Raw genomic sequence first — 68,807 nt, forward strand, 5'->3', positions numbered from 1 at the left:
ACATTTAATAATATCAACTACTGTGTTTGGTGCTCTCTGGCCAGGTCACTCTTGAAATATAAGTTTAAACAAAGGATGTAATAAATATAAAAACAGTGGTACTGTCCGCTTCTTACCACCGGTAAACCCCGCCCACAGTGGTACAACTCGATGAACTTTATTCAAGCAGTTACACGTATCAGATTTGGTTAAAGAAAAATGTTCTTTCATACCAAAATCACTCTGTTTTTTTGTTTTGTAAATCTTAGCAATATTATTTCTATAATACCTAAAATTTCTTACTTTGCACACTCTGGATCTCTAGTGTTTTCTTTTTTTCTTAAAGCATCTAAAATACGTCTTAAGTATTTCATTTCTAATTTTGTTATTAAATAAAAACTATTTAGAACCAATAAAACATCAAGTTAAAATTTAGAAGGTATGTTTCCAGCAGTCGTCATAGTCCTCTGGTCTGTCATGTATTGACAACTATTAGAGATTGGTTTCTTTCTTCTGGGAAACACAAATAGCCAAATATTAACCTTAATAAGTTAAAGTTGTGTTTTCTGTCCTAAATAACTCTGTATGTGTGTGTGTGTGTGTGTGTGTGTGTGTGTGTGTACGCATGCAAGTAAGGGAGAGTATTTGTCAGCTTTTAAGATAATTTAAAACAGCAAAGTTGTTGTTTCAGTTCTCTAAAATGTCAAATAAGTACAGATATCTATTCACTTTGATTTTAAAGCTGCAGAGTTCATGCAGTACTCTGGCCATTTACTCAGTAAAATATTCATACCTTACATGAAAAGGAAGTCAGTATAAGTCAGTCTGGCACTCAAAAGTATCATCATTAAGTAAATATCATCAGTAAAATGATATAAAACCTAACAACACTGATCTAGCAGAATTGCCCCTATCACTGTTGTAACTGGGGAACCACGTAGTGAGTACTGAAATCTGAGACACTGCAGAATATAGTTAACTGAATAATGTAGTGGTGTAAAATTATCCAAACACAGCCACTTAGTCATATACCTTTCCCACTTCAACTGCTCTTCCACACAAATATCTGACGACCTGCTGAAGTTCAAAGCGAGAATCACAAAGAGGAAGAAAGTGATTTTGAATGTGGAATGGTTGTTGGTGTCAGGCTGGCTGCTTTATTTCAGTATTTCAGAAACTGCTGATCTGCTAGCATTTTCCCAAACAATCATGTCCATTTTGTGGAACTGATGAAGGATAAGCTAATAGGAAGGCAATAGTAACTCAAATAACCACCAATTACAACCAAAGAATGCAGAAGAGCACTTCTGAATGCACAACACATGAAATGTCGTAGCAAATTGGCTACAGCAACAGAAGACCACACCTTGAGGCCCTTAGTGCCAACTGGGCATTGCTGCTGTGTGATGCCATCATCTAAACATGGACCAGAGGGACATTCTGATCACACATTAGGTCAAGTAGTTGTTCTAAAGTACAATCAAGTATTTGGGGGATAGTATCCACACATTATTAGTAGTACACTTAATAAAAAAATAATAAATAAAGTCTATTCTAGTCTGTATAAAAGGTGAGAGTTCAACTAGATGTAGAGATTTAAAGAGATAAGAATTTGATCCAAAACACCTCAAAACAATTAAAATGATTCTTCATAAATTACTTACTTTCAGACTTATTCAAACTGAAGTGTTTTCCACATCATAAATATTTAAGTAAATATAATAATATAAAAAGGACAAAGACAGCACAGGAATTTGAGTACGGTTTAATGCAACAACTTCTGAAAAACAAAGAAAAAAAAGAAAAGAAATGAAACCTTGAGGCTGACTGTCTCTTGACAGAGAACCCTATATACTGCTGTACTGTAGTATTTAAGATTGTATCATGTTTGGGACTTACAGTGTCTGACTTCAGCTAAATACAAAACATTCACTGCACTTGTAAGAAATAACTTGTTGGTCTACAGTGAATAAAATACGTTACAGGTAATGTGGAGGTAATATGGACAGAATTATGGACAAAATTAAAGAAGTCCAGCTACCTTCTTTTCAAGCTCTTAAGGATAGTCTGTAGAACATAAAACAACAGACACAATCCTCCATCAGAAAATGATAAAATAAGTGAATTATATAGTTACAGTTCAAGATAACTGACCTCTGGTGGCCGTGTGAGTAAGTGCACATGTGCTGGTGTCGCCACCTTTAGTTTTAGATCAAGTCAACCCACTAAAAACACAGAAAAACGAGATTTCTAGCACGTCTTTAACATTATAAAAGTGCAGTTTTACTCACGCTAAAGCAGTAGTAGCTGCGGGGTAAACCTAACAAAGCTGTGATGAGATTAAAGTGAGTGGACACGAACTAAAGTTTCCCAGTTGACTGTCTGGTATGTCTCTGCCTTCTGCCTCCAAACCATCCTGCTTCCTCACAGTGCAAACCCTGGTATGGCTTTCCAGGATAGCTTACACTGGAAGGATTAGTAAGAAGAAAAGGCCAAGGTGATCATGTAGAGTACTACCTGGTCTGTACAGGTCTGTGCAGTCTTCATTTTGACCATCATTTAATCTAAACACGTAATGACGAGTTGCAGTCTCTTCCCTTTATATTATGTATTTTCTGCTCCCTCCTCTCGCTCGGTGTGGGTGCTCTCATGAGCCTTTAGGCTGCTTTCTCTTGTAAAGCTCTTTGCACAGGTGAGGCAGGTGTATCTAGAGTTGTGAGCCGTAGCCTTGTGTGCGCTGAGCTGCTCGCGTTGAGCAAAGCTCTCGTCACACTGTATGCACGCATGTGGGTTGTGCCCGACTTGCTTGTGTGCCCGCAGGGCTAAGACAGAAGGAAACATGAGATCGCAGTCTGCTTCGGGACAGGGAATCTGGAGCTCGGAGGAGGAGCAGCCGTCTGTTGGAGGGTCACTGTATTCTTCGTGGTTATCTGCTCCCTCTTGTTTTATCCTCTTGCTGTCACCAGTCGCTCCTTGAGCTGCATGCTTGGGTTTACGCCCGCGTTTTTTGCCTTGCAGCTTAGCGTCACAGTTTATTTCCCTGGCAAATTTCTCCTGGTGCTGCAGGAGCTCTTCCTCCGTCTGGAAACTCTGATGACATTTGCAGCACTGGAAGGTGTTCAGGTCATCGGCTTGTTCTGGGGGCTGGGGGTGCACCGCAATGCGATGGCTGCGAAGTCGTGACGGGCTGGGGAAGGAAGCACCACAGTCCCTGCAGGGACACCGCCGTTCTTTACACTCGTGACGTCTGTGTTGGTTCAGCTGCAAAATATTAAACAGTAAGAAATGGTACACTGGAAGCCTCCAGCACAGAAAAGAAGCTTTAAAATGCCTGCCATGTCCTCACCTCGGTGAAGGTAAAGAAGCTTTTCTGGCAGTAAGAGCAGACAAAGGCCTTCTCCTCTGTGCTGTGGGTGGCCTGATGCTTGCTGAGCTCCTCGGAAGAGGAGAAGAACTTTTCACATTTGTAGCATGTGAAGACAGTGTTACTCTGAAAAATCAGAAGAAATATATGTTTGTTTGTTTGTATTCATTCTGTAAATATTCACAGTAAGAAATTTAATCAGCAACAATGTGAATTTCCAGAAAGTTGATTTTGTACAACTTGATGTAATGTTTCACCTCATCACAGTTGCACAATGATTGAAACTTGGACCACTGACTAACACCAGTTTCAAGACTGCTAATACTGAAATTTCTATGACCACTGTTGACCACGAGTGCTAATCACAGCACTGTAATATGATGAAAGATGTACTGTAAGGCCCCCTCTTTGGTTCAGAGATGGCTGTTCTCTTCTAACATAATTGCACTCCTTGCTCAAACCACACGTATACATCTTCATCAGTGGAAAAGTGGCCACCGGCCTGTAGTTGTAAACATGCTGCATATTCTTGGTCTGGACTCTCTCGTAGGTCTGCTGTGCTGTGCCATCCACTTAGCCCATAGGTGTCAAACTCTGGCCCGCGGGCCAAATTTGGCCCGCAGCCTAATTACATTTGGCCCGCGAAGCCATGCCAAATTACTATTAGAGCTGGCCTACTGGTATTATACAGCTAATATATATATTGTTTAGTATTAAGCTGTGCTTGTTCCATATTCAGTTTTCCAGCAAAACTTATTTGAGTCCATAAGAAAAGATTCATTCTTATATCTGGAGGAAGATTTTTTTTTTCAATAAATATTAATGTTAGCCCGCGACTTTGTTCCAGTTTTGAATTTTGGCCCACTGTGTATTTGAGTTTGACACCCCTGACTTAGCCAGAGGGTTGTTCGGTTTCCTCAACAGCGATCCTCTCGGCACATAAACACTTTCACTATATTACTTCGTTTGTTTGTCTGTATGGGCTGGTTCATGGCACACATTGACTTTCAAATGTCCCTCATTTGCATATTAACGATCATGAAACTGAGCTCATGGTTCATTATTAGTCAGTGGTGCTACTTTCAGTCGTTATGCAACCAAACTGTTTATAAAGTTGGGAAAACCTGCAGTCAGCTGAGCCTGAAGAAGTCACTGTGATGATGAACAGAATCAACTTTCTGGATTACTGGGCAATCATCAAGAAAACAGTGTGGGTTGTTCTTCATCATTCAAACATATATTGTCACAATTTCACAGTTCCAGCTTTTTAAATACATAGACTGTATATAAAAGATGTAATCCTCTTGCATATGACTTTGAGCAGAGGGTGGTATGTAGCCTTGTTGTGAAGCCAAGTGACACTACACATTCATAGGGTACAGAAGAGTTGACCTGAAGCCTACCCTGTTTGCATTTAATTTCTAACTCTTAGAAGAACCATAGTTTACAGCGTGAACATTATCTTGTAAACTAGCTATTGAGAACTTAAACTCAGGAGAAATGCAGTTACTAAAGCCACAAATCGTGTGAGAAGTACAGCTGCTTTCTCTATTGGACCTCTATATAATCTTTCTGTAATCAGAAGAATCTCCCCCTGCTGGCCACTGAAAAGAGTGCAGGTTTGAGGCACTTTTGCTTTAGCTTCAAGCCTTAATTATAATCCATTGCAGACGTGCAGTAGTTTTTGCATTGTAAGGTAAATCTCACAACGATCACATGATCACAAAAACAGGGAGGCATGCTGATATTGACATGGATTGTCATGCTCCCCGTGTGATGATGAAATACACTTCTGTCGGACCTCAGTGGACTCGTGGATGCAGTATGATCAAGGCTTCACTTTTCGTACCTGAACACATTTTCCATCATTTATCTACAGTCTATGTTCAGACTTGCTGCTTCTTGTTTTCCATACCAAAATGATTATTTTTATTAATACGTAACAAATTCAAAGATTAATAAATAATCCTGGAGAGTAAAACATTACACATCATGCATGAACTGCTGGGCGTATTTAGCCTGTTTTTCCCACCTGCTGCAGTTGCTGCTTGTACTGGTCCCGATGACTCTTCCTCATGTGTCTCTCTTTAGCTTTGGAGTTACAGAAGGTGATAAAGCACTGGAAGCACTGCAGACTCTCATGCTGGTCTGCGTCACAGTGAGAAGAGTTGTTCAGTAAGGGTGGACTTATCATCAAAACATGTAAGCTGATAATGTTGCTGTGTCTGTGGCGGTTAGAAAGAGGAGTCACATTAATGTAAAATGTCATCTTACAGGGGGCGACCAGTGGCTCAGGCTTCATCTCCGCAGAGGTGGACCTCATGTCGTTTCCGACAACCACCTGCTCGATCTTCATCATTTCCATGCTTTCACACAGCACCCAGCCGCGTAAAGCTGCAACATGAGAGACATGTGACTCAGAACTGCAAACCTCAACCAGTTAGAAGAAACTGCAATAAATAATAATAATAAAAAAGAAAACAAACAAGACCCCCCCCCCCCCGAGTTAACAGGATGTTTCAGGGAGGAGGGGGATCATACATAATTCAAATCGGCTAGTATAAATAAAAGCAGCTCACGTTAGGCCTGAGCTAACTATTTAACAGAAGGATGGAGGTGAGGGATGCTGAGCTGCAACTAAAAGCGACATGACTCCGCTGGTATATTCAACCCGCACTATATTTTTATTTTGTAGCCTTCCGCCTACTGTGACGCTGCGCTTTTTCACTTTAAACATGCATTTACTGAGCAAGCAGAGGTTCATAAACAATTTAAAAACGCCTTTTTACCGTTCAAAGCATCCACTGGGCGAAACGAAGCAGCAGAGCGAAACGTGCCAAAGTCACGTGACACGAGACCGTCCGCTATCGCGAGATTGTGAACACCTTTTTCTCAAATGTTGGTTTCTCCGCCTATTTACAGAAGGTGTTTTATTATTAATTACTATCATTATTATACATTTTAAAAGATAGTTTCAACATACATCCGTAATGATGTTGAATAGAATGAAAACGAACAGGAATCGTGGCATCCTTGCAGTGCACCAGGTTTATGGCGTTCAAATGATTTAACCAATCAACCAATCACAACGCAGCACCAGGCTGCAATTAAGAGAATCGATAATTGAAAATTATACATATTTAAACCTGAGACTACTGATCCTAAAATATATTAAAATGTTAGCTGTACCTCTTGTTCACACTGAACTAAAAAAAACTGGGTTCAAATACTTTTACTGCATGTAAATAGAACTCTTGGACTACCTGTTTAAATAACAGACTTAGTAAAAAATAAAAATGGATAATAATAATAATTTAGACTTCAGCTGATTATTGTAATTAATAAGATCTTTTTTTCCTACAAGTAAAAACACAAGAGATTGAAAACAAGAAAAAAGAACCACAAGAAAAAGAATAAGTCTTTATTAAAGTATCATAGAACTTTATTGGTAATATTGTTTCACAAGGCAGACACATCAATGCAACGCTTGATGAAGAGTTAATAAGACGGCACGTTCTCTTTTCTTTAAATAATCTGTGAAAGACAAGCACAGGGTTCTGGGCGAAGGAAAATTAGATCAAGGACTCGAAGAAGCCGTTCAAACCCTTGCCTGCTTCTGCTGCTGGAATTCAGCAATTCGGCTTTCCATGACAGGCCTGAAGTGCCTGATCAATCCCTGGGAACACAGATGAGAGAAGAGAGGGGTTTTGGTCAGTTATCCTGCTGAACTTGAGGCAGAAAACAAACAGGGAGCTTTACAAATAATACAACATGTAATCAAGCTACTCGCTAATCAATTGTGAAGAGTGCAATGCAAACCCCTTGGCAACCTCTGGTCGCCATGGGGTTTCTACACATGGGTGAGGCTTTAAAAACACCTATGAGTGTAATGCTGTATTCTTCAATCTGTAACATTATCGTCCCTGCATTAGTTACACGTCACACACAGTAAGTGTACCTAATGCATTTTGAAGTATTGAGTTTCCCATTAATAGTTCCATGAAGACATGCATTTACCTGCACAGGCCACGCCGCACCGTCGCCCAGTGCACAGATACTGTGCCCCTCGATCTGCTTGCTGATCTCCCAAATCATGTCTATCTCTGCTGAACGTGCATCACCACTCGCAAAACGCCACATCATCTTATTCATCCAGTCCACTCCTGCAGAAAAACACAACAAGAAAAAACTCACACGTTTTAATTTAATGAAGGTGGTGGAGAAATATTAAGGTGTGCAGAACTGAACTGAAGTGGCATTTACCCTCTCTGCACGGTGTGCACTGGCCACAACTCTCATGCTTGTAGAATTCAATCAGACGGGCGATGGCTCTAATAATGTCAGTCTGCAAAAGTAAAACCCATCCACTCGTTTAACAGCAGTATTCTGCATTGCTTATTGAGCTAAATATACTATAGAGCTGACATATTTACCGATTTGTCCATGACGATGAGAGCAGCAGTGCCCAGCCCAGTCTGTGCCTGAATAAGGCCATCAAAGTCCATCAGCACATCTTCACACACGTTCTTGGGGATGAGGGGTGTTGAGGACCCACCGGGAATTACAGCCAGCAGGTTATCCCAGCCACCACGCACCCCACCTACCAGACAGATGTTTGTTCCAATTGAGTTAAAAAAAGGAAAAAGAAGAAGCACTTAAGGCTGTGCTTAAGCTAAGCTGTCTTAATCTTTTCAGTCCGTGACCCCCTTCACGCAGGAAGACTTCCACTACCTCCTTTTTTTTTCTTTTTCTTTTTTAATCCTATCAGGCAAAAATGATGTGATTTTTACATTTTTAGTGCATTATGTACCTGCGTGTCTCTCAATGAGCTCTTTCAGAGGAATAGACATCTCCTCTTCTACTGTGCAGGGGTGGTTGACATGCCCAGAGATGTTGAACAGCTTTGTGCCCGAGTTTCTCTCCCTGCCAAAGGAGACAAACCACGAGCCTCCACGACGACAGATGGTGGGCGCCACAGCTACAGTCTCCACGTTGGCGACAGTTGTTGGGCATCCAAACACACCTTCAAACACATTAGAGGGAGTGGTGTTGATATTTGAGACGTGCTTTTATTTGAGCAAGAATAATGAGGGCCCAGCAGAAGAAGCAGCAGTGATGAAAATGTAATTAATACAGAAACTTTTTTATTCTAACCCCGTCTCTGTAGACAGGAACTCACCGACATCTGCAGGGAAGGGGGGCTTCAGACGGGGCTTCCCCTGCTTTCCTTCCAAGGACTCGATAAGAGCGGTCTCCTCTCCACAGATGTAGGCTCCGGCACCACGCATCACAAACACATCAAAGTCATAACCAGAGCCACAGGCGTTCTTTCCAATTAGCCCAGCAGCGTAGGCTTCATTGATGGCCACCTAAGAGCCAGCAGAGAGAATATGAGGCTTAATCTGTATGAAATTGAGTTGGATGCAGGTGCAGCTACTTTTGTGTCTGAATCACCTCCAACTAAAAGACATTAGTTGTACAGCTGATTTTTTTTTTTTAATTTAGTCACATTACCAACTTTAATATGATCTGAAAGTATGCAGCTTATTATCAGTATCCAATATAACATTTAAACAACAAACAAATAAACACTTACTTTCCCCTTCCCAGGCCTTGAAAAATAAGACTAATTTAATTACTTTAAATATGGCTGAAGGGCAGTATAATAAATAATAATGGGTTATAATAATATTATACTATAAGCCCTTTAAAAAAAAAAATCAAATTTCACACGTTATATTAATATTTTAAATCTGGAAAGGAAAGTAATCCATAAAGCTTCAGAATGAAATGTACGGGAGTCATTGCTAGAAGCAGACAGGATAGCTCCTGTCTGCCTGGAGAAAGTTTATATTAATCAGCCAAATTTATGGATCCAGGGAAGACTAGCTAGCACACAGGTGGCTTTCATGAAAGCAGATCAAAAGGTTTATTTATTACATGTTTAAGCCTGACAAGCAGGAGGTCTGGAAAAAGATTGTGACTGGCTTTTTGACTTAGCTGAAAATTAGTTACGTCCGACCAGCATTTTCTCCATAAACTGAAGATGATAGTGAGGTGTATGATAATTTTAAAGACTTGATCTCAGTTGTCTCTATCCATCTCTACCTGCAGGTTGGAGGACTCATTGTAGAACTCTCCTCTGATGTAGATGTAAGCAGCACGGGCTCCCATGGCCCTCCCAGCGATCAGGCAGCCTTCGACCAGCTTGTGTGGGTCATTCCTCATGATCTCCCTGTCCTTACAGGTGCCCGGTTCTCCCTCATCTGCATTCACCACCAGATACTTTGGGCTAACATACGAAAACAGAAACAAGTCGGTGTAATAAACATTACTGTCAAAGTAGCGGAGTTTATCTTGCACAAAGATAATTTTAATTTTATTCTATTTTATGAAAACTATGATAAACATCAAACTGATTGATCTATAAGAACGCCAGAAGCATTCCTTTTTAAAAATTAGTGTTGTAAGTGCTTGTATTTGCTAAAAAAAAAAAAAAAGCACTTATGTGTTTATTATTGCTCCAAATGTAGTTACATTTTTGTAAAAATGTTACAACTTAGCACTAAAATTGCAAAATGATATCTGTGTCCTCACTGACCGGCCATCACTGGGCTTGTTCATGAAGCTCCACTTCATGCCAGTAGGGAAGCCAGCTCCACCTCTCCCACGCAGGCCAGAAACTTTGATCTCATTGAGAATCCAGTCGACTCCCTTCAAAAGAATCTCCTTAGTTTTGTACCAGTCGCCACGCTTCAAAGCCCCATTCAGCCTGTGGCACAAATATGAGAAGGTCACAACTGTGTTTTTGTTTGTTAAACCTCTCACCTTGCATCAAATTCACAAGAGAACAACACAGGGGTGTTACCTCCATTCATGTCGGCCATAAAGGTTGGTGAAGATTCTGTCCTGATCTGCCAGCGGTCCAAATTTAGTTTTCTTAGGAGCACTCTGCCAGAAAAGCAGAGAAAAAAACCAAACTGTTACTACAGTTGTAAGGATTTAATTTGTTTTATACTGGTTTTAACAACATGGGTCATACCTGTGCTGTGCTGTTGTATCGTGTGATAGAAGTCACGCCACCCTGACTGATAGCAGCTGGGGCACGGGCCACCCCGCTCACCACAGCTCGAGAAAAGGACAGCATCCTTTCTGCATGAAAAAATAAAAAAAACAAGACTGAGCCTGAATCATTTCATTTTCAAACACTAATAAAAGAAAGCAGCTGCACAGGCACAGAGAGGTGCTGTTTAACCTGCTGTGACACTGAAGAAACCAAAACCAAGAGCTGATGTGACGATGCCTATATCCATATTTTACACAGTGAGTGGACATAATGAGGAGAGTTGTGGCTCAGGGGGTAGAGGTACTCCAGTCTGCATACCGAAGTAACTCTGAGCAAGATATTGAAGCCTGAGTCTCCCCCAATAAAGAAATCGAAGTGTGAGTGTGTCCAAAAAGGCGGACAAGGCACTTGAACTTCCAGTCTACTACCAGTCCATGCTGAGCAGAGTAAAGCTGTCTGTACTAGTTTGTGAAATACGCTGCTGTAAATGTAAAAAACAATGAGTTTCCCTTTCTGTCACAGATCACACACACACAATATTTACTGACATATCAGTGTCACTGCATCAACAACGTCATAACACTATCTTCTGATCATCATAATTTGCTATCTAATGGCCCTCTCAGCTAAAAACAAATCGGACTAAAAACACCTCAGCCTGAGTTTTATAAAATACATTTCAAACACAGAGCACCGAAACGAGAGCTAACATTTCATTTCAACACCATACATTTAGATTAGCTGTCAGTTTTAGCATGATGTATTTCTTACGGTGGTCCAGTGCTAACTCTTTTGTGATGTTATGTCAGAACTAACCGAGTTAAGTAACGAAGGTGAAGGCGACTGCCAGCCATGTTATCAAACCTAATCCTGCAGCTGGGCTATTTTATCTCATACGGTCGCTAAAAGGGCGAGTGATTACTGGACAAAACTGATCAGGTCTGCCTTGCTTCAGTGTGATGACAGGAGTACACACCGCTGACCTCCATACTCAGATAGCCACCGCTAGCCTAGCGCCAAGCTAAACTGGCTAGCGGTTAACCTTGTAATGTCAGAATAAAAACACCGGTTTCACTGTGCAACGTGCAGATATTACATTAAAAAAAAAAGTAAATATGCGTTAAAAAAAAAACTGAACTCAAATCAAGCACAAACGTGCTGAGGTAAGGCAGCAGACAGTCAATCCTCTTTACCTTCTCTCTGCGTCCCGAGTTTATGAAATAAAGCGAGACAGGAAGCAGAGCGCACGGCCCGGATACATAATGCGGAGGGTTATTTAAAACACACATAATGCCAGAGAACTACGAGGTTATGCACGTATTTTATTTTATGTTCATTGTTCACAAATTAGGCTTTTATATTGCATTTTAAACCCTCTCAAAATAACCAGCTGTAATATGGTCTTATATTTACCGAGCGTGCTTGTTTTCCTACATTTGGAAAAAAAAACATTTTATACTGTTGGATTTTAACAGTTTTACTTTATAAAGCTACTTTTACTATATTCTGCTTTTTACATAATCTATTTAATTTATGTAACCTTTACTTAACCTATGTTGAGATATTAAGGGTTTTATAAAATGAACTGTTCTATTTTATTTATTTATATAATTTGTTTACATTATTGTTAATTAATTTATTATATTTATAATCTCTCTCTCTCTCTTTCAGTTTTTACCATATGATAATTTTTATTGAGCTAATCTTGTCATTACAGATATTCTGTTATTTTGGATGTTTTACACCTTTTGGGATAATAAAGCATATCTTATTTTATTATAAAAACTATGGTAACCTTAAATTTATTATATGTTTTCAAGTTATTATAGTTCATTAGCATTTATAATCATGGCAGTTTATTAAATATCGTTATATATGATACTATTTATCATAATAATTACTTATTGTTTGTTAAACAATGTAGCAATATGGTACTGTAGTATTATGAAGCCACAAAGTATATAGGAAATACCAAAACATCTTATTTATAATAACAGGATCTTGTAATACACAATCAGAACATGCTCATACCACCATAATTATGGATAATTACTTAGTGTTTCACATTAATGAGAATGTTCATCATATCATTGTGAGAATGGACTTTACTGTTATGAAAAACAAGGCCATGACTTTATATCTCATAGTTCTGATGAGATTTCATTTAAAATCTATAGATAGCATCAGGTCAAAGCAAAAGTTACCTGAATGAGATTTATATTGTAATGTAGAGACCCTTCAAACCCCAATGATCAGGCAATCCCCTGTGAGCAGCACTTTGCGACTGTGAGGAGGGAAAACTCCCTTCAAACAAGAAGAAACCTCTGGCATATCCAGGTTCAGGGAAGGGTAGCCATCTGCTGTAACTGGTTGGAGGGTGAGAGGGAAAGAGAACAGAAATAAGGAGCAGAGAGTATTCTGAGGATAAAAGGCATACCTTTAAGAATCCTTCTCAGATTTATGAAATAGTGAGTGAATATTATGATAAGTCACAATAAGATACATTCTGGACCTGTGACTTAATTTTCTTGGCAAAGCTGCGGAAAAGAGCTTCAAAAATGTTTTCTTAAGTAAAACAGTATTTCTTTGATCAACGTGTCTGCACATTCTTTATACATAAGCACAAATAACACAGTGCATAGGAAAAAATACATATTTGATATTTATGCTTCAAGGTTACAGACATTGGTATACACATGACATCATCAATATAAAGGTAATAATCAGAAAAATAAGAAAAAATAAAGACATTTCAGTTAAACTTGTAAATTCAAAAAATGACCGTTTTGTGTGCATCAGATGAAAATTTTCAAAATCATGTTGTTTCAAATGCATCTGAGAAAAGTACACAGTATTAATCTAAATGTAAATCAGCGTTCAGTCAATTTAAATTTGTAAAATCTTTCTTTGAAGCAAAAACAGAAGAGAAATAAACTTCTAATAACTACATTGTTAATGTGTAGATACAGCTGTGGTTTCTGCTGTGAAAAATGCTGCATGTAGACCCTGTATGTAACCCCACTAAAAAAGTGAAGTAAAAAAAAAAAACTGAGAAAGTTCAGCTGATATATTTACAAAAATAGAACTTATATTATACAACAGCATCGTCTGACGGTTACATACTAGTTAACCTATAGAGACTTTATTCTCATTCATTAGTTTTACATTATAAATAAACAATATTCCAGAAAAAAATGAAACAAAAATAGTATGGAAACAAATAATACTGGGTATAAATTATTCTTTATATGAGCTCTGTGAAACCTGTCTGTGTACAGCTGGAGATATTACATAACTGCAACTGATCTTCTGTGAACATCAGCATTAAATCTTCACATCAGGCAACCTACAGATGAGAAGGATCATGTAAAATAGAGCTACAGAAAGCTGAATGATGTAACACCAGCTGCTGCTCCTGCAGGCTGTCAATATCCTGGACGGATGATCTGATAGATAATCAAAGTGGCTACTACAGGCCACTAAAATGTGCTTTAAAAGAGGTATTTACAGCTGGAAAGAGACCAATCTAGACAGACTGTTGGTAAAAAAATAAATCAATACATCAATACATGAATAAAAAAGCTCATGTAAATCAAAATGTAATATCATCAGAACGGGAGAAACAAAAGATCATCGCTGATGTCCATACAGTTTCAAAATTATACAGGTCATTTTACACGAAGAGTATACAAAGCTCTAACACAAACATGAGCACATATTACAGCTGATTCAAGTTCAAATAATAAAATAAAACCACTAAAGGTAGACTATTGTCACATCATCGCAGTAATGCTGTACTAAAAAGTTTAAGTAGGTCTCGCTATCTGATTGTCCATCAGCGTGCTTCAATAGAAGATATCTTTGTCATGTGCAGTTTAAATGTGACAAATGTGCTCGATGAGTCTGGCTGGAATGTTTTTCTCATGGTGCTGAGGAAGTCATTCATCTGGGACTGGCTGATAACTCGGTCGGCGCGCAACGCGGTCCAGTCGGTTCACGGCCACACTCTCAAACGCCCTCCTCATCAGAGGATGCTCCTCCAGGACCTCGTTGAAACTGTCCGCGCTCAACGAGTAAAGACGGCAGTAGGTCTCAGCCCTCACGCTGGCTGTGCGTCGTCCCTGTGTCAGCAAGCAAATCTCTGAAACAAGGAAGACATAATTTTAAATATGTAGTTCATCCCACTTGTTAAATGAGAGGATCTATACCACCTGCATGTCTGGACCATAAATATGAAGAAATACCACCTGATTATATTATCATAAAGACTAAAAATGGAAAAAGTTTGGCAATACAGTCACAGGAAAAAGAAAGCACGATTTACCCCCAAAATATGCTCCATCGCTGAGCTTAATCTCCTTACTACCACGTGGGATGATGGTGACGGTGCCGTGCTGGATAAAGTACATTTTCCGACCCAGCGTTCCCTCTCGTATAATAAAATCTCCCGGCTGGAAGACTTCGAAACGCAGCTTGGTCAGGATCACCGTCACAAAATGAGGGTCAGTGTTGGCAAACAGTGGCATATTGGCTACGAGTCCACGACAGTTATAGCTGACAATCTCCTGCATGAGGGGGAGAAAATGTACGCCACAAGAAGTTGTCATAAAATATCTCTGCCAGGTTTTAACTACAGTCACATTTATGAAAGATTTGGTAGATTTAAAACATTTGTAAAGTTTTCAGTGTTTTCAGACAGCAACTCTTCAGCTTGAAACTGAGAATGTGAAGCTCTTTTTTTTCTTATGAAATAAAGTAAACTCATCACCCAAGTATCAAAACCATTGTTTACTGTCTATCAGTGGTGAGGTATGCAGCAGGAGTGACAGATGGGTTCAAGGTGGGATTACATCAGGGATCAGTTCTGAGCCCCTTCTTGTTTGCAGTTGTGATGGACAGATTAACAGATGAGGTCAGACAGGAGTCTCTATGGACTATGATGTTCGCAGATAACACTGAGAGAAGTGAGAGCATAGAGAGGTGGGGGCATAGAGAGGTGGGGGTATGCTCTGGAGAGAAGAGGAATGAAGGACAATAGAAGTGAGACAGAATACGTGTGTGAATGAGAGAGAGGCAGGCGGAAAGGTGAATATGTAAGGAGTAGAGATAGTGAAGGTGGATGAGTGATGTACAATGTGGAGACTGTAGAACTGGCAAAAAGATTGGAGGCGATTGGAGGGATAGTGAATATATCCTCATGAGAACCAGGCTATTAATTTATGTCCTCTATAATGGACATTTGTTTATGGTCTATATCTTTTGACTTATTTGAGCTACCTTACTAAGACCCTAAATGCTAAATAGAGGACATCCTGGGCTTTCCATCGGTATCTCATGTGTTTGGATGGCTTCTTTTAGCTCCAAAGAGGCAGGAAATCATTAAAAAAATTTCCTCAGTTCTCAGGAGGATTTTGGTCATGATGTTAAAGATGAAGCTGCCAGGTGGGAGCAAAAGAGGAAGACGACATAAAAGATTTATGCAGAAGGCTGGTGTGACAGAGGAGGAGGATGCTGGGATAGAGTGAAATGGAGGCAGATGATCTACTGAGACAAAAGCCAAAACAAGAGGAAGAAGCTTACAGATCAACATACAAATCAAATAGTCTATGTTTTACCATATTGTGATATATAGCATATTATTGTGGAAAAAAATATGTCAGTTAGTCTATAAACAGGAATAAAAGCATTGTTAACTAGCTCTTAGCATATCGAACAGCTGATCAGATGTTTTCCAATTTCATTATAAACAAAATATATTTAGGTTTTGAACTGTCGCTTAGATAAAGGCACATTTAAAGAAATTTTCATGGACCCTTTTTAACATGAAAGATGAACTTATTCAACACTTAATAAAAAACTGGAGAGAGGAAGCAAGAAACAGCAGGTAAAGTCACACACCTCCTTGAGTGGGTCACTGAGCTCTCCGAGGATGTTGTCCTCATCAAACATCTTGCCTTGGAATCGCTGCTCATAGTAATCGTGGATCCTCTGTCTTAAGTCTGCTGGCAGTTTATGAAATGACATGTACTGCTCCACTTGTTTATACTGGAAACAACAGAAAACACACAATTAGTCACATGTTCTAGCATGTGTTTTGCGAATTATCCCCAAGAACAATAATTACATATTCATTCCATTTGTTTTGCAGGCTGTTTCTCCCGTTTTAAGTGGATTACAAACTCATTTGTAATGGGCATTGGCAGACAGTTATCCAAAACAAAAGTGCCGCCATTTGTCCATCATCTGTTCTGCTTTATCTTGTGAAAATCCCCTGGAATGGGTCATGGTAAGGCTGCAAAATCCATTAGATAATACACATATTCTCTAGGCATTTGGCACAGTTTGTACGAATAAAGTACGAGCAAGTAAGCCAGTCTGTGATATGAAACATGGCTGGGATATTAAAGCTCAAAGCCCGAATCACATTAGCATCCACGTGAGGTTCCTGGAACATATTGTCCACAAAGCAACTGAAGCTGCAGGTCACAAATGTGCATGATTACCTTCTCTTGATACTGCCGATGCGAGGCGTCCAAGGACTGGACCAGGTTAGCGGCATGGCCGAGGAACATGGCGTAGCACGTGGCCCCGACTACCATGCTGACCATGGTGAGCCAAACATCGGTCATGCCCTCTGGAGGGTGAGCACCATATCCTATGCACAGCATGTGACTCATGGCCATAAACAGAGAGTAGGAGTACTGGATGTGCCATGTAGAGTTCTGAAAAAGGTAGTTAACAATGAGGCGAGGTGAGACAGAGCATGAAATGAGGTCATCTATGAGCCTGCAACTTTGGGAAAATACAGACAGTTGTCAGCCGTTTCACATCCAAGTAAAGATTTTGTATCTTGTAAAGAATACTGTGTTAAATGAGAAAACACCAGAGACACACATACCTCTGTTAAACCTAACCAGAAGTTAAGACTAAAACACGGCAAAACAGTTGGAAACAAGTTTAATTACATGTAGTGTTTAAGGAGTCTTCAGGAATATTTCTTCTAGAAGGACACTCGAAGATCTTCCTTGGATGTTGGCTGCCTTTTGTTCTGTTCTCTGTCAAGCTGATCCCATACCGCTTCGATGATGTTGAGTCCCGAGCTCCGGGGAAGCCCATCCGTGACTGATAGTGTTCCGTGGGTGTTTTTTAATTCAGGTGTGCTTTTACTGGACTGGTAATGTGTTTGGGATCATCATGTCCTCTATAATGGACATTTAATAATGGACATTTTATAATAATGGACATTTTATAATGGACATTTATAATGGATGATGATGATGCTGTCATTCTTAATATATATTGATGACAATTTGAAGTAACATTTCAAATTTGGATTCATCACTCCATCAGACCTGTTGCTTTTGATTTTCAGTCCAGTTCTTGTGTAATTTGGCGTACCTCAGCCTCTTCTCTCTGTTTCCTTTCTTTATGAATGGCATCTTGACAGCCACCCTTCCACTGAGACCATTTTTGATGAGGCTTCGGTGAACAGTAGATTAACTGAAGGGCCAGATGCATCTTTCAAGTCCAGTGTCAGACTGGATTTGACTGCATACCATGCTGGGGTGGCTCATGACTTTTGCACAGTATGTATGTGCAGGTGCAGTGTTTGACGCGTGGTCCTGGTTTCAGTTAAGATGATCTCCAAATGTGAGAACAGTATCTCATTTCAATTTTGATTTTTGTGGACGATGTCACTGTGAGTTGGCATGTCATGACCATAGACGGAGGTGTGGCTTTGCCAAGTTTGTGGTTTGGTTTGTTGTGTTGTGGTTTGTATGCCACTGAGTAAAATTACTTTGCCTCCTTCAAAAAAATGCCAACTAACACTGAATTGTAGCTATATACTCACATACTACTTTAAATATGTAATTTTACTTTCTTTTCTTCATCTACTCACCACCATATTGTTTTTGGATACCCAGCAGTCTGAAGGAAAGTCTTGCAGCATAGGTACCATAAATGTCAGGCAGCCATCCCAGTGACACAACAGCAACATCATTCCAATCAAGTTGACTATACGCACCACAGCACTGGCCAGATCATAAGTCATGTGGAAAATCTGTCAGAAAGAAAGTCACAGAGACGATCAAATTACAATATTTCTGTTTCTTTTGTTCTAAGCACGTGCCCGCTTCCCTGCCTTTGCATTACCTCCTCCCATTGGTGGATGTATCGGATGAGGCGAGACAGACGGAGAAGACGCAGCAGACTGAGGATCTTTGTGAAACGCACAATGCGAAGTGCACGAGCGGTACGGTACACGTCTGATGACTCGTGTCGGGATTCGAGGTCGACGATGAGAAAGATGTAGTCGACAGGGATGGAGGAGATGAAATCCACCAGGAACCAAGTGCGGAGGTAATGAATGCGGATCTCTTTGGGGTCCAGGATGATGTGGCTGTCCTCTCCCAAAATGCCCGTACGGAAGTTGAAAACCAGATCCATGAGGAAGAGTGTGTCTGACAAGACGTTGAAGGTGATCCAGGGCATGGTGTTCTGGTCTTCGAAGAAGGTGATACCCCAGGGCAAAATGACAAGATTGCTCATCATCAACAGGAGCATTACGATGTCCCAGTAAAACCTGGAGAGAAGAGGATGAGTGCAGAGCTCGGTTTAGGATCACAACCTTTACACAAACTTCAAATGGACCTATTCATACTTTGACCGTTTCCAGATTTACAGATGATTTACAGATTTACTGCAAACACATCTGCTCATTCTGGGCCAAACTGTAAAAAAACAAAATGACAAGGTGGTTATTCAAATATACTTCAAGTATTTTAATGAACCCTTTTGAATTAAAACTGAAAATCTATGTGTTAATCACAACTTGACTGCTGCGTGCACGTAGTTATTTCTGTACTGTATGTCACAACAAACACAAAATTGCATGTGTTGTCAAGAGAAGAGAGCTGACTGTGAACACCAAAGATGTGAAGTGAATCATGTGATCCACTGCTGTTTTTGAGTTTTTCATGAGTTTTATATATTTATATGGCTTTTTATAGCAAATACAAATATATGTTAGCAATCTCAAATGAATTTGATGGTTGTGTGGCACATCTGCAACATTTTTAATGAGGGCAGTCACATGTATACCTGGTACTAACATATGAACCGTAAGGTTTCCGTTTGCTCTTCTAAGTGCATCAGAAAATTTAGGAACACCCTCCAGCATCTTCAATTAAAGAGTAAGAAAATCTGTTAGCTTTGACGTAATACTGCCAAGAGTGCTCTTTTTGTGTTGCTTACTGATGACAGTTTGGAATTACTATTACAATTTTAAGAAAAATAATAACATCCCATGGCCCCTTTACACTCTCATCAGAATCCTTTCCTGTGATTCGTTCATCATGCAGATGTCCATAAAGCTGTTGCTGTGGAACTTTAGCATTTAGCTGATGGCTCTGGCTGGCACTACAGAAGAAGTGTGAGCATAAACAGAGTAACATTTATAACTGGCAGGTGATTTTAAATGTTTTAAACAGCTTAGCAAATATCACCAAATTGTACAAGCTAAAGGTATAGAGGACTGAGAGCTTACCGTACTGTGGTGAAGTTTACGGCTCTGGTTGGTTAATAGTCAGTGTTGCGTTACATTGAGGGTAGCAGATGTTTTTTTAAGCTGATCTGTCTGCTTATATCTTGCTAAATTTAGTTAAATCCACAAAGAGTAGTAAACTTTAGAGCAGCAGCAACACATGTTTGCGGATCACAGCCAGTATGCAAAGAAAACAAATCTACTGGAGCTCACAATACAATTAAAAAAAAAAAATCTTATTTCTAAATGATTGTTTTTGCCCCACGCTCTGATGCACATTAGGGTGCCCCCACCTGCCCAATACCACTTTAATGCCATCATACACAGAGTATGCAGACTGGACACCTAGTAGCAAAGATATCACGTAATCGAGCTTTTTGTTTTTAAGTCACTTTCTGTACAATACAATACAGTACAACTTTATTTATATAGCACATTTAAAACCAAAGGTACACCAAAGTGCTTCACAACAAGGTTAAAACATAAGATAAAAGATAAAAGGCTATAACAAACCCCCCAAAGGTACAGACAGAATAAGAAGTAAAACATTATAGCATGGTTTAGAAGATACAATTACAGGGTATTCATAATGTAGGAGCCATATGAGTTGTTCCTTTTTTGATTAAGTGGGTTGGTTTAAATGGGCTCGCTGTATTGGTGCACGGGTGTGGGGCGTGTCTCATGGGTGTGGTAGATGATAAATGTGGTTGCACTCACCTGTTCACTGCATCTGATGTTGATGAGCAGAAAGGTAGGGTGAGCATGGGGCAAAACTTTCTGTTGAACGCAGCTTGAATTATTTTCATGTATTTGACTGTAACTTGATGGTTTATGTATATTTGTGCACTAATTGATGTCATAGGCCAAGTTGTAAGTTGGCATTGTAATTAGTGCAGTTATTTGTTTGTGCAGTCTGTGCATTTTTTTTAATAGTTAATCCCATGTGCTGATTTGTATATTGGACAGCTGCATGTGGAATAAAAGGAGCAAATGGTACAGAAGCGTATTTTATGCGTATATTGTTGCGCGTCATCTGTGTCCTCATGTTTAGCCTGCCGCGGCCATAGGTTGGAGGAGCTGCAACACATAAATATAAGGTGGGGGTATTTATGCAGTGGGACATTAGTAGGAAGATAAGTAACATAAGGGTAAAATATAGGGGGAAGTGCACTAACTAACTGAAAACGCTCGGTCAAACAGGTACGTTTTTAACTGAGATTTAAATGAATAGATGGAGTCAGAGGGAAGATTTTCCCAGAGGCTCGGGGCTGCCAGGGCAAAAGCACGGTCACCTCTGGCCTTTAGCCGGGATCTAGGCTGCACTAAGGCTACGTTCACGCTGCAGGTGTTAATGCTCAATTCCAATTTTTTGATCAAATCTGAGTTGTTTTCTTTTTTGTCTGCTTGTTCACACTACATATAAAATGTGACAGCAAACACGCTCTAGTGTGAAGCCTCAAAGCGGCCCGCATGTGCTAAAGAAGACGTCACACACAACGCGCTCTGTTTAGACCCAGAGCAAACAGTATTGTTTGACTGATGGCCCTTAATATAAAGACTTGATTGGGACTTTACGTTTCCCAATTTTGCTTTAAGTTATAAAGTTATTTTGTTATTTAAATATGGCCTAATAATGATCCTTATTGCTGTTTTAGAGAGGAGCAGTGCTTCAAAGGATAGTTGCAGATTTCTGTCAGAATCTGCAGATTATACAGTACAAATAAAATATTCCCGTTTCTCCAACGTTGTCTTCCCAACAGTTTCACTGGATGGCCAGGAAGCGTTCAGTGTCTTCTCGGGCGCTTCTCCGGAGCTGATAATTGGCGTCTGTCTTGTGTCAGTGATGTAAAAGACGGCTTTAATGCGACATGACCGTTCAAACAGCAGTCTCTTTCTAAAACATCAGATATGTATCGGATTCAGTACCACATACGAAAGTGACCCAGGTCGGATTTGAAAATATCGGATTTGTGCTGCTCACACTGTCATACCATGATTGGATATGGGTCGCATAGGGTCAAAAAAGTCGGATTTGATGCGCTTTCGTGTGCAGTGTGAACGTAGCCTAAGAATATTTGTCCTGATGATCTTAGATCATGATGGAGGCAAACCTTGCGGTTCTGGTCAGAAGGCGTGCCGCAGCATTCTGGACAACCTGCAATCTATGAAGAAGTGTGGAGTGGAGACCAAAGTAAAGGGAATTAGTAGTCTAATCTAGAGGTCACAAAAGCATGGATTCGTTTCTCAAGGTCCCTGTGCGGTATGTAGTGCTTGGCCTTGGAGATTTGACGCAATTGGTAGAAACTAGATTTAACTACAGAGGATTGTTTGTCAAACTTAAAGGAGCTGTCAAAGAGAACACCTAAGTTGCTAACAGTGCTAGAAAGAGAGGTGGCAAGGGGTCCAAGAGTGTCAGCAAATTGGCCCCACGAAGTATGGTTGTCGAACAGCACGATAATGGAGTTGCTAGCTACTAATGCTGCTTGTTCCTGTTCCCTGGCAGCTTATGCTATCGAGAGGAGATTGACTTTTTAACCTGCTGGGTAAAGTTTCTCTTAAGGATGTGATCATGTGTGCACAGCATTTATACCCAGCTGAAATCCAGGTCCAAGCTGATCGATCTCCCCATGTGATCCGGTAACGGTCCAACCTGTGTGCGTTAGAGCTTGCATTCATTGTTCCAGATCCAGATTGGATATCTTGATTGCACGTGCTGTACAAATACACTGTCTCCTTCAAGTCATACATGTCCCATTTCCCTATAGCTCTCAAATGTCTCGTACACTGTCAGAAGACATGGTTTGGATTTTCTTACAGATTGTTTCCATCAGCTGTCAATCACACTGGGTCTCTCGCTCTCAGTGACTCTTTGATTACAAAGGCAGAGAAAGAGAACTTGACGCAGACCAATTTTGATTACAGTCACCCTTCAGTGATTGCAACGTGAACCCGTGACAAAACTGAGCAGAGACACAGAAGTGATTGATGTGTTCTTCACTCGTGTCCGTGACCTCTCTGTCCACTCTCTGCTTTACATGAGTGCTTACCATTATTTCTCATGTTGCAGTAGATTAGTGGCTGCTATTAACGCCACCAATCTGGAAGGCATTATAGCTGTTGACATTATAGATCGAGTCTGAGTGAGAGGGAGAGAGGAGCAGAATAAAATCTGCTGTATCTAAAACCTTTAGACAAGCTTTAATAGCAGTGAGCGCAGGACAGGAACATGAGTGTATTCTGATAGGATTTCAGGTTGAATTTGAATAAAGTAAAGCGCTAGTGTGGAGGCTTCAGGCCTGCAGAGTTTAAACCAATCAGTGATGTCACTGTGGCCATGTCCATCTTTTGTATACAGTTTATAATTTTTGGAAATGAAATTACTCTTTTCTCCATACAGATCTTTTAACTGCATGCAACAAAAGTTTATCCAAACATAAGTCAGCAGCATTCGGACTACAAGCAGACCACGGTGTGTGTGTGTGTGTGTGTGTGTGTGTGTGTGTGTGTGTGTGTGTGTGTGTGTGTGTGTGTGTGTGTGCGCGTACATACACACACAAAGATTGGGGATGTTGGTCTTATGGTAATCAGTCACTTTTACCCAGAGTACAACTAATTCCACCTTTCAGGGTCATAGTGGAGCTGGGGACTATCCCAAGGGACATTGGGTTAGAGGTGGGATACACCCGGAAGTGTCACTATAAGTCTAATCACAGCTCCAACAAAGAGATACAGACAAACCACTCGCATGCAGATTACAATCAATGTAGAATTGATAATTAGCTAAACATGGACATCTTTGGAACAAGGAGGACGAAGCACTAGAAAAAAATCCAGAGAAATATTGAGGACAAGCAGATTTTACAGAGAAAGGCACCAACCAGCTGTGTGACCTTAAACTCTAAACAGGAAATCTGACCAAAACTCTACTGTCCCAATTCATTCATTTTTAAGAGGAAGTGGGAGCATAAGGTTTAAGAAGAGCAGGCCTGTGCTAATCCCTCCCTCAGCTGCCTGTGTATTATTGCATAATAGAGTAAGATTGGAATTATACGGATTCTTATGGGTAATAATCCCCATGCATGGGTTTATCCCCTCTGTCTGGCATCGGCCTGATGTTAAAAATTCTTTAAATTCGCTGGGCTATTAGTGACCTCACCGACAGATTGCTTGGGCATCACTCCTGAGTCGTTGTTTAACCCTGAAAGTTGAATTATTGGACAGATCCCCCCCCCCCCCCCCCCCCCCCCTCCAAAGTGAGGCCAAACTAGATTAGGAAACTATTTGGATGATTTTCAGTCAGATTGGTTAAGTCATGAGTATTGATGAATGCACTTCTCTCTCCTCCTGGGGTTAAAAAAAGGAGTCACACGGGAATGATATCATTAATCCAGATGATCTTGTCCTATATACTGTATCACTAATCAAATCCCTTCATCGCCTTATCATGTGCTGGGAACCATGACATCAGCTGCTATCCTGCAGTCTGTCCTTGAAAAACTGGATGTGAGTCCTCAATCACAGGGTGCTTAGTGGGATAAAGGGTAAATGCTTTCAAGGGAACTCTAAACAATATTGAGCGACTGGAAGCACCTTGAAATGAAAAATGTCACTGGTCAGATTTCTGTCCAATTTTTACGGTTATAATGCGTTAAGTTACACAAATTGCAATAAAATGAGAGCAAATTAGTTTAAGGGCTTTCTACTAATTACCTGAAGTCACTGTAGGGGTGTATGATCCACACTCCAAAGCTTTTAACCCTCTCCTGCTCAGCAGCAACACCTTTGTGACTGCCGAACATGCGCAGGGAGAACTTGTTGACCCCGGGCTGCAGCATGGAGCCAAACTGCTTCTGGAAGTAGGTGGCCTGGTCCTGAGACTGGCTAGCGCTGTCTCCTTCGCCCTCTCCATTGGTCTCCAGGAGGCCATCCGGATCCGCCGTGTAGTCGTCATTGTGAGTCTTGACCAGAGAGAAGAGCGTGTTGCTCACGTCGCTCCTCTTGTCTGTCTTCGGGGAAGGGGTGGCAGGCGGGGTTGCCCTCTGGGACGCATTTCTCCATTTGGAGAAGCGGAGACTGCTCCAGCTGCGGTACCTGGGCGTCTCCGGTTTGGTGCCTGAGCCGTCACCTTTCTGTCCGTCTAAACTCCTGGAGGGGCTGCTCATTTTTTACACTTTGCACGTGCAGGTGAGCGAGGCAGAGAGGGGCTTTACTTTCCCCCCCTCACTTGGCTTCTTGGAGTTCACTTACTAATAAAGTTTGGTGCGCAAAGCATTTCATTTGGCTCCCAAATTTAACCTCCTTTACATAAATTAAATGCGTAAAGATCAAATTATGAACAGCTTTCGCTATTATATTTAAAAAAAAATTTTTTTATAATGCAGCCGCTAAAACAAACAAACAAACAAAGAAAACCCCAACCTTTTAAGTACCTGGAGGTCACCGTTTGCTCCGCAGAGTGCCACACACACACATCTTACAGAATAAATCAGATCTTATCAAATAAAACATCCAGGCTTTCTTCACGTGCGTTCTCGTGGAGTAGGTCCATTAAAAAAGTTCCCTTAAAAGTTTTTTCATGTGAAAAAGGGAAAAAGGAAAGTCCGGCTGTGGGCTGCTGTGTCCTCCTCCCGTCTGACCACCGAGAGAGGACAGACGCATATTGACAGAGAAGGCTCAGTAGCCTTCAGTAATCGGCTTGTTGTAATAACTGAGTCCACTCCGCTCACCTCTCTCCGCTCTCCTCCACCGCCCTCCCCTCCTCTGAGGCGAGTCCCGGAGCGGTGATGCGGCTGCTGCAGGTAGGGTTGCCAACCGTCCCTTAAAATACGGAATCGTCCCGTATTTCGAAACAAAAGTACACGTCCCGTATTGAGCTAATAAGGGACGCACTTTGTCCCGTAATACAGTGAGAATCAAAAGTAGTCTATAAATGTTTATGGAATTAACACTTTGTTTGAAAACATAATTCCCAGCCCCTCTCCTGCTTTGTGACCAATGAGCTGACAGCACACTTATGACAATTCGAGTATGACAATTCAGATTACCGCTCATCTCATTGGTCGAGGAAAGGTCGCTTGCGGAGAAAATACCGGAAGACAACAGATGACCACAACAAGAAGCATGGCCAACAGGGGAACAAACGCCGACTCTGCGGTGCAAGTCTCGGATGACAGTACACCTAAAGCTGGGCAAACACTGTGCGATTTTTTTCAGTCACGTTATTCAGCTCCTGCTCAAACTGCACGATTGACTCGCAGGGGTTAGAAGTTCGTATGTCACGATGTACTCTCACACTATACCGCCCGATGCTCTGATGCGACCTGAGTGCTCACACTGTGCCTCCATAACATGAAGGTTATAACAGAAAATCTGTCGCTCGCTCTCTCTGTCTTTCACTCACACAGACACACCACTACCATCAACTTTGCTAAATTGCTAATGAAAAACATGATCAGGCAGCTGTGATTGAGCAGCAGTGTAAATCCAACTATTTTCACGGTTGTTGTGGTCATGATAATTTTGTGATGCCACATCGAAAAGGCTCGGATGAGCTTTCCAAAGTTCTACAAGTTGTGCCTCCATCGCTTGTGTCCAGATCACACGCTGCACAGCCGTGCTGCTCCGTCTTTTTCACGGCGTTTACGTGTTTGCGCGCGAGCAGTGTGAGCGGCTCACGAGCGATTGATGATCGGGAGCTGGTCGTGAGGTGTTAATCACTTCTCGTTACCCCACGTATACTACACGACGCACGATGAAGGCCAAAATCGGTCCGATCACTCAAAAATCGGCTCAAAATGGGCCTAAAACCGCACAGTGTAAGCCCAGCATTAGAGCAGCAATGTTTGTTCCCCTCAGAGAAAGGGAAGAATGGGAAAAGGAAAACACCTGGCTGGAAAACGTTAATATGGGCATGTGCAGTGAATATCAGCGCTATGTGGCCAGAAGTGTGATAATATAATTTATTTTGTGTAATAAACAACTGCAAGGATAGATGATTACAACAAATAGATGACTAATACATAAAAGTAATACATAGATGAATAATGATGATGAGTTAAGATGCGTAATCATGGGAACAAGCGGGTTTACAAACAGGAGCAGCTGATTAGCATTAGAAAAGCTGAAATAATACCTCAACTGAAGCCAATTGTACTAAATGCACTAAATGTGCACTGTTACAAGAATATTTTTCTTTCTATTGTTTTCTATTATTTTAAGTTAAGCAGGACAGAGTGCTTTTAAAGAAAGATTTACTTATATTCTCAAAAGTTAAGCATGACAGGCTTCTGTTTAAGAAAGAGACCTGTTTTACTGTGTTAATGTTGTCATTTTGAGCTAAAAATAAATGGCTAAATGATCATTTGTTTCACATGTGTTCATATCACAAAGAATAGAATATGCATCTACTTAAATCAACTTCAAGTCAAATGGTTAAAAAAATAATTTCACACACAAAAAAAGAGCTAGAAAATTCACCACACTGGGAAGGGTGAAGACAACTGGGTTGCCCAGCCCTGGCCACGAGGTGTCCCTTATTTATTTTTCAGGGAGTTGGCAACCCTAGCTGCAGGTCGTGTTGCGCGGGGCAGCAGAAACCGAAACTTAATGAATTACTCATTCGTGGTCAACCGGTGTCAGAGGTAACACCAGCAGCTGCTGAAGTCATGGTAAACCCGGCTAGGTTTTCCACACACTTCACTGCTTTTACGCAGTGCTCATATTATCTCAGAATTCTGACTTTTTTTCTCAGAATTCTTCCCCCCAGTGGCCCTAATCCTCTTCCGTAAAACCTAATTCCCTCAATTTATTAGTAACTAAAATTATATTTTACAAACAAGTTCTTCCCCGATAAAATAAGTGACTCATTAAACAGCCATTTACCCGTAACTATCAGTTTCACACACTTCACTGCTTTCCTCTGGAGTTTCTTTACATTAGTCCTACGCCTGCATCCAGGCAGTCCCACGCCTGCGACCACATGCTGAGCTGCTTATATGGAAACACACAGAAGGAAAACTCTGTACATCAACTATAAAAGCAGATGAAGGGGTAGACAAAGACCATATGAGAAGAAGGGTACATCATCTCTGTAAAGAACAAGGAAGAAAGGAACTACACATTTTTTAATAAAAGTTGATTTTATTATTATTTTATTATTTTTATTCATTAACTTTATTCTCTTTGGTCTTATTCGGCTAAGCTGTATCCTTGTTGAGGTTTATGCCACATACGTTGCTGAAAGACATAGATGCATCATAATTAATCCAGCGCTTATAACTCCTACTTTTTGCAAAGGTTTTGTATGTTTTGGAACTAGAAGAACAGAAAAATGTGGTCATACTCAGATAACTCGCTCCTCTTCACATACGCACATATTGGACTGTGTTGTACCAGTGTTTCTTTTAGAGTGTTAATCTCCTGAGTCCAGGCCTCAACCTCTGCATCCACGGAAGCTGGATAAGAGAGAAAGAGATTAACATGCTGGACCTCAAGAGTTTTGCTAGTGTTTGACCACATGGGGGCAACAGGGCGCGGATTACCTGTGTGATAAGCGTGCCTCACCTTTAGTTTCACTTTGTGTCTTTTGGATACTTTCCAGCTCTTCTTGTGCGTTTTTCTGTGGAAATGTTGCAGAAATGTTTTTAAGGTTGGGCTGGATTTATGTTACGCATTAAAAAAAACTTGTAATACTCTAAAACTACTCAATCTTAAGTGAAAAGCTCGTATTGAAATCAAAATGTGCTGAAATCAGGTGTAAATGGATGAACAAAAAAGTCTGGCCAGATGTTTGTTTTTTTTTTTTTAAACGGTGGATAATTTGAAATATCTGGAAATTTCAGGATTTTAATTACAGGGTGAGTAGAAAACAAGCGGTTCAATCTTAAGCATATGTAAAGTAAATGAAAATTGTTTCCCCTCTCAGATTTAGTTCGGCACAAATATGAGGTAGCACAAAGGGAAAGTAGCGTTTCCCTATGCAGGCAGTAACGTTGGCGCTGATAAGAGATGTGTCTCTATTGACGTTTAGTGTTTGCATAATATAAAACCAGAAAAAAACCAGGAAGACTTGTTACCATTTTTTCTTGGCATGCATCGTTTTCTGCTTTCTTCTGCTCCGTTTCTGAACTGAGTTTATTGAGTGCAGCTTCCATATCGTCCACATGTTTCTGGCCCTGAGCCAGCAGTTTTTCCACAGCGGTTTTGAAGAGGTCCTTACTTTGATAATCATCAGAAGATTTCTCTAACGCCACTTCCATTGTTTCAATCTTGCTGTCCAGAATGCGCTTCAATTGATACTGGCTCTGGACCACCATCAGCAGTCCCATGGTCAACAAGACGGATAAAATAATCACAATCCAATTAGTCTGCATTGATGCTGCTTCTGGGGAAGGACAGGTTTCTATAGTCACGCTTGAGACATTAGCAGTGCAATTAAAAGGCATTTCATTTCCTATTATCGCTTCTTACCTTATTTTTAGCCAGTATATTAAACTTTAGTTCCAGTTCTCTTCTGCTCACTAACCTGCCACACAAACTTTGCCTGAATGGAGACCACTGCACAGAAAGCGCAAGCTGCTACTTCACGGCGGAAAGAACTTATGGTGTTAATTTTCACTTCCTCGTTTGCTCTGATCTGAGCGATAAAGAGGGTGGGGGCCAGTGTGCTGATGAATCAAAGCTCAACTTTGCTTGTGAGGAGTTTAAACAGCTGCTGTTAAACTACTACAGAAGAGACAGGAAAATGTCAGACATGTCATTTTATTTGAATCTCAGGAACTGGAGTTTTTTTGTATGTACTTTTAGCATGCTATGTGTAATTCACTTAGTCATGGATCATCCCGTCTTCCTGGTTTGGATCTAAGCTTAACTTCAAGCATATATGGTTTGCAAAGTGGCCACATATTTTTTTCATATAGGCTACGTTCACACTACAGGCGAAAGCGAATCAAATCCGATTTTTTTTTTTTTTTTTTTTTTAACCCACCCTATGCGATCCATATCCGGTCATGGTATGACAGTGTGAACGGCTCAAATTTGATCTGGGTCACTCTCCTACTGTCAGCTCCAGTTGGACTGGTATTTCAGGTTTTAGGGAGGTGGAAAGACAGAAAGGCCTGCTTTGTATGCGTCTGATTGTCTTGTTTTGTTTGGCTGTCTAACAGCCAGTGTTGGTAAAGTTACTTGAAAAAAAGTAATCAGTAACTAATTACTGATTACTTCCCCAAAAAAGTAATCCAGTTACTTTACTGATTACTTATTTTCAAAAGTAATTAATTACTTAGTTACTAAGTTACTTAGTTAATTTTTAAAAACACGGTTTACAACCTGAATAGGTGATAAAGCGATAGATCTTTCAGCCCAATTCTACTTTTTCTGCATAATCCATCTTACAAAATGTAATCAAATGGAAAAGTCTCTTTTTAAAACTTGTTTTATTAGTTTTAATCTTTTAACTTTATGCATAAAATTTAATTACATGCAACATTCTCTGACTGGAAGAAATTTGTTTAATATTTAAACCTATTTTCTGCACATTCCAGCACATAAATTTTTTTTTTTGTGTGTTAACACTCACTCTTTCAAATAGATGCAAGTAAAACACAGCAGAAAATAAATAAAGTCAAAGACTAGCGGTCTTTTTGCTCTATTTTCACCTGTAAAGCAGGAGTAGGATAGGCGGAGGTTTACCCTGGTGCAGATGTGCTGCAGCGGTCAGTGGAAGAATCCGTGAGTTTCTCTGTGAATTTCCCATTAGGTCATAGCGCACTTGGTGCTTGCTTGGAAGTTTAGGGTTTTGTTTTTTTTTTCCGCTGTAAAAAGTTTTCTTCCCACGCACAACGGACACTAATGTTTTTGTCACCTTTTTATGGAATTAAACTAAGGTCAGTACTTCTACACTTTAAACGCTGCATGCTCACATTCTCTCCCGCACTCCATATATTATCCATTGTTGATCTGCACACAGCTGTTGTCACCAACTTCGCACTTGCTTACGTCACTGTCATGAGACCTTCTCGCAAAAAATCACGGTTTTAGTAACGCAGCGTTCCTGCGGGAAAGTAACGGTAATCTAATTACTGTTTTTGCAATAGTAATCCCTTACTTTACTCGTTACTTGAAAAAAGTAATCTGATTACAGTAACGCGTTACTGCCCATCTCTGCTAACAGCTTGTGTAATAATCAAACTGGTAGCACAGAAAGTATTCACCATACAATGGGTCAGAGGGCCCGGTGGCACCAGCGTCCGGCAGCCTCGCCTCTGTCAGTGCGCCCCAGGGCGGCTGTGGCTACACTGTAGCTTGCCATCACCAGTGTGTGAATGTGTATAGTGTAAAGCACTTTGGGGTCCTAGGACCAAGTAAAGCACTATACAAATACAGACCATTTACCAATGTGGTATCTAGCAGTGTAAAGCGTTTTTTGTTTTTCTCCTTATGGCCAAGCAAAACGGAAATGTGGACACCAGATCCAGAAGAAAAAGCATCGCTAAATATAGCGAACAGTAGCTGTAGTATAAGAAGCTACTTGTGATTAGAGCATTTACTTTTACCTGTGGCATGGTTTTCCTACATATAAGACAAGAGCTTAATTCTTTGTTTTTCATAATGGTGTTACAGTACAACAGCACTACATCACAATGTGAGAGCAGTAAATGCTCCTCCGGATCCTTTCGAAAATAACTAAGCAGCAGTAAGGCAGTCACAAAGAGCTGTGCACATAGCTTGCACCCTCTCATTACTCTTGTGGTTGTAGACCAAAGATCACAGGGTCATTAATTACATATTACATACAATATGTGACCGTAACAATGCAAAACTGCTGCCACAAAGCTACTCACATCCATATAAGGGGGCAAAAAGGGAAAGCGAGGCTCTGCAGTTTTTTTTTTTTTTTTTTTTTTTTTTTTTTTTATCCTCTTATATGACATTTGTATTGTAACGAGCAGTTGTCTAAGCATTTCACTGCATATCGTACTGTGTACGTGACAAATAAAATTTGAATTTGAATTTGAATGATCTTTTAACATCTTTTAGTTTGTCCTTATGAACTTTCACATGTTTTTCAATCCTTTTGTTGTGAAATATTTTAAGCTAACTTTATGTCACAGGCCAAACCCATAAGCTGGAGCCCATCCCAGTCCTGTTACAGTCAACTCCAGAAAATAGATGGATGGATTCAAATAAAATGACTCGTGTGTCGTTGTGTTTGCACTGGGAGAAGCCAGAAAAGCTACCTGGAAGATGACTGGCCAATTTGTGAACTTTAGAAATTTAAGCATCCTGAATCTCACTGAATTGAAAAGCGTAGGTAAAAAGGATTTGGATATATGCCATTGTCAAGGCAATTTGTTGATTTTTTTTATAACAATACAAGATGGAAAAGTAAGTTTTCTTTTTGCATTTTCTTAGTGAGTATGTGTAGTGGAGATATCAAAGACAGGCACGGCTGTGGCACTGTGACAAGAAGAGAGAGACCACATACGGACTTAGGAGTCTGTTAGATCTACTTAAATTATATAAAGAAAAAAAAAATCAAACTTTAAATTTAAATATTTTTACATTTAAAGTTCTAGTTAAAAAATAGAGCCCCGCAGGGGACATGGGAGGGAAAAAAATTAAGACTGACTTTTGCAAGATCTCGCAAAAGTTTTTTTTTTTTTTGTTTTTTTTTTTTGTTTTTTCCTCGCATGTCCCCTGCGGGGCTCCATACAGGGCTCCGTTAAAAAAACAAACAAAAAAACACTGAAATATTTGGGGTTTGTTTTGCTCTGTGAAATTTTCTCCTGTGACAATGTGTGAATGGGTGGATGACTGGATATGTAAAGCGCTTTGGGGTCCTTAGGGACTAGTAAAGCGCTATATAAATACAGGCCGTTTACCAATGTTGAAAACATGTCTTTTATTTTTTCAGCTCTGCTCACCTGAAGAAGAGGGTGGAGGCCAGTTTGCAGACTGAGTGAACTTCACCATCGGTAAGGATTTTAAACAGCTGCTTTTAAACCATTGCATACAAGGTAACAAAAACATCAGACAGGCAATATTTCTGACGAAGTAATCTGAGTAACTGGAGTTTTTGCACGCTCCTTTAGGCTTTGTCTAACGCACTGGTGCACATTTTTTTTGTATTCATGCATCAAGCATAAAAAAAATCTGCTCACCTACTGACATCATTTTAACATATATGTGAATTTGACAATAAATGAAACCTTAAATACCATGACAACAATTTTAGGATTTTTTTTTTTTTTAAGTCATACAGACATGACTTTAAGTGTGTGTGTGTGTGTGTGTGTGTGTGTGTGTGTGTGTGTGTGTGTGTGTGTGTGTGTGTGTGTGTGTGTGTGTGTGTGTGTGTCACAAAAAGACATTTGGTTAGTTATTTTTTTTGTTGTAACAGTTCTTCTTGGTATTACATCTTATGCCTGTTTATTTCCCTTAAATGGTTTCACATTTGTAGGAACTGTTTGGCACTGGTAGAGAAGATTTGGTTTTCCATGATCACGACCCACATAAACTGCTGCAACATTTGAGTAGCAATAATCAGGCTCCAATGCTATTTAAATATAAGTTAAATGTTAAACACAAATCTCCTTTTTGTGCTTGTATTTCATATAGTCGGGAACCAAGGTTAGTTTGAAGGCTACAGTTTGCAGCCCACATATTTCATTAAACCTGCCCTTGTCAGCTCCAGTCTGACCAGAGTTTCTGGTTAAACTGAGATGGAAAGAAATGTCAACTTTGTTTGTCTGACAGTGTTGTGATCCTGGGTCTTTTGACCCAGCGTTTTGTGTTTTCTATCATTGTGATGTATTTTGGTTCTGGTTTTCTATTTCTTTGGGTTTTGGTTCTGTTCTTCCTCAGTTTAGTGTTTAGTCTTTTCTGCCTGTGTTTTCCTGTGTCAAGTCCACGTTTCTTAGTCTGTCTTTGCGTCTATGTGTTCCTGTTTTACTTTGAAAGCCCCTGTCTGATGTCAGTGCGTTTTGTTTACGTTTCTCCTGCCTCGTCAGCGGTGATGTCTCCCAGGTGTGTTCCCCTCCTGTTTCCCATTCCCTGACTCCTGGTGTGTGTGTGTGTGTGTGTGTGTGTGTGTGCGCGTGTGTGTGTGTGCGCGTGTGCGACCTCGTCCGTCTGCGTGCGACCTCGTCCGTCTGCGTGCGACCTCGTCCGTCTGCGTGCGACCTCGTCCGTCTGCGTGCGACCTCGTCCGTCTGCGTGCGACCTCGTCCGTCTGCGTTTTTCCCCTTCGTCGTCCAGAGTGGTTTCCCTGTGTCTTTCTACGTCTCCCTGCATCTCTGTTTCATGTCTCAAGGTTTCAGGTCTGTTTTTATTTAGCTTTTCCCAGTTTAGGTTACTCCCAGTTCTGTTTTTCGCCACCCTCGCCTTTGTTGTATTAAGCACGGTCCCTCAAAGCTTCCTCACTTCAGTTGTGCTGCATCTTGGATCCTTTCACAATTCCATACGGCTCGCCTCGTGAACCGTGACAGTGACAGCAGAGACAAAATTTACCAAACAGTATGGTTTAGTGAGAGTTGGCAAAAGTACAGACATTCTGTAGAAGTATAAAAACTACTATTAAAAAATCCTATTAAAAGTTGAAGTACTGATTCAACTTTACTCATGTAAAGGTAAAAGAAATTGCAGGCTTTGAAACTTACTCAAAGTAAGAAAGTAAAAAGGAGCTCTTTGGAGCTCTTTGGATGTTTCTATTTTTAGAAATATAGAAACATCCTCTCCCCAAAGCTGTTAAACTGAAAGTAACAAGCCTGTTTTAAAAATGTAGAGTAGAAAGTACAGATACTCAAGTAAAGTAGATACCTGAAAATTGTACTTAAGTACAGTAACAAAGTATTTGTACTCTGGGTATAGGATGGTACCAAAAAATAGTGGAACATCTTTTTTAGCATGAAATTTGGGTACCTGTTGGGTGGCAGGAAAAGTATGGAAACAGCACTAAAGGTTACCTATGATGACTCATTTCTGTGTTCATTAGATCAGAGATTGCAATATGCTGTAGGAATTATAGGTACTGCAGTGCAGTGGTTTGAATCGTATCTACATATCTATCAAACTCCAACTTGCTCATGTAAATGCGGAGTTGTCCTCACGCACTAAGATAAATTATGGAGTTCCGCAGGGTTGTGTGATGGGACAACTTCTGTCTACATTATACAATCCATTAGGCAGCATCATTAGAAGGGATAGTATACATTTTCACTTCTATGCAGATGACACCCAGCTGCTCACCAGATAACACGCACACAATTAGTTAAACTGCAGGAATGTCTTAAAGATATAAAGACCTGGATGGCCTCTAATTTTCTGATTCTAAATTCACATGTAACAGAGGTTATTGTACTGTCCTAAAAATCCTAGAAACATGGCGTCTAATCACTTAATCTGGATAGCATTATGTTGGCCTCCAGTAACACTTTGAGGAATCTTGGTTTTTGACCAGGATATGTCCTTCAATGTGACAGACTGCTTTCTTGCATTTACACAAGGTCACTAAAATTACAAACATCCTGTCTCTAACACTCAACAGTGCTCAGTGGATGATCAAAGTAGATAAGGGTGATGACACCAGAGTGAGTAAAATATGACAATACCCTTAATCTTCTCTAAAACTGACTTCATACTTGCTCTTACATAGATGGAAGGGCAATTGCTGAGAAGACTGTAATATAAACAGAAATGTTTCTGTGATGAACTCGCGATCAATGACTCTTCTAGTTATCCTTCGGTTAAAAATAAATGAATAAGCTGACCATGAGTGTCCGTGAAGTAGTCTACGTGATATGCTGAGCATGTGGGAGATTTGAAAATGTAGACATAACACCACAAGACCTGAAACAAGCACTGCTTGCATCTGTTCATGGCACACGTGCTGGAAATGCGCTCAACAATGGCTGTTGCACTGCTCTTGGTTGCCCCGGTGATGAGTGGTGTAAGAGGCAAGAGTGATAGACTGGCATCGTTCACCAAAGTCTCTGGGTTTTAATTTGAATTTTTCTGACTCAAACGGATCAGGTGATGACTGAGTACAACTTCAGAATATTTTTGTGGACTCTAAATATGATTTTAAAAAAAAGTATCAGGAAGCATTTCTTGATATATGCTCAATCATTGGGGAAACCTGTATTCAGCTGAGACTGAGGAAGTCACTTGGATGAGTGATGAAATGTTTCTCCCACTGAAAATGCTACACCGTAATGAGCAGACTTTTTGTATCAGGAAGCATAAGTCAAGCTCTCTCTGTAGTTCTCTCTGTACACAGCACATAATTTGATGTCTGTCTTTTGGGTGTAAATTTGTGATGAACTTTAGTAACACTGCCCTCACTGTGCCCTGATGTCAGAGGCTGACACAGGAGGCAGGAAAGTACTGCGTACCACTCAGGAAATCGGGTAATCTTAACTTTTTGAAAGCTAAATATCTCTAATCTAATACAACTGGGCAACCTTGGAGCTCAAGATAACTAAATGAACTTAAACATGCACCATCAAAATATATGAAAACTCAAAACGCTTGGTAAAGCGACCAAGGATCGTGACATCTTGTGGCTGTGTATGGTTAAATGACACCAAACAAGCATCAGTTACAGAATAAGCTGTTTGGCATTTGCATTATTAACCTATCCCAGCTGTCATAGGACAAGAGCATTAAGAGAATTTGAGTTTCTCAAAAAAGCTTAAAATATGAGTACCAAACAAACACTAAAATGACATTAATTCTTTTACAGTACATTATATAAAAAGCCACTAAATTAATCATAAAAACACTAATTTTTAAGAGTGTTTAAGGATCACAGAACAGACCAATAAAATGCTGACAGACACTTATTGATTTGGCTGAAAGAAACCACCACCCATTAGCTGTCAGTCAACAGCAGACAACAAATGAATGCACGACAGTTAAATAAAAGTGGGAAACCATGTTCAGCATTCTCCCGGACTGATAACAGTATTTGAAAACAGGTTTGGGGGAGTTGACCGTAAGCAGTGTGCAGTCTGGAAAAACTGGAAAAACTTTTGATAAACCACGTTACTCCCAAGCTTTGACCAGTCAGCAAAGATAAGAGGAAAAATCATTTTCTACTTTATGGTTAATTAAAAAGTGGCTCGATGACATAAAAACTAGGACTCATTTTTAATATGTTTACATTCTTCTCTGTTTATTACAGTTTACTGAAACTAAATTACAACTATGGTATGTGTGTGTGGGGGGGAAACAATGAGTGAACTGCCTTCACAAAGTTGCAGTATCTATTCCACACTTCTTAAATCTGACCACTGCTTCCCATATGAAACAAAACACCATAACTAATGCTAAATGTTATGACGTGCGGTGTACAGACGAGGATCCAAATGCAGAACAATACGATGGATAAAATTAAATAAGTCTACATAAAGCACATAAGTAGCATCAATGGAGACCATCAACAAACAATCTAACAAGGTCAAACACAGAGATTGGACGACTATTTATACAAACCGGGCTGATCAGGGAGAGGAGGGCAGGAAACAACTGACACAGGACTCTTTCTCCAAAACAACCTGTGGGAGACATGAGTACGAAAACTAAACAACACGCATGAGATGAGGAATCGGAGTCTGAGACAGAGGGAGGCATACCACAAACACAGGGGAGGGTACGTCTGCTAAATAATAATAAAGTAAAGAGTTATGTTAGATCACAGATGTGCCAGCCCTCATTTCTTTGTGTTGTGGTTCTAAAGATCCAAATGTTCTTTATTGGACGTTTAACTCCTTTTTCACCCGTTTTCAGTCCAGTGTTTGTGCCCGATCATTTTCACAGGACTGTTATTTTGTTGAACTGCACATATAGTAGAATAAGGCGACAACAAGGCAGGCTGTTTGTACTGCAAGTTTATTTAAATGGCAGTAAATCATTTTTCCTAATGTGAAAGTTATTTTTGGCAGTGTGAGAGTAATTTAAAAAATTGCATAACTATAGGTAAAGGAGACACTCCTTTTCTGTACACTCCTTTCAAGAAGTTGTGTTTGAACAATGATTACGAAAGAAGGAAAAGGTTAGGCTTGGCTCCATAAAGCCTGCAGAGTTTCATTGGATTGATATTTTTTTCTTTAAGCTGTAAAAGGAGAACAGTCCTCGTCACATTTATGGTAAAATAAAAGGACAGCTGAATAATAAAGCATACGTCATGCACATCAACATTATAAATATTAAGTAAAGGTGTAAAAAGAAAGTTAATCTGTGCACCAAAAAGTACAGCGTATTTATAAGACTGTATTTACCATGAAATTGTACACTGGTTAAAATTACTTATTATAATAACTTATTTGTTAAAAACCTGACTTGGTACCCCCTTTCATCTATTGTGCCTGGCTGCATTAAATAATAAAGATGTCCGTTCCAAGTACTGACTTTCCTGCTTGCTAAAATTGTACAAATTTCTGTATTTTCTCTTATGTGTGCACCTTTCAATAAATCACTGCACCCATGTCCCATTTTCCTACCAAAATATAAAGAAATGAGGGGTAGCTCAAGACTCTGCACAGCACTTGATCTGTTTTTGACATGTCATAGCAGACAAAAGTTGTAAGTAATATGAATACAAACTCTATTCCTTAAAGCCTCTTCAGTCTCTTATGCTGTTCTGCTCTATTTATAGAACAGAGCCATTGCTGATGTTTGGAGGAAAGTCTGACGGTCAAAGGATCTGCCCCCCCCAAAACTCTGTTATTGCTAATGATGGTATTATGTCTAAGTTTGGACTGATTTCATCCTAAGTGAATGCCGACTGTGTAGCCCGACCTTGCACGCATCAGCAGATATCCCTAAAGTTCAAACTCATTTTGTTTTTATCTCAGCAGCCTCCAGTATTATTACACCACCTCATTCCCTCATATCGTCTCCCTCCCCAATGTGCACCGGTCACTTCCAAGCATTTCACGCCCACAAATCCTGGCTCTCCCATATAAGCTGGCTGAGCATCCTCTCTCAATACATTCACAGAAGCCTCTTCAGTATTCGATTTCCATCACACCGCCATCCAGCCATGACTTCACCTGGGCGCCTTGCAGGACTTTGCATAATTGCTCTGGTGCTGTTTTATGGTGCACATCTGGGAGGTAAATAGATTTATAGATTTATTTTTTTTTTATTTTTTTTTTTAAAGAATATATACATTATGCATTCTTCAAACTGTAGTGCTTTGAACCTTTCCATTTCTTCTTGTTGGATTTCCTCAGAGACCAAGAAGAACTCTCGCAAAGAGCCCAACGTCCCGTTCCCCCCTGCCCGTCCCACCACTCACAATCTGGCTGCCATTTGTCATCAGGGTAGAGGTCGCCCCAGGTACCCTCCCAGTTTCTTCCCCAAATCCGGGTCCAGCCACTTCCGACGCCGTGGACATGCCATGAACCGCCTAGAGTCGTGGTTCAGAGTGTGCTGCAGTGGACACCTAGAGCAGAGCAGCCAGATCCTCTGCTGCGCCCAACAAGCGGTGAGTCTCTGAGTGTTTGGGACCGAAGTAAACTTGAAAACACTTAGCATATCATCAGGGAGAGTTCTGCTATTATTTACTATTTATACAGTTAGTAGGGAATTAATAATACTCTTTTTTTTTTTTTTTTTTTTTTTTTTTTAAGCTTCATTGTCTTAAAATTTATGGACTGTCCAAGAGGCTTTGGTTTTCAAAACTATAAATTCATACAAATTAGTATAATTTTAAAGAACACGACACAGTAAAGCATTTTATACCTGCTTCACTGCTGAAGCCAGCAGTTTCCAATCACTTTTATGTAAATTGGTGAGTGACAGTTGGTTGTGCCAACAACATGAGGATGAAAATACTTCATCTAACTTCAAAACTATTGAAGAAATACTTGGTCAGATGACATGCAAGCTAATCTGGAAGCTGCAGTGGGTTTACACTCCTGAAAAAGCTTTGGCTGCTTCAGGTACTTCAGCGATCTGTACTTCCAGTTTAATTCTCAGTTACTCCTTTGACTTAAACAAGCAGGGACTGTTGTGTGGGGCCAGGCTAATAAAGCATAAAATTATTTTTAACAGAACTGAGTTCAGCTTATTGATGTGGGCACCCTCAAGAGAGCGAGTTTCTAATCTTGCCCCTTAGAAAAATGAATTGCCCACCTGTGTTTTAGATCAGCCTTCTTCTAAGCTGGCAGCTCATCACAAATGGATGTCTTCAGTAGTGGGTGTGTGAAGCTGCTGACCGGAGTAGAAACGTACAACAACCTCCCTCGCCAACTTCTTTTAAACTTTGGCCGTAATTGTTAGAAGCATCCAGCTTCGACAGCTACAACAGAAAATAAAGACAAATTGCATTTTATTTATCAATGTAAATGAATTTGATCAAAAATAAAAATGACAAGATGATTTTCAGTTATAATACAAGCTTTAAAACCTTTTTTATGTTCAAGCATTTTTTATCTTGAAATGTGCTATACAAATTAAATTTTACTTGACCTTTACTTTTAAAGTTCTCTAAAATAATTATGCAGATGGAAGATAAAAAGAAAATATTGACTGATGCTGAGTGAATCGCCGTGAGCTGCACCCCCCCCCCCCCCCCCCCCCCCCCCCCAGCTAATGTGACGATACTGTGTGACATGACTCTTCTTTCTTACAGTGGAAAAACGCCCTGTCTCTGTTCTGTGTGGAAGAGTACTCCACCATGACCCTCCCGTACGAGTGCTGTGAGAACACTGGAGAAGCCCGCTGGTCATGCTTCGACAGTGAGCTGCCAAACCCAAACTACACCTCAAAACCAGTCTACAATGCCCCTGAAATCCCAGAGGAGCCTGGATTCACGTTTGATCCAAATACCTGCTAGAGATCGAAAATAATAACTTTCCACTCTTTCACATTCCTATAGGGAGATAGTATTGAAGAAACACTTGCAAACCTCTATCAGACAATGCTTTTCTTGTCTTTGTCACGTACAGCTGCTTCCTGATGCGGACAGGACATACTGGTTTGGATTACACTATCTAAGGACAATTAGAGTCCCATCTAGCCTTGTTATCAGCTCAGCATTTTAACTAATCTTTGCCATATTAATAGGAAACACATTTTTAAAATGCAACTCGGTGCTTAATTTTATAAGGCTCACAGAATGTGTCTGGCTTAAATGTTGTAATTTCTGACATGTAGTGTTTTTAGAGAGAAAATTAAACGCACTCCGCAAAGAGACTGATGTGGTTTTTGTTACCATGAAGGTCTGTTATAAGGTTGATATATCGCCTTCAAAAATCAATCTTTTTAACATCCAGTCACAAATCTGTAGAATTATTTTTGAAAAAATACATATGACGTAAAGGTCTCCACCAGGGGTCACAGTTGGCTGGATTATCAGCATGTGTGGCTGTAACATGTTGTTGATGGGTAATAAAGGTTTCAGTGTGGTGTAGCATCTTTGTGCAGTTAAAAAAAAAAAAAAAAAAAAAATCTCAAATCAAAACTTTACAACCACCATTGATTGAGTTATCTTCACTAATATAATCCAGACCACAATCACTGGAATGGTCATCTGTGTGACTCCTTCAAAGTAAAAGGTGAAAGCGTTACAGGAGTTAAAATCTGGTGACTCCAGCTCCCATATGATTTGACTGACATTTTGAGATTCAGCAAACCATTCAGTGACCCCCGTTTCATATGGATGGGGGTGTTGTCATCCTTGAAAAGACACAGATCAAGGTGATCACTCGGAACAGTTTTTTAGTAATTTGCAAGATCAAAACAATCACAAATTTGATTTTTTTTTTTCATCTGTTATTAACTTTTAAAAAGGAGCCAAACTGATTTTACTTAAAGAAATCCCAAAGAATGGAAGACCACAGGGACAGTTTTAATTAAGGCCGGAAGTGACAGGTCAAGGAAAATCTTAGATAAGCAGAGGCAAATGATGGTGAGAACAGTCATAGTCAACCCACACACCAGCTCCAAAGACCTGCAACATCATCTTGCTGCAGATGGTGTCACTGTGCATCATTCAACTATTCAGCACACTTTGCACAAGGAGATGCTGTATGGGAGAGTAATGCAGAAGAAGCCTTTTCTGCGTACATGCCACAAACAGTCACTTGAGCTATTCTAAAGCACATTTGGACAAGCCAGCTTCATTTTGGAATAAGGTGCTGTGGACTGATGAAACTAAAATTGAGTTATTTGGGCATAACAAGAGGAGGTATGCATGGTGGAAACAGTACACAGTATTCCAAGAGAAACGCTTGCTAGCCACAGTCAAATGTGGTGGCGGTTCCATCATGCTGTGTGGCCAGTGCACGTACTGGGAATCTTGTTAATGTTGAGGGTCACATGGATTCCAGGCAATATCAGCAGATTCTTGAGAACAATGTTCAAGAATCGGTGACAAAGTTGAAGTTGCGCCAGGGCTGGATATTTCAACAAGACAATGACCCTAAACACTGCTCAAAATCTACTAAGGCATTCATGCAGAGGAAGAAGTACGATGCTCTGGAACGGCCATCTCAGTCCCCAGACCTGAATATTATTGAAAATCTATAGTGTGACTTAAAGTGGGCTGTCCATGCTGGTAAACCACTAAACCTGACTGAACTGGAGATGTTTTGTAAAGATGAAAGGTCCAAAATGCCTTCAACCAGAATCCAGACTCTCATTGGGAGCTATAAGGAGTGTTTGGAGATGTTATTTCTGCAAAAGGAGGATCTACTAAATATTGATGTAATTCTTCTGTTGGGGTGCCCAAATTTATGCACGTGCCTAATTTAGTTTAAGTCACAATTGCACACTTTCTGTAAATCCTATAAACTTCATTTCACTTCTCAAATATCATTGTGTTTGTCTGCTATATGATATACTTAAATGAAATTGCTGATCCAAACAACCAATGATTTATGAAGGAAAAACATGAAAATTCAGGGGTACCCAAACTTGAGGTGCATACCACTGTACTTGGAGTAATTCTGGTGGGACGGCCACTCCTGGAACAGTTCCCTGCTTTTCTAAGTTTTCCTGATTTGTGGATAATGGCTCTCACTGCATTTTGCTGGAGTCCCAAGAAATTAGAAATTGCTTTGTAACCTTTCCAGACTCATAGACGTCAATGACTTTGTCTCATAGCTGTTTCTATAGATTGTGACATGCTGTGTTCCTTTTTAAGATCTTAATTCAACTACCAATGAAATTGAACTTTTTCACAACAAAAGAACAGAGACAAAGGTTTCTGCATGACTAACCACAAAAGTAAATGGCACTGTATGTGTGATCATGAAACACTAAATCAAGTCATTAGCCTTCATTAATACGTCATTCAACTTAAATTTTGATACTTCAACTACATTTTATTCCCAATGTATAACATTTTGAACAAAACAATTTTACTACATGATAATATTGCTACTTCTACCTTTTTAAAATGCTGTTTAGCAGTACAAATAAGTTATTTCTCTCTTCTACGTTTTTAAAAATAGCTACTTTTGCATTTCTTATTATTCCCACTACAAAGCTTCTTAACTAATTCTTTAGATTAAGTTATTTTTCTTGTTTTCCCCACCTTTTTTACATTAATTTTAGAAGGTTCTTAAATCATGGGGTGGTGTTATGTTATTTTGAAAGTGCCTATGTTATTCTGAAATATTTCCCCACCGGAAATGCTGTTCTTGCCCAGACTAGCAGCCCAAACAAAACTGCCGCTTCCGCACTGCTTCCTTGTTTATTTGTTTTGAGGAAAACACCGCCTTTATAAAAGAATAAAAAGTATTTTTTAAATTTAATTAGAAGCTATAAGAACGTCTAAACACGATTTTCTGGTAAGTTTAATGTTTTGTGTGTATTGTCGAGACTTATCTGTGTGGTTAAAGTTAGAAAAGTTAAAGCAGCGGCAGCTAGCGTTGTCGCCTATGTTCAGTTGAATAGCGCTGCTCAGACGTTTCGGTATCTCCCACATTAACATGTCACAACACGCATTAGCCTCTCTGTGTTGTTGTGTGTGTGTTTCTTTTTAAAAGTTAATTTACTTAATAGCCTACTCGATGCTTAGTCGCTTTTGGTAGGAAGCTGCCGCCTGTTTATGTCACCTTTGTCTCCATCAGCAGAGCTGTTCAACGTGGCTGTTGTTGGTATTTCTAGCATGAAATCATGTAGAGTGTTTACTGTTCTTGAGCTGGGCATTTTTTCCACACAGGTCCACGCCTTGCTGAACTGACGTCACCGATACATTTGAAGGGGTGAATAAAGACCCCCAGTTTCCTCCAAATCAAGTCCAGAGTGTAGTTTCTTGTCTGAATGGCCACAGCTGCAGAAGAGCCTCCAGGGCTACAGGGCCAGACTGGCAGTAAGTACTGTGTTGTAATACACCACCTTTCGTGCCAGTGCATACAACATATAGCCTGAAATAACTTTAATTGCTTCATACAGATTCACTTCTCAAGGCATGTCTCAGAAATAAGCGATGACTTATTTCTGAGACATGACCCACGGTTAGGTCTCACATGGTAGTGTACTCAAGATAAAGAGGTGGGGGTCCATTCATATGGGACCACCTGGGGATAATAGAGGAGTAGCCAAAAATGCTTACCTGACATCACGTATGTAAACTATGCTTAATTATGTATAATATAGATGTATAATTGAAGCCATTTAACAGAGTCCTTAATAGGTTAAAAGACAACCTTTTTTTTGTCTTCAGTAAATTTGGGGCATCTCAAATAAAAGAAGAAGAAAGCAAATAAAAGTACTTCGCAGAATATCTTAACTATTCCTTTAATGTGTACTAAAAAGGAAAGAAAATGGAAAAAATATGTTTATTTACCTCACATCACAGTAGATTTATGACACAAAGTTTTCATCAGAGCATCTGAGGTAAAAAACAAAAAAACAAAAAACAAAACTTTAATTGAGTACAAAGGCCACTTTTCTTGGCCCGAGTACATAATTACATCTTAAATCAGATGTTTCTGGCTGTCCTTGATTTGATCTTTAAAAAAAAAAGTGGTTTGCAGGACAAAGTACATGGATCTCATGCTTCACAGAAAGTTTACGTACTTGCCTCACTTTATTAAAGATTAAAACGAGCGCTTTTCCAGAAGTTTTGTGCCATTGTGTTAAATGGTAAACGTAGAAATATATAATCATTTTGAATTTGATGCCATCAACTCATTTGGGACAGGAGGATGTTCAACACTGACTGCTCTAGTTATGAAAACATACTGTTTTCTCCTTATTGCTTAACACAGGAATTCAGCTGCACAACAGTTTCACACTATTTCTATCCCTCTGAACACTTTTATATACACCCTGTCACTGCTGTCACTACTCCAGAAAAATGTTGTTACTCAGCATCCGTTCTATGGAAATGTACAAGAACAGCATAGACTCTGAAGAAAGGAAACCAGTTGTTGACTGTAAGAAGAAAGGAGCGATGAGTAACCGGAACTGAAATTAAGGAAGTGTGAATAATAAAGTGTTGAAACAAGAGATTTTGGCCTCCTTTGACTAGTTTTACATTTTCTAATGCCACATTTTTGTTAGTGGGTGTTGGAACTGCAGTAATAATAATAATAAGTCCTTACTGGATTAAACAAGGACCTCTTTCAAAACTAGCTGTCTTTCTAGCTGCGTATGTAGCGAGAAAAATTGGTATATTAATGATGCTTTCACACATGTGTGAGTTAACCCTGCCTTGTGAGCTAATGCCCTCCCATACCAGTACAGATTTTGGCTTTTTGAACTGATAGCAGTCTGAATGGTCTTTCCCTCCCTGAACTCAGAGGATGAGGCATTCATGCTATCCAAAAAGGATTTCGCATTTTGATTTGCCAGACCACAGGCAGCAGGAGGCTTACAATGGGCTTTGGGGATGGGGCTATGAACCTAAACATAACCGGTCCATATATAGTGAAGGCAAAAAGTCTTTGTTATCTATGTCAAGAGAGGTCTGAGTATTTTCCTGTTGGTTTTGGCCATTTCACAAACAAAGTTAGAGTAAATGAAATCTTATAAAAAGTACCCACAAACTTTGCCATTCTTACAAATTGTTTAACTGAAATCAAAAATAGATGTGTGCTATTAAAAAAAATGAAGCTTAGAGAAGTTGTTTATTATTGGTCAAATAAGGTGGATCCAAGCATCAGCTCTTTTCTTAGTTGATTCTAGCCTCAGTTTTGAGAAGTGTCTCCCAGTGCTTCTACCATTTTTGGAATATCACAAGATCGATACTCAGTTTTAGTGGCACTAAGACTATCATTCTTGCTTTTATTTCCTCTCATTTGGATTATTGTAATTATTTTAGCAGGTATCAATCACAAATCATTGTACAGTCTTTTGATTGTTCAAAATGCAGCAGCCAGACTTATAAACCCAAGCGAAGTTAGTGTATTTAAATGCGTTTTAATAACCAAGGTCACGTGCATTACATTTAAACATACTGCAACTGCTGTCCCTGTATAGAAGCCTGTTAACTGGCCCCACCTCATGCTTAAACATGAAAGGTGATTGAGTGTTTGCTGTTCGGGGTTCTTGATGGTGGAGTGACTTGCATGAGGAACTCCGTCTGGTTTTGTTGGTGCTTAAGTCTCCAGTCTTGTGTGTTTTATTATAGATTTCATACCTTTGACATAATCATCATCATTATTATTATTTTTATTGGTTCTACTATCACAGTCCTGGCAAATTTCCTTTAACTGAAAGCCAAAAAGCTCCAAAATGTTTGACATGCTGGAGAAACTCTCAATAGTCAGTTTTGAGCTCAGGCCTAGAGCAAGCAAAAACCTTTCTGGATTTAAAATAAATGTGTTTGTTGTCTTAGTTTTATTTGTGGATACAGCAGTTGTGTACACTGATAATGATTTTTATGAGGGTTGTTCACAACAGGATTGTGCTTGCCTTTATTGCATTGCTGTCTGAGCATTGAAGATGACAGGCATTTAATATTGCTTCTTGTGTAGATTAGAAATATTGGCAAACCCCTCCCCAGCTTTAGTTCTGCAAATTAATGGCCAGTCATCTTCCTTATTACAGTCGTCTGGTGATGTTGTCTGAACCTTGTTGATATTTGTTGCGTTAATCAAATTCAGAATAAACATATTTGTTAAAAAAAAACAAAAATTTTTTGTGTCAACACAGTGTCCCAGCTGTTTTGGAAATGGTGCTGTAATATACATAATAAATGTTTAAAGGAAAGTGAATTGCAGACATCATGATGTTGTGTCATTTTCACAAGTGTGTTTCCTTAAAGATGAACGGAAGCTAAGTGTCATTAAGTTCAAACACCAGTAATATTACAGTGTAATACACATCAGGAAATTCACCGGCTTTGTATGAACTCACTTTAATAGCATCCTTATCTAATTCCTTCCATTGCACACAAAGACCTGCAGAGTCAGTTCTGGAGGAAACTGTCTTCTTTCAGAGGTAATGTTTGAGGTGTGTCTGCATGTTCAGCTGCACTCTCTATTTTCAGCGTTAGGGAATGGTAGAAGCTGTTTCCGTCTGTGTTGTTTGACATTACTGCATCCACTGTAATAACTGTTTGCCTTATCTGCTCATTTCCTGTCCTGTGTGTGTGTGTGTGTGTGTGTGTGTGTGTGTGTGTGTGTGTGTGTGTGTGTGTGTGTGTGTGTGTGTGTGTAATTTCCTGTGTAACATTATGTCTTTCTTTCTGATTCCAGACTTGAATGGGTCTCGAAAAAATGCTTCAGCTGAGGTGAGAAATGAGGGAATTTGTGGGGAAGAAACTGAAAATCTGTCTCGGTCAGTTAGGAATTGCACATTTCTTTCCCCATAAACAGTTTGGGATTAGCCCGTATTCTGCTGACAGGTCATTTGTGCCTTCCTGTTTGAATCGTGAGAATATTACATGTTCCTGCACTTACAATGAGTTCTTTTCCTCTCGTAATTCTGTTTTGTGCCATGTTTATACTGACAGGGTCCAAGTGCTAGCACATCTCAGGCTTTGAAAAAAATCGGGCATCGTGGGATCGATCCCACTGGGGAGACGACGTACAAGAAGGTTGGGGATCAGCCATTGCAGACTTAAGCACATTTTTTCACTCTGTAGAGCTGCATCTTACAAAAACTTTCATTATCTTTTCCTCTTCCAATTGTTCTCTTGATGAGTTAATGAATTATTTGGCTTGTAAAATAGTGATAGTAGTGTAATCTCAAAATTTATAAATCTGTGCCTTGGTTTGTCTGCTGCTCACTATTCTGGCCTGTGAAACGCACAGCAGTCTCTTTTTATTGCCATTAGCTTAACCCTTCATCACCCACACATATGATCTAATCTGTCCTGCCTTCTTGAATAAGTGCTCTCCGCTTACTGCTAGTGTTCATAATCTGGAAATCCTTATAACGCAAGTGCTCTGTGTCTTTTCCCTCTCTTCAAACCTCATTGTGGGACTTCTTTGTGATTATTCAGTTGAACTTGACACCCACAGGGTGTTTCTACAGGCTGTTGGGAGCTATAGTTACATTTCCTACAATTTGTGAAGTCCACCAAAACAGTGTTCCATATTTTAAGATAACCCTATTTTATCCTATAATGGACCTTGGAACAGCCGTTTGTTCATTCACTGTTTGAAACACACTGTTTAAGGCCCCAGTCAGACAGGCCTAGACCAATAGAAAAGGTAATGAAGTACCTGTTTGTGAGTATTACCCAACTGGTTTACTGGAGGCTGCTGCCAGCTGCTGGGAAGTTGGTGTGAAGGTGAAGTTTCCCAATTCGCATAGGCCAAGACACTGGTCAGTGACCCCTGGCAACTACCGGTCACAAGGAAAGTGTGTGTAATCTGTGGGCTGTTGCTGGAGTTTGCTTGAAGTCACTTTGGTTGCAAAAATGTATGCAGGGCTGCAACACAAGCATCTTTCCGATTGCTTTGGTCATTTTTGCATGGACGGCACCATCTTGTGTGCAAACCCTTACAAACTGCTCGCTAATTGGGAGTGAAACTGCGAAAAGTGCAAAATGGAAACGGAGACCATTCGTGACTTGCTTTGTTTGGACGACTTTTACTTTTAAGACAAATGGTCTCCGTTTCCAGCTTGTGTTGCACTTCTTTCAACTAAATAGCAAGTATTTGCAGACAAGCTGGTTTCCTCTGTGCCAACTCCAGGTGAGCAAAGCAGTCACAAAGAGGTTTTTGGTGCAGCATCTTCTTTGCAAGTGAGTTCACCATGCGACATTCAGCAACCGCTCTTCAACCTGTCGGGGTATACACAGTTTTCCAAGTGACTAGAGGTTTCCAGATGGGTCATTAACCAGTCAAGGCCTGTGTGACTAATGCCTAAACTTCCTTCTTTCTTCCTTTAGCCGACTCCCTTCTTATTGGCCTCCTTTCCTAAACAGCATGCTTGAACGGCAGGTGGGTGGGCTACTGTGCTCACAGACAAGCTTGATATGAACATACGGTATTAGGGATGTCAGGTTAAAGGAAGCTGAAGCTTTGTACATGTTTAATAGAAGCAACAACCACTGTAACCATGCATATGAAAAAGCATAAATGGTGGACTTGAAAATGCAGCCACTAATAGCACTTGTAAAATGTGCACTTGTGCTGGCACTTGTTGCTGTGGTGGTACTTCACACTGTTTAGAGTACATTTGAACCAAACCGGAATATTTTCCTCCTTTTTAAACCATTGTAGGCTTTACATTTATACCTGACCACATAGCAAGTGAAAATGAAAGCAAACTGAACATTGGTCCCAGTAGAGATTTGCCTCTCAGCTGAATGTTGAATGTTGAGTGTGTTTGTACCATCACCACCACCCCACCTAACAGTAAACATGGGCTCTGTTTGGTGAACCTTTTGAGTTAACCTATCTATTAATCTTTAGTGAAATGTCTGGAAAAAAAGTGTCTCCCACCTGCCAAAGCTTGCAAGTCCCTATGCCACTTAATTTCTTGAAGTATTCACTTTGAAATGCATTTGTTGCACTTGATACATGTAAGTTTCCTTTCTTCCAGACAACATCATCAGCTCTGAAAGGTGCTATCCAGTTAGGCATCACGCACACGATAGGCAGCTTAAGTCAAAAACCTGAAAGAGATGTGCTGCTGCAGGACTTTGAGGTGGTGGAGAGCATCTTCTTCCCCTGGTCAGTTTGTAACGATGAATTAGTTTGTAAAGGAAATGAAATGTGTGTCTGCCCTGTGTGCAGACAGGATCAGGATATTTTACTTCTGCAAGCCTACTTTGAAGCTGTGTGGAAAATAATCTTGTGCTCCTCTGTTTGTGACCTGCAGTGAGGGTAGTAACCTGACACCAGCACACCACTATGGAGACTTCAGGTTCAAAACATACGCCCCGATGGCCTTCCGCTACTTCAGAGAGATGTTTGGCATCCGGCCCGATGACTACATGGTATTCTTGTATAATCACCAATTGTTGTCCAAAATATTTCTGAGGAAAGAGAGCAGTTCACTTTTGGGGAAAAAGGAGTGTTTGAGTAACTGTGACTAGGGAAGTGTGAATAATGGAGTATTGACACAGGAGAGGAGTGGAGATGCTGTTCTTACGGTTTTAAAGTAGGGGTGTCAAATGTAAGGCTGGGGGCCAGAATTGGACTGGTGACAATTCCAATTTGGACCGCCGATTTTGAAAAAATGTGAAAGAGGGCATAATTTTCAACTGTATATTTAGAAGTTTTACAGCTTTTCCTACTGATCAAGACCTCTCCCATCATCATTCATACTACACCAAAGAAAATTCAATTATAGATATCTGTAATTTTACACGTTTACTTCTTACAGTTTAAGCCTAAAGAAGCATGCTGACAGATTTCTTTAATTTACTACAGCAGTATTTCATTATCATGTAGAAAAACGGAGACCTGTTGTTGAAATTGCACTTCTTTGGCCTCTATTAAGATATCACATTGATTAAATGTATATTTAAACTTTTTTTAGACTGACAGATATTGGAGATATTTGGATATTTCATGTTTTCTGCCTCCTGCATGCTCCCTCCAGGTCCTGCCTCTCGCCCAAACCAAACTCTGTATGCTTTGTAGTGAGAACATGGCTTCAGTCAGCATTCATGTGTAAAATGTAGCAATAAGATTGTGTTTTTTTGCTTTTAATCACATGTGTAAAGACCGTTTTTTTATGTTGTGTTTATAGTATTCTCTGTGTAACGAGTCGCTGATCGAGCTGTCCAACTCCGGGGCAAGTGGATCTTTGTTCTACGTCTCTAGAGATGATGAGTATATCATCAAGACGGTGCAGCACAAAGAGGCAGAATTTCTGCAGAAACTGCTGCCTGGATACTTCATGGTATGATTTGATGGTCACAAAATGTCCTAATCATCATCCTGTTATCACTATCAAATGCAAGGTCTTGGATATCAGTGGCGCTTTTACAGCGACGCTTTGCTACCTTTAAAACTAATCTGCAGTTGTTTTGTTAGTCTGCAACTGCCATAGCTGTGGGCATTATGTTTTTATGTTGTCCTCATGTACTCCACCTACGATTATTATCATGATATCCCTTGGTACTCCTTCTGGGAATTTTATTCATTATCAACTTTAACTCAAGGAACTGATTAGAATTTAACGGCCAAAGATCAGCTTTCACCTCACGTGTGTTAATTGTTGCATTCTAGTAAAATTTCACAATAGGAGTGTCCTGAGAAATTTTGCAGATATGTTTCTTTGGATTGAAGGACGACATGATTAGATTTGGTACTGTGACTTTACAAAACATGTCAACTAACACAATAAAATCAGAAGCTGTCATTTTGTCTTGAGGCAAAATATCAAAGGTCACATCTGGATAGCCATGGATGTAAAATGCAGCCAAACGGGTTGGTGCAAGACGGGAACTATGAGGCCGTATTTACAGTTACTGAAGTAACACTCTGCAGTCAAATATTGTTCCTACTTTGTTTTCTTGAGCTGCTAAAATGCTTTGTTTGTCTTTAAAGTCTCTCTCAACTAGTTAGTCTGGTTTTCATTTAAAGCACTCGACATGCTTGTTACTGACTGAGTTTACTTTTGCTCTGGCACATGTGCCTTCTTTTTTTATCAGTTTACTTAAGTCAACCATTCATTTAACTTTTGGTGACGCTGATACTGATGTTTCTTTTCATTTTGTCCATATTTCTTCCTCCTACTATTTTTCTTTCTGCCTTAGAACCTGAACCAGAACAAGCGGACCTTATTACCAAAGTTTTATGGGCTGTATTGCGTCCAATCAGCTGGTAAAAACATCCGCATTGCAGTCATGAATAATCTGCTTCCTAGTGCAGTACGAATGCACCTCAAGTATGATCTAAAGGGCTCTACCTACAAGCGACGAGCCTCGGCTAAAGAAAGAGAAAAGGCTGTACCCACATATAAGGACCTGGATTTCATCCAGGACATGCCTGAAGGGCTCTCGTTGGACGCTGATAAGTACAATGCTCTTTGCAAGACCCTCCAGAGAGACTGCTTGGTGAGAACTGTGAAAACATGAGGCTACCAGAATAATAACAGTGTTGGAATTGGTTTAGATAGAATCAGTAAAATGTCTTCCCTCTAAATGTCCTCCTGATCTTATAGTACTCATGTTCCTTAATTTCCATCCAGCTCCTGCAGAGTTTCAAGATTATGGATTACAGCCTTCTGGTGGGAATTCATAACGTAGATCAGGCCTGTCAGGAGCAGGCCAACGAGGAGGCGGGGGCTGGGGCAAAGGGTCAAGTTCAAAAGGCTCTGTACAGCACGGCTATAGAGGCCATTCAAGCAGAGGTGGGACGCATGGGATCCATGGAAACCGAGGACAGGTGAGTGACGGAGTGTCTGTGATCGTATCGAGCAGGCTTGTCCCACCAGTTTCTGTCTGAGAAGAATTACAGAAGACTAAAGGTGTTTTTGTTTGCAGAACGGGAGGAATCCCTGCACGAAACTCGAAAGGCGAGAGGCTGCTGGTGTACATCGGTATTATTGACATTCTTCAGTCTTATAGGTAATAATTCACTTTATTGTCCTCATTGAGCTCACATAACAAAAGAAGCACATGAACAGGAAAGCAGCAGCTTCCGTCTTTGTCTGTTCAGAATGCGTTCAGGGACCGTATCAAGTGTTAAACCCCGGTACACTGTCTCGTTAGCTAACCTGACGTTTTACACTAAAGGTCAGAGCGGACAGTAGAGAATGACTACGGTCGGTCAGTGAGGCAATGAATCTTTGTTACTTTATTTAGAAACTGTGCAAATAAACGTTATCTATACTGGAAAATCTCTGCCAACATGTAACCATGACGCCACCTGTGGTGACTAAAATATGATCTTCTTTGTTCCACTGTGGACACGTGTGGCCAACATCCAAAATAGAGTTCACATGACATGAGTAAACAGGATTTCAGCATCCAGATAAAACTACAAGGGCACTTTCAAATGTTTCTACAGTGAGCGTGTGATAAGAAAATACTTCTGTTTGAGGATCTAAATTTTATGAAAAGCATAGAGGGGGGAAAAAGTAGTGCTTGGACGAATGGGTAAATGAGGCAAGCTGCATTGAGCAGTTAGAGTAGAAAAAGTTCTATATAAGAACCAGTCTAGTTACCATTTACCATCAAGTCAGAGTGTGTGTGTGTTTTTTCAGATTGGCAAAGAAGCTTGAACACTCCTGGAAGGCTCTGGTTCATGATGGGGTAAGGACCCTTACTAGTACTAGCTAGTTTGGTTGCAATGATTTAACAATACAGATTTTAACTTGTTTTATTTCTTTTTTTCAGGACACTGTATCAGTGCACAGACCGGGTTTCTATGCCGAGCGATTTCAGAAGTTTATGTGCAACACAGTGTTTAGAAAGAATGCATGTAAGTTTATGTTGTCTCCGTCTGAACATGACTCTGTCACACCAGTGTTACTGCACAGACTCAAAGTTTCTCTGTCTCGTATCTAGTGAAGACCTCCCCGTCTAAGAAGCGCCGTGCAGGAGCCGGTCCTGTGAAAAGAGCGGCTGGCTCTGGACCTTCTCTGATGACCCAAGCCAGCAGCAGCAGCACCGCCCAGAGTCCTTTGCTCCAACATCAAGCCAGTTCAGACACCAGAGAGGACAGCGAAGCAGACAAAAGTGAGGATGAAAGAGCACAGAAGCTTTAACTTCTCTATGGGGAACTATTTATGTTTCATATTTTTCATGACAGCTGCAAACATTTAGTCTTCTTACATGTACCACTATGGGAGATGCTTCTTTTTCAACACAGCAATAAACCGGTTTTGTCCCCTCTCGCCAGTTATGCTCGCAGGTCGTCCTGACCTCCTCCCAGATACCATTCCTCCATGCAACCCTGTTGCTAGCGCTGTTGAAACTGCCATCTCCTCCTTGGGAAGCCCCAGATTTTTACCAGCAAGTCGTCTTCAGTCTAACACTCGGGGAGAATCTTCGAACAAGCAAAACGAGGAAGACAGCACCCCCAAGGGGTAAGAGGGGACATATAGTGTAATAGTTTGTGTATTAACGATCCACCTGTCACTTTTATGACAGTACACACAGACACACACATTTTCCTACAACACACCAGTGTTATCTGAATGCATTGATTAATGTCTAATTACACTAACTGAATATGGTAGTACCAGAAGTAACTTGTAATCATCTACTAAATGTTCTGCTTTGGATATAAAGTGCACACACCTGCTGGTGTATTTGAATCACCACAAGAGCTGGACAAAATACCAGAAACAAAACAAAGTTCAACAACAACACAGTAATAACATATTCAAACAAAAATGTCTTTAAAGATGAAACACTTAGTTTCACCTAAAACAGAACTTTATATATCCTTCTCTGAAGTAAGAAATCTTCTACTTCTCCCATTTAAAGTGATCCGAAATGCAGTGCTTCTTTCAGGCTGTATTAGAGGCCTACATTTTTAAACTCCTTTTTAGATAGGTCAGCTTTCACATGATGTGTTCTTCAGTATTTTGTTTTTGCGTGTATGGAAGTGTGTATGTTGGAATGAACGTGTGATCCTTTGGTTAATGTGTGGCTTTTGTTCAAGTTGTGAAACACTTTGAAAAGTGGAATGCAAATCAACTTAGGAATAAATGAATGACCCATTGATGCACAGATTGGAAGTGAGGCCTTCTCAGAAGACAAAAATGTGCCTTAACCAGAACTTCAGGAAAGTCAACATTTTCCCAAAGCAGCACAGGATTCTAGGCATGGAAACAAGCGTCGAATTAGCTCATAAAGCTTTCTGTAAAAAATGCAGTGTATATTCTGTTAATATTTTCACCTCCACAACCAGTGCCTCGTACTGTGTTAAGGTTCAAATGCATCCTCATGACTCTCCTGTTGTTTTCAGGGCTCAGTCTAGGACTCTTGAAGAAAGTGGTGCTGAGGAAGCAATCTCACTCAGCGACGTAGTCCCGTGTGTAAGCAGCTGCTCAGTAAGTTGATTTCAAACCTCAGGTTCTGCTATCAAAATATTTACTCGTATTTGAACTTTTTTTAAAACTAATACTCTTTCACTTGGTTTGCAGGTGTAGATGTGAGGAAAAAGAATGACTTGAAGGATGTTCTGAGCCTTCCTGAAATCTTATAACTCCCTTGGTATGATTTGAGGTACCAGAACTTACAAAAAAAAAAAATTACGCAGTGCATCTCCTGGACCAAGAGGGATATGAAATGTTTGTTGTCTTTGTTTTTTTTGCACAATATGATAATGTAACTGGGCGGTTGTGTCGCAACACTAGTAACTGCAGACACGGTAATGCTGTAGTTATTGAACACTATTATTAAACCCATAGGAGAAGTGCCTGTAGTCACAACCAATGATCATTTTTGGCTCAGTTAAGCATTTAGTGTGGAAATGTTGCCTTATTGAAGAACTGAGATTCTTCATTCAGGCCTGGCTATATACGTCATTGTCCTTTTTGGGATTATTATTATTTTATTTTATTTTTATTGCTTCTCTCTTCTTCTTCTTTTTTTTTTGACCAAATGGCTGTAGCACGTCTTCATGCAGATTTTTCTGTGTGCCTGCCGCCCACCCGAAGGTCCAAGTCTAGAGTAGTGTTTGTGCTACCTGCTTTGACGGAAAGCCTTATGATGAGGATTGAGAACAGAGTTTTAAATAAAGTCTTAGTTTTTAAAGAAATTACTGTATTCATGCATTGTAAGCTTCTGATTTTTAAAAGCTTACTCTGAATGCAAATCATGCAGGACGAAAGACCTTCAGCTTGTGCTTTTTATTTACCCAAGTATTCCCGTGGACCTGGAGTGCTTTTACAGACTGTGAATCTTAAATATCACCTGTGATATTCAGGCCAGAAGGTTATTTTAAATGTTTTCTTTTTATACGACTGGCTTGTATTCAAATGAGACCGATACTGGTACTCGGTAGCAAAACTAATGAGTTAGTCAGCTTCGGTGTCACGGACCAAACCGGCAAAGAGAAGCTTGTGTTATATATGCAAGAAAAACAGAAATAGGAGAATCACACTAAACCTAACCACTTTAGGTAACCAAAGAGCATGTTGTGGCATTAGTACAAACTGGTACAATCACTATGTTTTTGTAATAAGTTGGGACATTGAAATTAATATTGTACTAGTAAAGTTGCAGTAAGTTTTTTTTTTAAATATATATACATATATACTGCCAGCACAAATGAAAAATTACTGTTGCATGTAATTTGCCTTGTTTTGTTTTTCTCCAGAATAATAGACTCCTATTTTTCTTTTCTTTTTTTTTTCTCAACACTGTGGTTTACGCCTAGCTGAAGCTAATGTGGCCTTTAGCTGTCCTGCAGTAAGTCTGACCTTTCCAATTTAGATTATAATAGTAGCTCTCAATATAGTTCAACTTTTGTGAAAATCCTGTGTTAAGAGAGTTGTGTGTTTAACTTTGTGATATATTTGGAGGGTGTTTGTGCTGCTTCACAGGACACAGTGCACACCAGCACAGTGTGCACTGTTGGTATAATGCTGTTGCGTTTTTGTGACAAGAACAGCATCGTTGACCAGCGTAACACCTGAAACAAACCCTCGCTGTCATGGAGTTGCGGAGCTGCAGCAGTTTACAAGTTGCTGATGTGCATCGTGCGCAAAGAAAGCATCTACTTCTAAATTCAGACATGACTGTCACCTGTACTTTGTGTGGGATTTTTGTGTTTGTTTTTAATTGATTGTGTTAGTTTTTAAGTGATTTTATTTTTCACATCTAACAGCACAGGAAACTTTTCTAAATGAACGTTTCAAAATGTGTGGTGGAATAGTTGGACCTACTTAAGTGTTATTGTTGTTTTCGGTCTTTGTGGCCACTGAAAACAAGGGCAGGATGTGCAAAAAAAAAGAAAGTGAGTAATATAGAGTTGGTAGGAGCTTTGGCTGCTGAATATCTGAACTATAATCATTGGTGGTACTGCATTTTCTTTTCCACTATTTACATTTATTTGCTGCCAGAAGCAAACTAAATAAAACTGCAACTATATATGACGACTTCTATATACTTTCTAACTGATTTATGATGTGCTGTCTTTGGTTATTTTATCATTATGCATTCCTGTCCATTCGCTTTTTACTCATGCATTCAGCATTTCCCAATTGCTACTAATATTTTTTTGTCTATATTTATTACAATCTTAATATAACTTGTTGGTGCAATTTCCCACAGGCTTTAGCATTTCCCTCGACCTCTTATTAAATTCTGATATTGATCTGTTGATGTTGTCTTATGATTGTAAACCTCTCAGCAGGACCTGTAAATCCAGGGTTAACAGAGCCAGTGGTGTTGATTTTGTTAGGTAAAGCTAAGAGTAGTGAGACTGAAAACTGAGGGGTACCTATTATGGTTTAACTGCTATTTTTTCATTAGTTAAATGGTGATGACTGCCTGATGTGTAAAGGTGGACGCTAGCCTACCTTTTCATAAGCTACAGTGGAGATAAAGAGCTTACACACCTCTGTTAAAATGCCAGGATTTGCTGATGTTAACGTAAAATTATACCAAGATATTTGCAGGGTTTTTTTTCCACCTTTTAATGCGATCTATAACCTGTACAGTGGAACTAAAACTTATAGTTTGTTGGAGCATACAGAAGTCTTTTAGGGGGAGTACATCTCAACTTTCTTCTTTGCAAAAAGCACTCCAAATCTAACAGACTGTGAGGGTGTCTCCTCTGCACAGCCCCCTTTAGGTCAACCTGTAGAAAAATGCTGAAAAATGTAGCCAGGCTTGGATGTTTGGAAGTGAGAAAAGGCTTCTGTTTTACCACCCTACCCTACCACATAGCCCAGACTCATGAAGACTACTTGCCAGATGACCACATTTCTTCTGGTCTCTTCATAAATTTTAGAGTGATGTCCAGTCTTTGCAGTCCCACTGCCAAATATTCTCCACGTGTTCATGACTGTCTTCACTGTGTTTTGTGGTACATTTAATGCCCTCTCCTGATTGATACCTTTCAATAATGTCATTCATTTGACAATAATGGCTATGACTTTAAGATGCAGCTATGTAAATATCAGGAACATCTCACTAGAACATCTGAATTATATGTGATTTTGATCAAAAGATGGCAGGTGTGTGCAGACTACTTAACATAAATTTGATTGCAGTTATCCGAGGTTGTCAACACTTATGTTTTCAGTTTATGTTTTAGTTAAACTGTGTAGTTATAGGTCGCACTGAAGATGGAAAAACAATCAAATTTTTTTTTTTTTTTTTTTTTTATATATCACAAAAACCTGGCATATTAACAGAGATGTGTAGACTTTGTATTTACTGTAAAACACAAAACAAAATGTTTTTACTCTCATGTACAATGTCTTAACTTGGCGTTATGTTTGGCTCATGTTAAACTGCAAATACTTCCCAAGTATTTGATGTCTAAAAATGCTGAGCTGCATATAAGGATATAAGAAAACTGTAACTTAAGGGATGCTTTTTTGTTTACACCGCATATTTCAGTGAAAAAACTGTGCAATAATTTAAACCAGTTGACAATTTTCCCACCAGGAGGAATTATATAAAGGCAAACCGCATTTGTAGATTATTTAATTCACTTGTCTGTTAAACCAAACTCTGAGGTGATGCCCTGTCCCGACAATAAAAGTCTTAATGGTTCCAAACAGATGCACACGTAGCCCTATTTATTACAGCGTTATATAATGTATGTATTACTCTGGTCTCTCTAATGTTTATTTGTAATTGTGGTGGATTGAAAATTGCTTGCTCCAGCATGGCAAACCTGAATTGAAGACATGAAACTTTTTTTTTAAAGCCTCCTGCTGTAACTGTTTTAAATCATCCTGTATTTTTTTCCTACTCTGAACTGTTTAGAATAAACATGTGGATTCATCTGCTGTGGTGGCCAGTTGGGAAATAATTGTATTCGTTCAGATTATTAAACATGACTGTGAATGAGAGGGACGCTACAGTGAAGGTGAGTGCACAAGAGAGATGAAGAGAGTGCAGGCAGGGTGGTGTGGGTAGAACTGAGTATAAAGACTGATTTGTGAAAGAAGGAGAGCAGCAAGAAGGAACTTGAAGGTTTGCAAGATTGTGGGACCTGCTATGATGTATGATTTGGAGTTGCTGGCAAAGATGGAGCTGAAATTAGAGCTGACATATCTAAAGATGTTAAAAGTTTCATTAGCAGTGACCAGAAGGGACAAGATTAAAAATTAATACATATGCGGGACAGCTGGATCGAGCGATTTGGAGACAAGGTTAGAGAGGCAAGGCTGTGATATTTCGGATATGTAGAGGAGGGACAGCGGATATACTGGACAAAAGACGCTGAATTTGGAGGGAAAGAGGAAGACCTCAGAAGAGATTCATAAATGTAGTGAATGAGGACATGCAGAAGACTGGTGTGACAGATGCAAGGAATAGATGATGGCGACCCCTAAAGGCACCAGCCGAAAAGAAAAGATGATTCGGGGGTGATAAATGAGTTAATCTATAGGTTATTACTGAAGACAAAGCCTATAAATGGTTTGACGAAGAAAATGTTTCGGGGGTAAACCTGTATGAACTAGTTTAATTCTTATTAAACCAGTTCCCCCTCCCCAAAGAACTTCTAAATAGTAAAGACCAGCTCTAATTATACTCTCTAGCTCTCTACAACCTGAAGGAGACAAGACTTGCCCAATCATATTTCGCTTTGTTCAACCGTCGTCCAATAATCTGTGAGCTTGTTGGATTACGACAGAAAGCAACAAGAAGTTTCCAAAATGGTGCTTGAAAGTACTATGGTCTGGTAAGAACTCTACAAATGTATTTTTGTGTGTGTTTATAAACCCGTTAGCGGTTCATATGGAGGTGTACCAGTAAGTTACTTTATAAGGGGGCTCACCGAGCTGCATATGGGGTAAATGTCGCTGCCAGCCAGGCTGATAATGCACAGTTGATTGTGGGCCGGCTAACGCAATATCGACCGGCTGAGTCATTGTAGCTAAAGTTAGCCTTGATTTGAGGTCTTATTAAAGTCTTTATTTACCTGCAAGCCACGAGACTTAATTTCCAGAATGTCGCTGGTTACAGTTTGGTGTTTTCTGCCTAAATTATTAACTGACACCAGCGGTTACTTGATTGTTTTCCAGCGGCATATGTAGAGTCACCTCTCGCTAACGTTAGCAAGCCGTGCTAGCTGTGACTGTTTTTACCCTGTTACGCTTTATAGCGGCTAAACTTTTGTTTATTGCTTCTCCCGGTGAATATATTATACTACCCATTCGGCCAATGTAGGTTATGGCTGATAATGAATTACGTGAACGCTTACTAACTCTTAAGCTTTGTGATGGAGTACACATTAAAGTGCTGTTTCCTCTTCAGTGTGGACAACAGCGAGTACATGAGAAATGGAGACTTCCTGCCAACGAGGCTACAGGCTCAGCAGGATGCTGTCAACATTGTCTGCCACTCCAAAACACGCAGCAATCCAGAAAACAACGTGGGCCTCATCACTATGGCAAAGTAAGCCGTTCTCTCTTCATTAAACAATTATGTGGCTAAAGTCATAACACTTCATTAAATCGTACATGGTTACTGATGATGGCTGTCTTCAGAGGATGCAGTGCAATGACTTCCTTCTAAATAAAGAAGTGCATTTGTTGTCTTTGTGTAGAGGCTGTGACAGCTAAGGCCTGTACAAAACAAGTTGAACATACCCAGGGTAGATTTCCGTTATCTGGATTCACTTATCCTAACAGTCAGGATAAGAGGTCACACGAAGAGTGTTATTCTCTCCATAAGTTAACGCAAGAGTGGTTTTTGGCAGCGTCTGACCAATCACAGTTATTGATAAGTGTACTGGCAACAGACTGGCTGATTTAGACTTTAGATGCTATTAAAAAAAAAACTTAAGGCCCTTACACAATCTGTGTAAAGAAGTCCAACGATCTTCCAGGAATGCTGATGCTATTTTCTGGAGTAGTGGTGATGATTTATACTTGTTGTTCTTTAATCTTGAACCCGACCTACTCCGGAGCAGGTTAGATTTGCAGAAGATTTGCTATTGACACACTTTAACAACGAGAAGTCTGGGCTCGGGAGAACCCGAGTGCCCTGGAGGGACTTTCCCTGCCGGATACACGATGGACGGGTGGCAGAGGATCGTGTGCCTGGCGGGACTGTCGATCGAGGACGCTGAAGATATCTACATATTCGGAACCATGATAACAGGGTTCTTGCTGATCGGAGCTGGCTTGGCCCTGGCTTATCGGAGAATTAAGAGAGCGGAACCGGCTGTTCAAACCCCCACAAGGCTGCCCGCTGGGATTGGAACAACAGGTGCGACTTCTCAGAAAGGGCTCACTGAAGGCAGCATGGTTAAGAGCTTGGAGGCACTTACGACTGCAGTGAATGCTCAGAATAACACCTTTGAGCGTATGTATGTTGGATTACATCAGGAAAGAATCAACTCAGAACAACATCTCTGGGCGGAGCTGGATTACACCTCGGATCAGTTGGCTGCGGTCGTGAGGTCTCAGAATCTGCTAGGTGAGCAAAAAGAGTGACAAGACCACAAAATCGACGGCTAATAACATCACGGAGAAGCTCGCAGCTATTAACGGGAGACTGAGAGACCAGTGTCGGAGTGTTAAAAAACAGCTTGAAATTCTCCATCATAACCCGGCTACCCCTTTGGCGCCAGCTCAAGGCTGGAGCCGAACAACAACTCCCTGATAACGACTGTGTTGAGTCTGTTCCTTCCCATTCCCTACAAGGCCACCTGGGTTGGCTGGAAGACTGTTTACTTAGCCTGGCAGGGCGAAGGACACTGTCTCAGCTGAACTATGGACACGCACACACATACATATACTGATACTGATAAGCACTCACCAACGCATCACCCTCCCTACCCCGGATCCAACGCCACCTCCAACGCTTACCTCCCCCATGATGTGGACATTGGGTCAGCTGGAGGCGCAGTAGAAAGATTGCAGCGGTCCCAGATCAGATGTACACACTGGAACACTTTCCCATGTTGCTGTCTGTGTTTATTGTGTTATGGTGTGTTGATATCTGTGCATTTCAATGTTTTTTTTCCTCGCTACCTGGCCTGACCTGTCTCCCCAATGTGATGTTTGTATTGTATGTACGGTCGGCAAGGTCTGTCATCTCGGTTGTGGGCAAAAGACCTGCAACTGACAAATAAAGGCTATCTCATAAGTTACCCAGTAAGTAAGTGGTCCATCTTTGTAGTACTGAAAACCCCGATGTTACCTGGATAACACAAAATCCTACTTCATAGCTCAGACCTCTGGCCTGTTGCTGCTGGGTCTGAGGTTTAATACTGTTTGCTGGTTAACCATAAGCATTTTTACAAAAGATAAGCAGGTGTTACATGAGCTGTGCTAGCTCTTTTCCAACCCGTGGTTAATGTAAACAGACATTTGCACAACATCAAAACGATCAAACCATATGGTTTCTAAATGAGGAGCACTTCCTTTAACCACCAGTCTGACATGCTATTTATGAAAGCTGCTCTTTAGTACACCACACTGCTTTGACAGAGCTAATTCTAATTAATATTTAGTATTTTAATATTAATATTAACCAATTGTTAATTTGTTAAATGTGTACTTTACTGGGATTATTTGGAATTGGCACAAACTCATTTGACAGTGTTGTGTATTAAATTGTGTGTCAGATTTAATTACCTGTTAAGGTAACAACTGAAGGTGTTGACTCCTGGGTTTTTGTATGTTTTCTTGCAGTAACTGTGAAGTCCTGACCACACTGACTCCGGATACTGGCCGTATCCTGTCCAAACTCCACGCTGTCCAGCCCAGAGGAAAGATTTGCTTCTGCACAGGCATCCGAGTCGCTCATGTGTGTAACCTGTAAACTGCAGTAACTGGTTAAAAACAAAACAAACAAAAAAAAAAAAAACAGTTTATGGCAGTTTATGATCCATAATTTTATCCTTTCCCTCTTTAGCTGGCCCTAAAGCACAGACAAGGAAAAAACCACAAGATGAGGATCATTGCCTTTGTTGGGAGTCCTGTGGAGGATAATGAAAAAGATGTGAGGACCTTTTGTTAAATGTTCTTTAACTACACATTATATGCAAAAGGTGTAATGTCTCCTGCTGTCTGCGCACTCATGTGTTTGTGCATATTTCTCTGCCTGCTGTTGTCCTAATCTACCGATTCTTCAGCTTGTGAAGATGGCAAAGCGCTTGAAAAAGGAGAAAGTGAATGTGGATATTATTAACTTTGGAGAGGAGGTGAGACATTGTTGGATAATCTTCCATATCAGAGCTATAAAACGAGATGCATTAAAGCCTACCAACATTTTTCTTTTTTTTTTTTTTGTATTGTTTTGTTTTCATTTCCATATCTGGTGCTTCTATATCTAAACAAACTGTCTCCAACTATTTGTTCAGGAGGCGAACACAGAGAAGCTGACTGCTTTTATAAATACTCTAAATGGGAAGGAGGGGACGGGCTCCCACCTGGTCACAGTCCCTCCAGGACCCAGTCTGGCTGATGCTCTGCTGTCCTCTCCCATCCTGGCCGGGGAAGGAGGCTCTATGATGGGTCTCGGTGCAAGCGACTTTGAGTTTGGGGTGGATCCCAGTGCTGATCCAGAGCTAGCCTTGGTAAGCAATATAGGGAGGTGGGTTGAGAAGCTGATAATGTGGTATATTATGTGCCAAAATAGTTGCATGGAAAAGGAGAAAATTAAAAATCCTTTCAGATACTCAACTCAAAGCCTGCCTATGCTGACAGAGCTACTGCTGCTTGTGAACAACACTGGGGAGTTTATTTCCCACTACCACTGTAAATACAAAGACCATAACACACACCAGCAGGAGAACCTTATTCATATTTGATAATAATTTGGTCTTCCATAACTAGAGAACAGATGTGGCTATTGGCACAACTGATGGACGTGTAGAGAATGGGTGTGACGCTCCAAAGCAGTCTTTAAAATGGCAGTAAAGGAATGTGTGACTTTTAATATCAATGACATCATCTTTATAAAAGCTGATAATCATGAGGCCAAAAATGTAAAGGACAGCTCTTCTACACTAGTTCATTTGTTTATTTAGGAAATAAATTATTAATGGTGTTATTTTCGATGCTGCCTCTTTTGGAAACTTGCGTGTCTAAGGTTAATAAAAGCAGGTTGTTTTAAACTATTTCCTGCATAACAACTTGACGACTATCTCCACAGTTTCCTTTCTTATATCTATATCTTGCCCTTGTGCCAGATACATGAAACAGAGTACTCATTCTTTTACATGACTTCAGTCATATTTCAAGTACTCTGTGGCTTTGCCACAAATTGTAAAAAGTGACTTTCTTGTTCCTGTCCTGTGGACTGAGTCCATCCTGTGCCTTTTTATCTCACCGTGCTGCCCCTGCTTTAGGCCCTGCGTGTATCAATGGAGGAGCAGCGACAGAGGCAGGAGGAAGAGGCCCGCAGAGCTGCTGCCGCTTCTGCGGCCGAGGCAGGCGTGCCCACACCCAGCGCAGATGGTGACTGCAGAATTCACAGATCGTTATTTTCACCTTTGAGATAAAAATTATTACAGTACATTAGAATTTAACCAAGTGTTCTTTTTAAACGCAGAATCAGAGGAGGCTTTACTGAAGATGTCAGTATCTCAGCCTGAGAGTGGTGCAGCAGTGCTTCCTGACTTCAGCAGCATGACCGAGGAGGAGCAGATAGCCTACGCCATGCAGATGTCTCTTGCTGGAGGAGGTAACTTCCACTTATGATCAGTGTATTTGTTTTAACTCGTATGAATGTGAGAGTGAATGAATAGTGGTATTGTAAAGCGCTTTGAGGGGTCCCGAAAAGCGTTATATAAATGCAATCCATTATTATTATTATTATTATTGAACATAAAGCATAACTATCCTCTTATTTGTGAACAGAGTATGGTGAAATGGACACAGGAGCCCCCATGGACACAGCTGAATCAGCCAAGGTGAGTCATCATAATGATTTAAATTGAGCAACTGTTATTTTTGAGTGTTGGATGTGAAATCATCATGCTTTGTGGACTTTTCATAAAGTAATAAAGGAAGGAAATATTTCGAGTTATTCCAGCACACATAATGTGAACCGACGTAACAGCTGGAGCCCTTTCAAAGACTCGATACGAATAAAACGTATTAAATTAATAACCTGAAGGAGGAATGATTTCATAAGAAAGTAGCTTGTTTCTGAATAGTCGGGGTTCAATCTAGCAGATATTAAATATAAGGAGGCACTTGCCTTTCAGTAATAAATATCCATCTATCAAGTTTAACAATAGTGAGATGGACCTGAATGTACTCAGCATCTTTAAGCATCAAATTGTATTTCCTGTGTCTTTTTGAATAGTTTGCTATTTTAAATGGTGTCATCGTGGCAAACTGTTCTTCAGATGATAAGACAACATGCAGACTAGATGAGCTGGCAAAGTTCTAGGTGACAAAATGGTGCTAAAACCATACATACAGTGGTCACCGATGAGCCACAACATTAAAACCACATCCTGACAGTGTGTGAAGTGAAATGCCTGTGCTTCTATCAGTTTCTGTAGATCTGTGACTGCACAAAAAGCTTCAAATAACCAGCAGCGGGCAGCCTGGTGGTGATGACGCTATGAAATAGATAGTGAAACAGTGGCCCACAGACTAGCTGTCATACATATCATTGACACTGCCCCCTGGTGAGAGTGCACAGCTACAACATGTAGATAACTGTCTGCAAAGCTCTGCTAAGGACCAACGCCCAATCATTCTCATCCCACCAAAACAACACAGGACCCCTGTAGATATTCTGTGGGGCTGGTAATTAATCCTTTCGGGTCCTTTTTGGTCCTGTGACATCATTCAGGGGTTTAAGTGGAATGTGTAAAAGTAGCATCTGAATATATGTCAGGACCTGTGGTTTCCCTGCAAAACATCACATTCAGTGCATTTTTAATTTTAGTGGCAGAATCAAACTTCCATATAGCAGCTGTGTATAATATATGCTGTATCTTAACTGAACAGGAGGAAGATGACTATGACGTGATGCAAGACCCAGAGTTCCTTCAGAGCGTCTTGGAGAACCTGCCGGGTGTCGACCCCAACAACGAGGCCATCCGCAACGCCATGGGTTCCCTGGCCTCCCAGACGGGAAACAAGCCAGACGGCAAAAAGGATGAAGAGAAGAAGAAATGAGGAATGAAATAGAGAAACATGAACAATTGCAGACTAATGCAGGATTTCCTACATGTATGACAAGAATGCTGATGCATCGCCCTGCATGACAGCACTCAGACATTTATTACTATCCTTCTCTGTCGAGACACTCAGAGGCACCAATATAGAAGAAAATACTGCAGTACTGAATAACTATGTAGTGTTTAATATGCCCACAAAGAAACTGATGCTATTAAAATATAATAATGGTCCATTCTCAAATTGCCTTGTGCACCCTTCACTCTACATTTCTCTACATGGTTATAACAATTAATGATAATTCTCGCCACAGATTTTTTTTCTTCTTTTTTTTGTGGTGGCAGGCTTTGAAACCAAACAGTTAGCCACACTCCTGTCATGTCTTTGTGGGTTTCTTTTGCAATAAAAACTGTCTAAACATGTGTTTGTGGTGTGGTGACACTTCTGCAGCCCCATCAGCCTTTAAAAAGCGGTAATTCCCAGCAGAAATAAACATACGTGTCGCTCTCAGCATCCTCCCGTGCATTTTTCCAGCGCTATCACAGGCTGATAGGATGTGCTGAGTCATGTGACGGGAAGCGCAGCATTTTCAGCTGAAAGCAAGCTAGGATAGTCGGGAATCGCACATCCAGGTAAACAAATCAAAAAATACATGAAATATTAAAGGAAAATCCCCATCCCGGCCACCGTTTTCTGTGATTTCGTCGAGCCTGCTGTCACCGGGTGGCCGCTGCTGTCACACCAAACCTCAGCGAAGCGCTCTGTTGCCTTTTAAATGGCGAACGCTAGCTCGTTAGCTAAATGACCCCTCTCTCTATCTGTCTCTCTCTGTCTTGGCTGGAGCTCAGCGGCCAGCTAGCCAGCCTCAAGTGTAGTAGCTCAAAAATAACCGTGGTCGCTGCTACAAAAACGCTCTGTCGGTGGTACCGCCTCTTAAATGGTCACTATTGCAGGGCCCTGCATGCGGTAAAAGCACGATGGAGTGACGAGTGTTTCCCATTCATAGTGGAATATTTTTGAACCTGCCACCGGAGAGAGCGGTTTGGGGAGCAGAAGCGCCGCCGCTAGCGTGCTAGCTGGCTAATGCAGCATCCGAGCTAGCTAGCGAGTGGAGCCTGTTTGTGTATCACAGGGAGGTGCATGTCTGTTGTTTCAGGTTATCATGGAAATATAAACACAATATAACTGTCATTTTATAGTAGAGTTTTTGCATGTAGGGTTATGTAGTAGGATGTAGAGTCATGCTTTGTGTCTTGTTTTTACAGGAGGTAATCCCGGTATGGGGGACATGAAGACCCCAGATTTTGATGACCTGTTGGCAGCGTTTGACATTCCTGACATAGATGCCAAAGAGGCCATCCAGTCTGCCCCAGATGAGGCAGAGGGACCGCACGGAGCTGCAGGTGCACCTCTGGGGAAGCCAGAAAGCGTTGGGTCATCCATGAGAGCGCCAAGCCCCTCGGACCCCCAGGCAGACACCTCAATTGTGAGTGTGATTGTGAAGAATAAAGTGCGTATCGAGACGGTGGATGGAGGGGAGGTAGATGCAGACCAGGACACCATTGATGTGATCACAGGGGTGGATGTGGGCCCTAGACTTGGCGCGTGCGCTCCTGGATTGGCTGAATCTGAAGCTCTCAACCACAATGGTTTCGGGACTTCTGGCGTCTCCACGCCACTTCCACTTAGCCAGGCTCAGCCTAATGGTGCACCATGGTTGGTAAATACACCCAAAGTGTCTTCAGAATCAGCAGGAGCTAGTACGGCCAAGTCTCACAAGCAGGGTGGTAACATTTTCAACAGACTTAAACCACTTGTGGCACAGGGGTCTGGAGATCCTGTGGGTCGAGCCCGAAAGATGCAGCTGCTACAGCAGCAGCACCAGCAGCAGCAGCAGGATACGGGCCAAGAGAGAGCAGACGGCGTGAAAGCTTCATTACCTTCATCTTCGTCTCTGTCAGCTGGGTCCCCTCCTCTGGGTGCTGGTGGGCCCGTGGGACTAGCCTCACCTTTCTTTCCACCTTCCAAGCCCCTGCTTTCAACTCCACCTTCTGCACCCTCATCACACCCTCTACGCTCATCGCAGCCTTTTAACGGAGCTCCCAAGGGTGGTCCTGCTGAATTTCAACACCAGCAGGTGGAGGAGGAAGATTCTGACCCAGATTTGGGAAGCCCCCTGGTAATCCAGGAGAGCCCGGACTCTCCGACTTGCACTCAGCTGAGCCGACGTTATAAGTCTGACTCAGTCTCGG

The 68,807-nt window shown here is 40.5% G+C and overlaps 8 protein-coding genes across 11 annotated transcripts in view; 4 read left to right on the top strand and 4 right to left on the bottom strand.

Moving 5' to 3' along the window:
- Positions 1-1,710: 1,710 nt before the first annotated feature.
- LOC308384883 (uncharacterized protein) lies at positions 1,711-6,183 on the bottom strand. Its single transcript, XM_080863517.1, has 5 exons — positions 6,133-6,183; positions 5,618-5,737; positions 5,376-5,491; positions 3,326-3,469; positions 1,711-3,240 (listed from the first exon to the last, which is right to left on the bottom strand). Exons 2-5 carry the CDS (start codon positions 5,706-5,708, stop codon positions 2,584-2,586), a joined length of 1,008 nt encoding a protein of 335 aa, XP_080719643.1. The 5' UTR covers positions 5,709-5,737; positions 6,133-6,183; the 3' UTR covers positions 1,711-2,583.
- Positions 6,184-6,761: 578 nt separating this feature from the next.
- ndufv1 (NADH:ubiquinone oxidoreductase core subunit V1) lies at positions 6,762-11,657 on the bottom strand. Of its 2 annotated transcripts, none has more exons than XM_080862661.1 (11): positions 11,603-11,657; positions 10,386-10,495; positions 10,212-10,294; positions 9,945-10,115; positions 9,452-9,635; positions 8,523-8,712; positions 8,154-8,366; positions 7,777-7,943; positions 7,607-7,688; positions 7,361-7,506; positions 6,762-7,019 (listed from the first exon to the last, which is right to left on the bottom strand). In XM_080862661.1, the coding sequence occupies exons 2-11, from the start codon at positions 10,488-10,490 to the stop codon at positions 6,942-6,944; spliced, it is 1,419 nt and encodes a 472-aa protein (XP_080718787.1). In that variant the 5' UTR covers positions 10,491-10,495; positions 11,603-11,657; the 3' UTR covers positions 6,762-6,941. The 2 variants fall into 2 exon arrangements, with proteins under 2 accessions (XP_080718787.1, XP_080718788.1); XM_080862662.1 differs by lacking the exon at positions 11,603-11,657 and adding an exon at positions 11,548-11,571.
- A 2,470-nt stretch (positions 11,658-14,127) lies between these two features.
- hcn3 (hyperpolarization activated cyclic nucleotide-gated potassium channel 3) lies at positions 14,128-25,608 on the bottom strand. Its single transcript, XM_080863830.1, has 7 exons — positions 24,664-25,608; positions 18,564-18,993; positions 18,310-18,471; positions 16,913-17,131; positions 16,308-16,454; positions 14,734-14,974; positions 14,128-14,550 (listed from the first exon to the last, which is right to left on the bottom strand). The coding sequence occupies exons 1-7, from the start codon at positions 25,113-25,115 to the stop codon at positions 14,348-14,350; spliced, it is 1,854 nt and encodes a 617-aa protein (XP_080719956.1). The 5' UTR covers positions 25,116-25,608; the 3' UTR covers positions 14,128-14,347.
- A 2,478-nt stretch (positions 25,609-28,086) lies between these two features.
- Positions 28,087-29,575, bottom strand: LOC308385085 (uncharacterized protein). The gene is made up of 5 exons (XM_080863832.1): positions 29,422-29,575; positions 29,028-29,335; positions 28,516-28,570; positions 28,295-28,406; positions 28,087-28,188 (listed from the first exon to the last, which is right to left on the bottom strand). Exons 2-5 carry the CDS (start codon positions 29,322-29,324, stop codon positions 28,149-28,151), a joined length of 504 nt encoding a protein of 167 aa, XP_080719958.1. The 5' UTR covers positions 29,325-29,335; positions 29,422-29,575; the 3' UTR covers positions 28,087-28,148.
- An 8,017-nt stretch (positions 29,576-37,592) lies between these two features.
- On the top strand, positions 37,593-41,144 carry ecm1a (extracellular matrix protein 1a). Its single transcript, XM_080863831.1, has 5 exons — positions 37,593-37,603; positions 38,609-38,691; positions 38,808-39,068; positions 39,189-39,442; positions 40,592-41,144. The coding sequence occupies exons 2-5, from the start codon at positions 38,625-38,627 to the stop codon at positions 40,793-40,795; spliced, it is 786 nt and encodes a 261-aa protein (XP_080719957.1). The 5' UTR covers positions 37,593-37,603; positions 38,609-38,624; the 3' UTR covers positions 40,796-41,144.
- A 2,464-nt stretch (positions 41,145-43,608) lies between these two features.
- Positions 43,609-58,093, top strand: pip5k1aa (phosphatidylinositol-4-phosphate 5-kinase, type I, alpha, a). 2 transcript variants are annotated; one of them, XM_080863990.1, is made up of 17 exons: positions 43,609-43,754; positions 44,129-44,278; positions 47,314-47,355; positions 47,613-47,647; positions 47,870-47,953; positions 49,912-50,042; positions 50,191-50,308; positions 51,067-51,219; positions 52,079-52,378; positions 52,513-52,709; positions 52,808-52,891; positions 53,530-53,578; positions 53,663-53,747; positions 53,834-54,004; positions 54,168-54,354; positions 55,242-55,326; positions 55,420-58,093. In XM_080863990.1, exons 2-17 carry the CDS (start codon positions 44,230-44,232, stop codon positions 55,423-55,425), a joined length of 1,776 nt encoding a protein of 591 aa, XP_080720116.1. In that variant the 5' UTR covers positions 43,609-43,754; positions 44,129-44,229; the 3' UTR covers positions 55,426-58,093. The 2 variants fall into 2 exon arrangements, with proteins under 2 accessions (XP_080720116.1, XP_080720117.1); XM_080863991.1 differs by lacking the exon at positions 47,314-47,355.
- A 1,895-nt stretch (positions 58,094-59,988) lies between these two features.
- psmd4a (proteasome 26S subunit ubiquitin receptor, non-ATPase 4a) lies at positions 59,989-66,798 on the top strand. The gene is made up of 10 exons (XM_080864103.1): positions 59,989-60,143; positions 60,719-60,859; positions 63,106-63,220; positions 63,329-63,415; positions 63,549-63,617; positions 63,777-63,992; positions 64,767-64,875; positions 64,970-65,101; positions 65,278-65,330; positions 66,385-66,798. The coding sequence occupies exons 1-10, from the start codon at positions 60,118-60,120 to the stop codon at positions 66,553-66,555; spliced, it is 1,119 nt and encodes a 372-aa protein (XP_080720229.1). The 5' UTR covers positions 59,989-60,117; the 3' UTR covers positions 66,556-66,798.
- A 266-nt stretch (positions 66,799-67,064) lies between these two features.
- Positions 67,065-68,807, top strand: part of znf687b (zinc finger protein 687b) — a 13,574-nt gene continuing 11,831 nt past the window's right edge. For both annotated transcript variants that reach the window (XM_080864102.1, XM_080864101.1), the window contains exons 1-2: positions 67,065-67,187; positions 67,821-68,807. The exon at positions 67,821-68,807 is cut by the window's right edge and continues 1,362 nt beyond it. In XM_080864102.1, coding sequence (XP_080720228.1) covers positions 67,835-68,807 — 973 coding nt within the window. In that variant the 5' untranslated portion in view covers positions 67,065-67,187; positions 67,821-67,834. The remainder of the gene's footprint in view (positions 67,188-67,820) is intronic.

This window comes from Rhamphochromis sp. 'chilingali' (assembly GCF_963969265.1).
Source record: "Rhamphochromis sp. 'chilingali' genome assembly, chromosome: 17".
Classification (NCBI taxonomy): Eukaryota; Metazoa; Chordata; class Actinopteri; order Cichliformes; family Cichlidae; genus Rhamphochromis; species Rhamphochromis sp. 'chilingali'.

Bases quoted from the DNA above. Each gene is read 5' to 3' on its own strand.
- psmd4a (XM_080864103.1), top strand. From the start codon at position 60,118: ATGGTGCTTGAAAGTACTATGGTCTG. The intron at 60,860-63,105 runs GTAAGCCGTTCT...GTTTTCTTGCAG, and splicing joins GGCCTCATCACTATGGCAAA to TAACTGTGAAGTCCTGACCA. The intron at 64,876-64,969 runs GTGACTGCAGAA...TTTTAAACGCAG, and splicing joins GCCCACACCCAGCGCAGATG to AATCAGAGGAGGCTTTACTG.
- LOC308385085 (XM_080863832.1), bottom strand. From the start codon at position 29,324: ATGCAGACTAATTGGATTGTGATTATTTTATCCGTCTTGTTGACCATG. The intron at 28,571-29,027 runs GTAACAAGTCTT...ACATTTCCACAG, and splicing joins ATGCATGCCAAGAAAAAATG to AAAAACGCACAAGAAGAGCT. The intron at 28,189-28,294 runs GTATGACCACAT...TATGTCTTTCAG, and splicing joins AAGAGGAGCGAGTTATCTGA to CAACGTATGTGGCATAAACC.
- ndufv1 (XM_080862661.1), bottom strand. From the start codon at position 10,490: ATGCTGTCCTTTTCTCGAGCTGTGGTGAGCGGGGTGGCCCGTGCCCCA. The intron at 10,295-10,385 runs GTATGACCCATG...CTTTTCTGGCAG, and splicing joins GATACAACAGCACAGCACAG to AGTGCTCCTAAGAAAACTAA. The intron at 7,020-7,360 runs GTAAATGCATGT...CTGTGTTCCCAG, and splicing joins GTGCGGCGTGGCCTGTGCAG to GGATTGATCAGGCACTTCAG.
- hcn3 (XM_080863830.1), bottom strand. From the start codon at position 25,115: ATGAGCAGCCCCTCCAGGAGTTTAGACGGACAGAAAGGTGACGGCTCA. The intron at 18,994-24,663 runs GTAATTAGTAGA...TCTTCTCTCCAG, and splicing joins CACCCCTACAGTGACTTCAG to GTTTTACTGGGACATCGTAA. The intron at 16,455-16,912 runs GTAATCATGCAC...TGTTGTTTCCAG, and splicing joins ATCGGCAGTATCAAGAGAAG to TATAAACAAGTGGAGCAGTA.
- pip5k1aa (XM_080863990.1), top strand. From the start codon at position 44,230: ATGGCCACAGCTGCAGAAGAGCCTCCAGGGCTACAGGGCCAGACTGGC. The intron at 47,648-47,869 runs GTGAGAAATGAG...TTATACTGACAG, and splicing joins GAAAAAATGCTTCAGCTGAG to GGTCCAAGTGCTAGCACATC. The intron at 50,043-50,190 runs GTCAGTTTGTAA...TGTGACCTGCAG, and splicing joins GAGAGCATCTTCTTCCCCTG to TGAGGGTAGTAACCTGACAC.
- LOC308384883 (XM_080863517.1), bottom strand. From the start codon at position 5,708: ATGGAAATGATGAAGATCGAGCAGGTGGTTGTCGGAAACGACATGAGG. The intron at 3,470-5,375 runs GTGGGAAAAACA...CTGATTTTTCAG, and splicing joins ACAAGCAGCAACTGCAGCAG to AGTAACACTGTCTTCACATG. The intron at 3,241-3,325 runs GTGAGGACATGG...AATATTTTGCAG, and splicing joins GCTTCTTTACCTTCACCGAG to CTGAACCAACACAGACGTCA.
- ecm1a (XM_080863831.1), top strand. From the start codon at position 38,625: ATGTTTGGAGGAAAGTCTGACGGTCAAAGGATCTGCCCCCCCCAAAAC. The intron at 38,692-38,807 runs GTATTATGTCTA...TTTTTATCTCAG, and splicing joins CTCTGTTATTGCTAATGATG to CAGCCTCCAGTATTATTACA. The intron at 39,069-39,188 runs GTAAATAGATTT...GGATTTCCTCAG, and splicing joins TTATGGTGCACATCTGGGAG to AGACCAAGAAGAACTCTCGC.